Below are 72089 nucleotides of genomic sequence, written 5' to 3'. Positions count from 1 at the left end.
CCATTTATAACATTCATTTAAATGGTTTTATAACTAGAAGTAATTCAAAGTCAAATGGGTTAAAGGATTATACCTATTTCATACTGATATTTATTTATTAATGATCAGATATTCCCAAAGGTTTCTTTTTGACCATAAATTGTAGGTGAACAGGCATACACACACACACACACACACACACACACACACACACAGATATGCATATATGTCATGATTATTATGGATGGAAGGCAGGATAATTTTATATCCATGTAGCAATTATAAATAGGTAAGTGAAGAATTAAATTTTTCCATCCAATTGGTTTCCACTTTGTTTTGACCTTGAACTGCTAAAGGCAAATTATCGCAAATGATACTTAGATGGGTTTATTAGGGATAAAATAAAATGGGTAAACCCATTACAGGTAGGTTGCCACTTGCCCAGCACATCTTAATAGTAGTCTCTGCTTAATTTTGCATTAATATAGCCTTTTCATTAATTGCACAATTAAAGATATGAATTCCAAATGTATAAATTCTGAGTATTGGCGAATGTCTGCATGACTAGCAGCATTTGATATGAAGGATGATATTATTCCCTTGGTTGACCTCTCTTCCAAATGGAAATAGCTCAGGAGGAAGGAGACATAGATTTCAGCATACATGCTTTACAATGTAAAATTAATTGTATTCTATGCCAAAGAACATGCAGAGTTAAGCATACAGCAGAAGCATGAATCTGGGTAGTCTTTAAATAAAAATTGTGGGTAATTCTGGAACAAATCCATAGCAGGATCAATACAGAAGAATCAATCACAAGCAAAATTTTAATATTCATCTGAGCAGAGCTGGATAAAATAAGAACTGAAATAACAAGAATATGTAGGTAGAAAAATAGATATATTGCAGACAGAAACTAGGAATATTAATGCCAGTTCAGGATTTTTGAGGAAGCCAAAGTCTCAGAGTCTTGAATTGGTTGAGAGCATTACTTGGAACCATAACATTTAGACAGAAACAGAAAACTTAACAAATTCAAGTTCTGATTTCACTACTACATGGTGGTGCATTATGGATTTAGTATAACATATTGTTTGAATTCAGAAATTGGGGTTTGGAAAATATGGTTTAATACAATGCGTAAGCTTAGTCACTTCAATCTAAACTTATTTATAGTCAAAGAACTGTTGAGCTACATTGTAAGGAATTTTTCTTTTATAGATCAATGGCCATAACAAAGAAAGTCACTATACAAATAAGAAGGCTTTTGATTTATCTTAATCACTGATCCTGTGGCATGCTGTTTTATTTATTCATTTAAAAGGTTTTTGAAACAACGATAAAAATACAATAAAACAGCCAGCAATCCTAGCTAACAGTTGGCCTAGCAATTCTAACATTAAGATAACCAAAAACCTGTATGCACACACATGCCCACAAGTGCATATAGTCATATACTGTATGTGTGTGCCCACACACAAATAAAATATGTGTATGTATGTCCCAAAGGTGCTTTTTCAAGAGGCAAAAGGACTTTCTAGTTTTTCTTTGAAGACATTTTGCTTCCCATCCAAGAAGCTTCTTCCGCTCTGTCTGGATGGTGGGGAATGGAAGGATTAATACTCCTTAATGACTTGCTAAAAGAATGCCAATAACAAGCTGTCTGCAAGGAATATAAATATTTTTGTTTTGTATACCTCTTATAGTTTTTTTTAAAATGGGATTGTTTAAATGCCCCACAAAATATGGCCTTAGGCTTATTATAGAGGGCGGGATTATTATTTTCTGGGGCAGGTGAGAAGTGAGGCGTGCCTTTTACCTTTCCAGCTCCATCGTGTTCCTTGCCATTGTGTTCAGGGAAGCCGCTGGTTTAAAAAAAACAGACCTGGAAAGGTAAGAGGCACGCCTTGCAAGTTCAATCAAACTTCTTGAAGTCATGAAAAGGGTTTTTTTTAACCAGGGACTTCCCTGGACACAATGGCGAGGAGCGCGATGGACCTGGAAAGGTAAGAGATGTGCCTCGTGGCCCAACACTTCCCATCTTGCCCCAAACCTGCCTGGTTCCCTTCCCCGCCGTCCCTTTAGTGAGAGGTGGCAGGTGGGGGGGGAGAAGTGAGGCGCGCCTCTTACCTTTTCAGGTCCATTGCGTTTCTCGCCATTGCATCCAGGAAAGTCCCTGGTAAAAAAAATCTCATGAGTTCAACTTGCGAGGCTTCAATGGGCGAAAGGGCATCAATGCAGCAGAGCTGTCAGTCTCTGGTAGTGCTAAGACACATGTCTCGCTTCTCCCCCCCATCTGCCACCCCTTGCTAAAGGGACGGCGGAGAAGGGAACCAGGCAGGCTGCCTTTACCATTTGGGTGAGGTGGGTGGTGTTGGGCCGTGAGGCGTGCCTCTTACCTTTCCAGGTTTGTTGCGTTCCTCACCCTTTCACCCAGTGAATCCCATTGTAAAAAAAAACTTTGCGAGTTGAACTCATGAGGTTTTATATACAAGGGGTTTCACTGGATGAAAGGGCAAGGAATGCAACAGACCTGGAAAGGTAAGAGGCGTGCCTCGCTTCTCCCACCCCACCTGCCATACCTCGCTAAAGGGACGGCAGGGAAGGGAACCAGGCAGGCTGCCTTTACCATTGGGGTGAGGTGTTTTTTGCACGAGAAGGAACAGGTGGGAGGGGGTGATCACATTTGTTGGTTGTCCCCTGAGTGCAATTCAAGTTGCTGGTTATCAAAGACTTTCCTAACATAGGATCTGGCTTATCTTAGGTACCATTTACCTCTACTTGTTTCTATCCATGTAGTTGGCTCAGCAATGTGTGTGTGTTTCAAGTTTAATTAATTAAAAGATGTATCTTTCAGACCACATTAGGTATTTATTCTTAGCCTTGCCCTCCAGCCAGAGACTTGCAACCATCTGATCCTTAAGTCAATCAAGAAATGATTGAAGATCTGGTTGTTCTCCCAGACAGGTTGATTGGGGCAACCTTTTTGGTCTGGGTTTCTTTTAGTTTTCTTTTGCTTTGGTTTATGTTTGTCTCCTTGTTGTTCTTTTTTAATTAATTTAGCACTTTATTCTTTTGGTCTTTTGAATTTTTATTTTTAATATTTAATTTAATTTTAATAAGTTGGTTTTTACTTATAAACCACCCAGATTGGAATTAGTTGGCCCTTACATTAAATAAATAAATATTATCCTTCCCACCAGGATTTAGGTCACCTTAACCAGGGCTTAGTGGGACACGGTGGCTCAATGGCTAAGATGCTGAGCTTGTCGATCACAAGGTTGGCAGTTCAGTGGTTCGAATCTCTAGTGCCGCATAATGGAATGAGCTCCCGTTTCTTGTCCCAGCTTCTGCCAACCTAGCAGCTCAAAAGCATGTAAAAATGCAAATAGAAAAATAGAGACTACTTTGGAGGGAAGGTAACAATATTCTGTGTGCCTTTGGTATTTACTCATGCCAGCCACATGACCACAGAAACTTCTTTGGAGAGTGCTGGCTCTTCAGCTTAGAAATGGAGATGAACTCTGCCTCCTAGAGCCAGAAATGACTAGCACGCATGTGCAGGGGAATTTTTACCTTTATTTTTAACCAGGATTGCTGCAGCTATCAGCAGACATCATAAGAACAGAGAAATATTGTTGCTTAACCACAGTATAATGAATACTCTCTGATATGGATTTATTTGTATTTGGTTGGTTCTTCCTAGTCTGCCTCTGATAATGTCCGAGACATTTCTTTTCACACCTTACTTCCAAGAACTGGTCCTGGTACTGATCTTGATCTTTTGTCAACTATACTGACTTTAATACCACCACCATTTCTTTTCCGCTCTCTTGTCATTGTTGGCCTTGCCTATCTCTGTAAGCTGCCTTTTCTCTCTAATGTCTCTATTGATAACATCCAGGTATCCAGTGGTGTCTGAGATTGCAAAGATTTGCAAGAGTCAATAAAATAGCAACAGCAGCAGCATTTAGATTTATATACCACTTCACAGTGCTTTACAGCCCCCTCTAAGTGGTTTACAGAGTCATCTCATTTTACTGACCTCAGAAGGATGTCAACGACTCAAAGGCTGAGTCAACTTTCAGCCTGGTAGATTCGAAGTGTCAAATTGCAGTCAGCCAGCAGTCAACAGAAGTAGCCTGCACTACTGTATTCTAACCACTCCGCTACCATGGGTCTCTTAACACAGTAGTGAAAAACTATACTAGCAACCTTTGTACTCTTTAAGCCATTCCCAGGTACCCCCAAAACACTCCATCTGCCCCAACAAATCTAAGAATCTCAAACTCCATACTTCTGTGTGCCATTTTAATTCTATGTTCAATGTAGTCATGTTTAAAATCCTTAGTAATGCTTACATTATAATCCTTATAAATGCATCACTTTATCACCCTTGAATACACAACCTGAGCTCTGAGTTTCCAGCCTGTTGAATGTATACATACTAAGATACTTTTTTGGTTGCTGAATAGGAATAGTTCCAGAATTATCTTATTTCTAGAACATAGATGTGCATATGAGGATACTTCCGTACAGCCAATCGCCATTTCAATATTACTATTATTATACAATTGTATCACAGCGGCCAGTTGTTTTGCCGGATTTGGCATTGGTTACTAGTCGGGCCCCACCAAGGGGCCTAGGACATCGTAACGTATTTTCGTAATATGCGTGCAGATCCAAGCAGTGCGGCTTTTTGCATTTGACTGATGGTGATTTTGTCAATTTTTAACTGTTTTAAATGTAATTCCAGTGCTTTTGGAATAGCACCCAGTGTGCCAATTACCACTGGAATTATCACTGCTGGTTTGTGCCATAGTCGTTGAATTTTGATTTTTAAGTCCTGGTATCTTGCGATTTTTTCATGTTCCTTCTCGGCGACCCTGCTATCACCTGGTATTGCGATGTCTATGCTTGTGACCTTATTTTTCTCAACCAGTGTGATGTCTGGTGTATTATGCGCCAGTATTTTGTCGGTTTGTATACGGAAATCCCACAAGATCTTGACCATCTGATTTTCGGTGACTTTTTCAGGCTGATGTTCCCACCAGTTTGTTGCTATTTTAATATTATAATTTTTGCACAAATTCCAATGGATCATTTGTGCTACTGAATTGTGCCGCAATTTATAATCAGTCTGCGCGAATTTTTTACATCAGCTGAGTATGTGATCAACAGTTTCATCAGCTTCTTTGCAAAGTCTGCGTTTGGCATCATCAGAGGATTTTTCGATTTTGGCCTTAATGGCATTTGTGCGGATAGCTTGTTCTTGCGCAGCCAGGATTAGTGACTCTGTTTCTTTCTTTAATGTACCTGTTGATCTCCGTGTGCGCTTCAAGGTGCTTCTTACTACCTACAAAGCCCTTCATGGTAGTGGATCTGTGTACTTGGGAGACCGCCTCCTGCCAATTACCTCCTCTCGACCCATAAGATCGCACAGATTAGGCCTCCTCCGAGTGCCATCTGCCAGCCAGTGCCGGCTGGCAACTACGCGGAGGAGAGCCTTTTCAGTAGCAGCTCCGACCCTCTGGAACGATCTCCCCGTGGAGATTCGTACCCTCACCACCCTTCAGACCTTCCGCACAGCCCTCAAGATTTGGCTATCCCGTCAGGCCTGGGGGTAAGACCATAGTCCGCCCCCACCCGAATGTTGTATGAATGTTGCTTGGTTTTAATTATATATTGTGTTTTTTGTTATTGTATGTCTTCCCCTTCCATACAAGTTGTTAGCCGCCCTGAGTCCCCTCAGGGAAAAGGGCGGCCTATAAATAAACTCAACTGAAACTGAAACTGAGTTGTGTCTTGAATATCAGTTATTTACGCTTGTGATATTGTTTTTTGGGTTTTGCAATTTGCCTGAATTTCCTCATGTTCAACTTCACTAAACACTTTATTCTGTATAATAAATCGCCTTTGATCTGCTAGTCGTTGTTCACTAACATTTGAATCTGGATATTGTTGTTTTCATAATTCATACATTCGCTTTAAATAGCCTCTTTTTTCTGGCTCTGAGTTGTAGTAACAGGTCATTATGGCACGATTTTCATCTGCACTATATTTTTGTCGTTTTGTTGGCTGGTCCACTTGTAGCCCACTTGTCGATGGATGTCCAGGGACCCCAACATCCGCCGTGGCCCTTGTTAACCCGTGCGACGACCGATGCGGTATGGAATTCTTATTTGTTTTTTTCACCATATTGTATGGGTTGGCGGGGTTTTTTTACGGGACCAGATGCCAAACTGACCCCAACCCTCCTCCTTTCTCATCCGGGCTTTGGACCGGAAACGGCGGAGTTGTTATTGTTGTTGTTGTTGTTGTTGTTGTTGTTATTATTATTATTATTATTATTATTATTATTATTATTATTGCATTTGACTGATGGTGATTATTATTATTATTATTATTATTATTATTATTATTATTATTATTATTATTATTATTATTATTATTATTATTATTATTATTATACAATTGTATCACAGCGGCCAGTTGTTTCGCCGGATTTGGCATTGGTTACTAGTCGGGCCCCACCCAGGGGCCTAGGACGTCGTAACATATTTTCTTAATATACGTGCAGATCCAAGCAGTGCAGCTTTTTGCATTTGACTGATGGTGATTTTGTCAATTTTTAACTGTTTTAAATGTAATTCCAGTGCTTTTGGAATAGCACCCAGTGTGCCAATTACCACTGGAATTACCACTGCTGGTTTGTGCCATAGTCGTTGAATTTCGATTTTTAAGTCCTGGTATCTTGCGATTTTTTCATGTTCCTTCTCGGCGACCCTGCTATCACCTGGTATTGCGATGTCTATGATTGTGACCTTATTTTTCTCAACCAGTGTGATGTCTGGTGTATTATGCGCCAGTATTTTGTCGGTTTGTATACGGAAATCCCACAAGATCTTGACCATCTGATTTTCGGTGACTTTTTCAGGCTGATGTTCCCACCAGTTTGTTGCTGTTTTAATATTATAATTTTTGCACAAATTCCAATGGATCATTTGTGCTACTGAATTGTGCCGCAATTTATAATCAGTCTGCGCGATTTTTTTACAGCAGCTGAGTATGTGATCAACAGTTTCGTCAGCTTCTTTGCAAAGTCTGCATTTGGCATCATCAGAGGATTTTTCGATTTTGGCCTTAATGGCATTTGTGCGGATAGCTTGTTCTTGCGCAGCCAGGATTAGTGACTCTGTTTCTTTCTTTAATGTACCTGTTGTTAACCATAACCAAGTTTGTTCACTGTCCACTTTATCTTTTATTTTTTCCAGAAATTGGCCATGCAGTGCTTTGTTCTGCCAACTCTCCATTCTTGATTTTATCACATCTTTTCTGTATTCTTGTTTCGTCTGTTGGGCCTTCAGTAGATTTTTGTTCTTTACTTCGATTAATAGATGTTCTTGACTTTCTTTTAAATAATCAGCCAGTGCATGTTTTTCTTCTTCAACTGTTTGCTTCACTTGTAATAATCCTCTGCCACCTGATTTTCGGGGCAGATATAGTCTATCAGTATCACCACGTGGATGTAAACTGTAGTGCATTGTCATTAGTTTCCTGGTTTTTCGGTCCAAAAGGTCCAAATCAGCTTGTGTCCAGTTAACTATACCAGCTGTGTATCTTATAACTGGTATTGCCCAGGTATTTATGGCCTTGATTGTATTTCCACCATTCAATTTAGATTTTAAAATTTTCCTAACTCTGTTGGTGTACTCTTGCCTGACAATAGTTTTTACTTCTCCATGCTTGATGTTATCCAACTGCAGAATGCCTAAGTATTTGTAGGCTTCATTTTCTTTGCATTTAATTAATTGGCCATTGGGCATTTCAATTCCCTCACATGCAGTGATTTTGCCCCTTTTTATGGATACAGTGGTGCATTTTTCCATGCCAAACTGCATTGAAATATCGGTGCTGAATACTCGGACTGTGTTTGTCAATGATTGGATTTCTATTTCTGACTTTCCATAGAGTTTCAAATCATCCATATATAGTAAATGTGAAATTTTTTCAGCTTCTTTGGCTGTTTGGTAGCCTAATTTCATTTTTTTTTAAGATTACTGATAGTGGGATCATTGCGATGATGAAGAGAAGAGGTGAAAGTGAATCACCCTGGAAAATTCCTCGCTTGATATTAACCGTTCCGTAGATCTCATTCCCTACTGCCAACTCAGTTCTCCATTGTTTCATCGCCTTTTCAGTAAAGGATGTAATATTTTTGCTAATGCCAGTTGTTTCTAAGCATTTTATGATCCAACTATGTGGCAGTGAGTCAAATGCCTTTTTGTAATCAATCCAGACCATATTCAAGTTCGTTTTTCTGTTCTTACAATTTTCTAATATCATTTTATCAATTAGAAGCTGATCTTTTGTGCCCCTGCTCCTTCTTTTGTTGCCTTTTTGCTCTACTGGCAAGATGTTGTTTGTTTCCAAATAATCCATCATGTTATCTGCAATAATGCCTGTGAGTAATTTGAAGGTTGTTGGCAAGCATGTTATTGGTCTGTAGTTTTCAGGTGTTGTTCCTTTAGTTGCATCTTTCTGAATCAAGTATGTTTTTCCAGTTGTCAACCATTCATCAATTTGGCCCTTTTGTAAAATTTCATTCAGTTGCCTGGCCAATATTGCATGTAAACTGGTCAGATATTTGAGCCAGAAACCATGTAATTGGTCCTTTCCAGGTGATGTCCAATTCTTTACCTTTTTAACTCGATTTTTGACCATCTCAGTTGTTATTTCTAATACTTGCATTTGTTTGTTGCCAATGCTTTTCTCAAAGTCATGTATCCACTTTGCTTCCTTGTTGTAGTCCTTTGCATTTTCCCACAATTCTTTCCAGAATTCAACTGTGGCCTGTTTTCCTGGTTTTTCACTTTTGGTGTCACCATTCACATTAAGACTTTGATAAAAACGCCGTTGGTCTGATCGAAATTGCTGATTTTGTTTATATTGGATGATTCGTGCCTCATATCTTTCAATTTTTCTAGCTGTTGCTGTTATCTGCTGTTTTACAATCTCTACAGCTTCATTGATGTTTCTTGTATCCAATCTATATCTCCTGATTAGCCGATCTATGATTTTGTTGTTTTTAAGCCATTGCTCATGCATGTTCTTTAAGTTACTAGCATCTGCCCTTAATTTTTTGATTTTTTGTTCTAAACGGATTTTCCACTTTGGCTTTGATGCTTTTTCTGTTGTGTGACTAGGTACTTTAATTTTAATGCCTAGTTCATTAGTGACTATTACAGCTGCGCTGTACATTAACTGGTTTGTTTCCAAGATGGATCCCGGTTCAATTGTTGAAAACACTGCATTAACCATTTTCATGATAGGGGCCAAAATTTTCTTAGGCACAGTTTTTAATGATGGTAAACGTTGCCTTTCCTCATTAAGCAGAAAATGCTCCATGATCTTATCCTTCAATTCTTTTTGTTTTTGAGTTAGTTCATCAGTTGGTTCAGTGATAACTGGTTCTAGTGGTGGTGGTGTTATTTCCTCCCCGAGAGCTTCTTCTGGGAGTTCTACTATAATGTCTTTAGTTGTCTCTTGAATATCAGTTATTTCCGCTTGTGATATTGTTTTTTGGGTTTTGCAATTTGCCTGAATTTCCTCATGTTCAACTTCACTAAACACTTTATTCCGTATAATAAATCGCCTTTGATCTGCTAGTCGTTGTTCACTAACATTTGAATCTGGATATTGTTGTTTCCATAATTCATACATTCGCTTTAAATAGCCTCTTTTTTCTGGCTCTGAGTTGTAGTAACAGGCCATTATGGCACGGTTTTCATCTGCACTATATTTTTGTCGTTTTGTTGGCTGGTCCACTTGTAGCCCACTTGTCGACGGATGTCCAGGGACCCCAACATCCGCCGCGGCCCTTGTTAACCCGCACGACGACCGATGCGGTATGGAATTCTTATTTGTTTTTTTCACCATATTGTATGGGTTGGCGGGTTTTTTTTGGTTTTTTTTTTTTTTACGGGACCAGATGCCAACCTGACCCCAACCTTCCTCCTTTCTCATCCGGGCTTGGGACCGGCAACGGCGGAGTTGTTGTTGTTGTTGTTGTTGTTGTTGTTGTTATTATTATTATTATTATTATTATTATTATTATTATTTTAGGTTCATTGGTATATTCCTTCATATGATACATTTCCCTTTGTGCCTGTAATACAATTGAATATGGTGAAAGTTAAACATTAGATCTTCAGACTTTAGGATGAATTGAGATGCAGATCACAACATCAGAGCTGACCTTATGTAGACTGAATCAAATTGATCTGACCTCATTGCCTTGGGCTTTTCTCTACTGTCTAAATAATATAAATAGGTTGCCATACTGCACACTATTCTGTGATATAACCATCATCCGTCTTCCAGCCTCCTACAGCTCCTCTTTTGTCTGTGGGATTTATAACAGCTTTTCCTGCTTCTTAAAGTATCACAGTAAATTAACAAGAAAGGCCACCCTGTGAAATTTTAGAACAAAGAAAACTGCAAACAAGGAGGAGACACACAAGAATGTCAGAACTGTTCTTCATAAAAGTTAAGTACCGAAGTTTCCTTTTTGTCGCTTTTAATTGTTGTTTCTTTATTTAACCAATTTATATAGTCTCATTATGCTTGCATATTTTGATTTTCTGAAATGCTTAAATTTGTATTCCTGGACATATTTTAATGAAGTTTTATTCTCAAATAAATGGGCATAGGGTTACATTTCTAAATTGAATTTTAAAAATAAATACATTAGAAAGAGATCAAATTGCAATTTCAAAGATTTGGGAGATGGGGGTTCTTTCATATTATTGTACGAAACACATGTATGCACATGTTTGTTATATTTCACATTTTCGTAAGATCTATAAAGGCAGGCACATTTGATATGGTTAATACAGATGTAAACTGACAGCTCTTAAAATATTGAACCTAGGCTACTAATTCTAATTGGAGCCCTACGTACAAATTCTCGTTTGAAAGTGTGGTATGGGTTTAATGGAGGTCTGAATAACAGGATTCACTGTTTTCATTTTATCTACAAGTACGGAGAATTTCAATATGTTCAACTGAAGTGTCCCTAAGATGTAAATATTTTGAAATAAGACATAATCAAATTTAACACTCTAAGATTACTTTTGACTGGTTGATGATTTGTGTAAAATAATTTAATTATGCCATATTCTACTTATATATACATAGATAAATTTAAAAAACCCACAAAGAAGTAGATTTCATTTATTTAATTTTTTTGACTGGTTGCTAATGCTCCAAGAAATTAGAAAGACATTTTGTGATGGCATGAATAAACCATTGCTCAGTCTTTGAAAGTATCTGTTGCTTCAAGGCTGGAGAAATTTGTGACCTCTGAAATTGTTCAATTTATAACTGCATGACTATTCAGTGATGGAACAATAATTCCAAACCATTTATTGCTGTTGTTTTTCTTAGGAGATGATTGGAAACTGATACATTTCAACCATGTTATGTCTGGTTTGGCCTCCTACTTCTTGCGTGATATATAGAATTACAACAGAAATACAGTTCTACTGACCTTCCAGAATTTAGAATTTCCAGCAATCCCCACCAGCATGGCCAGTGCTAAATATTATATTTCAGACATCGAAGAATACTTGCAATTAACCTGTAGATAAGACAATCTGAGCAAACATGGGGTAATGTTTAAGGCTTTGGTATCTCTTTCTATCACTTGGTAATGTTTTTTTTTTCTTTTGGGATTTTCATAGATTAATTCTGGTACTTCTAGACCGGAGGTTGGAAACTATGACCCCTTTATGTGAACTTCAATTTCCAGAATTCCTGAGCCAGCCATGGTTCCCCACCCCTGCTCTTAACAAACTACAAGAACAATATGATGACCATGGAAAAACTAACTTTCAAAATTCTTCAGGGAGATTTGAAATGCTTCTATTTAGATCATAACATGGATTGACTCAGAGAGAGTATAAAGAATGATAAATAAACATTACATTTTAATGAACTGAAATCTTTAGTAACATTGACTACTTAATTTTAGCAATTTCTCCTCTTGTTCCAAAACCCCACAATGGTAAGCTGAGACCTTCAAATCTTAGATTATATCTCCTTTTATTCCATAGACAATAGCCATAATAGAATTACAGATAGAGTTCTTTAGGTATCCTTTGTAGATAGCATCCAATCATAAATCATTGCTCAATTTGTATTGACAGTGATGACCATGTGAGTGCTGCTTTCTCAGTTTTTACAGTTCCTGGTAGCAACCAATAGCCATTTGGAGGCAGGGAATTGGTATTTGCACTATAAATTTCTATTATACAGTGGTGGTAATTGTGCAACATGTATCAATTGGGTGAACTACCTTGAAACATTTTGTCCTTGACAGCTTGCTGGCTGATGTCTCTATAGGTGAATGGGTTTATGGGAACTTTTTATAAAGCATTCAGCAAAATAGGATTTTCCAACTTTGAAATATGTGGACCTAGAGAGGTTAATATCTGGAAAAGGATTTTTTTTAAACTGGCTTTATTTACAGTTGCTCACATGTGGGTGACAAGAAGCTGAAGGTTGCAGTATAGGAATATACTGCAAAATATACTATATCATCATTTAGCAAAAAGCACAAACTTTAGTCTTTGTGGTAGTGTGAGATGACCATTATGTAAAAAGCTTTGTAATGCTTGGAATCTGTAGAAATTATCTTACTTTTGAGCCAAGTAAACTTTCTCATGTTTTTACCACATTGGATTCCCATTATTTAGGGCTTTGCTGAGCTTTGAAGGGGTGCTTCAGTTAAATTAGGAAAAAAAAATCAGTGAAACACTTTCAAAACAGACTCTTGGAATAAAGCATCATTTTCTTCAAAGCACCGGGTTATAGAGGTTGAATCAAGATACTTATAAGGGAGCAGTATTCATGCACTGTGCAGGCACAGATGTCTCTCCAGAAGCCAAAATGGCCCACTGAATTAAATCAGCCTGCTTATTTCAACCCTTGTTTTTTGCTTCCACCATCTGACTGATGAAGTTGTCAATAAAGAGAAGACAAAAAAATGTTGGACTTCTGACTCCTAGCAAAATAAGATTTTCAGCATTTGTCAATACCTCTTTGAACATTTGGTCGTTAGATATAAAAAGCCCTCCTCCATATCTTCTGCTTGTCCAGGTGGGTCTGTAATAAACTCCCTTAATGATGCCATATTTGTTTCTTCTCTTTTATTCTTACCCAAACACTCTCAACAGGATGCCCATACTCTGTTTTCTGAATTTCAGTGCAGCACATGGTTTCTTTATATATACAGTGCAGCATTCCCACCCTTTCTACTAAATCTGTTCCTTCCAAGTCAGTTGTAGCCTTCCAGGTTCCTTCAGCACCCTGGGATGCATGCCATCTGGACTTGAATTCATTTAAATAAGCTAAGTTTTCTCTTTCCTTCTCCTTCAATTCCTTCTTTTCCCCAGTGGTCAGCCATGGTGAACTAGAGCTTCATTTCCCTTCCGAGGAATATAGTGTCAAAAGAAAGATTAGAACTCTACTTCTTGACCATCAGCCCTTGTTCGTTCACCATATTTTCTTCACAATAGCTTTACTGTCTTTTTGGATTTCTTTTTATTTCTAACATACCAACATGTCTGTGTTTCATCATGTTTTTCAGGGCTGTTTTTTTCAGGGAAAGGGGAAAAATAATTTTGGATAACTAATATAAGATAATTTTGGATAGCTAATATAGGTTCAAGGGAGTTGTGCAAGACCTCTTGGAGAAGCTCCCCATTTTTTATTACTGTTCTTGTGAAAATAATGTATTTACAGTGAGAATAATGCCATTAATTCGAATGGTAGAACTGGAGCATTTACATTAATTTTGAGTAGGCTGTTATTCATGTATGGTTATGAAATGATTCAGATTCAATCTGGGAGGAGTGTTTTTGGACTGTTCAAATCCTGGAACAGACATAGCTGTTTTCACCCCCCTTCCTCTTCCCTTCTTTGGCAATTTATATGGCAATGGCCATAACATAAACATGTCATTAGGTGAACACTGGGGACAAGGAAAATGGAGTGAGGATATTGCTCTTCCAGACAACAGCATTTTGGTTTTACTTCCAGTCGAAAATTAATGGCCATGAGAGATCTACAGGAATAAATTAGCCTTGGTTGTATCTTCAAACATTGTGCTAGTCTAAAATTAAAAGCTTAGTTAAGCTGAATTGCGGAATGGCATAGCTTCTTTCCTCCATACAATTTCTGTGATTTAATCTACCCTCTCTTAAACTATTTACCTCATGTTGGAATTATATGGCACAACACTTCATTTTATTCAGTACCTTTAGGCAACTTCAAACAGTAAGTTTCACAAGTGTGGTTATGGCCATGATTAAATGAAGAAAATATTGACGTGAAAACACTAGAAACAATATCAGTATTATGGATGTTTTGCAGGTATATTAAAAATTACTATCATAGGTAACAAAATAGCCCTGGGCACCAATATGCTCATGGACCACATCTTTAATATCTACTCAGTTGTCTAACTCACTATTTATATTAACTATTTTTTTTCTTAAAAACAAACCAAGAAACAAACAAAAACTACATGGGAACTGGAAAATTGGAAAGCAAAATCCCAGTCTTTCATAATATTCTTTTGCATTTATTTCTTAACTGGCTACATCTGCTGGATCAGCCATTTTAAGAAGAGACAAAGTGCATGCTTGGCAGCCATTTTTTAAAAGTACCCATGAAATGGTCTCAAGATGCCAAAAAGGCCGCAGGCATTAGTGGTTACTAGCTTTTGCTATACAGTTCAGTTCATGTAACATTTCCCCATGTGCTTTTATTCATAAGGCTCATTGAGAGAAGGGAAAAGGCCCTGCATATGTAGACTTTTACCTTCCCGATATCATGGGTGCGGATTGACAGTGTTTAGACATGGTTACCTAGTTTAATCACATATCTTTTATCTTCTTTTAAATGGAAGGAAAGGAAAGGAAGGAAAAGAAAGATTGCTGATCTAAGGATCTATGTCTGTTCTAAGTACCTGCAATTATACACCTCCAGTAAAAGAAAGAGCTGCATCACAATTCCCTTGGCAACAGCAGTCATCATTACAAAACTTGTGCTACTTCATTTTGAGCCACAAGAGTTCTATTCAGCCACATATGAAAGATAAAACAATGGGTTCTTTTCTTTAAAAGAAACTGTAAGGAAATTGTTTCTGAAATGTATAGCCCCTTAAACTTCACATCATCTGGAAAAAGCCTATCTTAGAATATGAGCTCATTTTTATTAAGAATTTGGAATGAGGTGGAAAAAATGTATTGCAGACATTTAATACAATATTTATAGTTCTGTTAAAAACCAAATGTTTCTGCAACAGACAAGAATGTTAAAATAGCAGAAACATTTAACTAGTTTACACTGAAAAAAGTCTCCTTTCCCTAGAAAACCAGTTTTTGACAAATTAGGCTTACATATTGGCTACTTACAAAAGGGACATCCAGAGAATGGAAAATGAAGAGCAAAGACAACATGAGGCAGGTAAGAGTCTTTATTAGGACTTTCCTTGTGGCAAAAAGACTGGCAAAGTAAACCTTTTTGATGTCTGAATGACTGGTGGCACTATTCTACCATGAGGAATATTCATGGTATCTATTGGACAAAGTCATGCAGGTCCATTTGGAGTTCAACTCCAGCTAGGCAGGTCTTTTACAAGTGACTGAGGAACATCTGAGCTTAGCTATCTGCAAAGACTTTGAATGGTGGATCCCAAGAAAGTACAATTTCTTTCTAAGTGCAGTTTAAGATGCCAGTAATTACCCTACAAAATCAGGGAAGTTCAGAATAGATTTTTACTCACTTTGATAAAACCTTAGCCCTGACATTCTAGACCTCTGTGGTGGAATAGACATGGCAGCTACATTTTAAACAGAGGAGAAATAAGGAGTCTGATTTAAAAAGCTTTGGGCAATTGTTTTGCATCAAGTCTTTTGATGATGTTTGTTCAATTAAGTACAGTTATAGAAAGATGTCATCAGTTCTGTTTGACCCTTACAATCAAATATCTTTCAATCACCGTGGTAACAGACTTTAGACGTGTGATGAGATAATATAAAATAGTTTTTCAAGTGAGTTGTACAACCAGAAAGCCATCCAAAAAACTTAAGATAGGTAGAAGAGGGTCTCAGTCAAATTGCACTTACAAAGATACATTTGGAGCATAAGGAAATAGTACAGTCAAAAAGAAAAGGAAAAAAAAAAAACTAATCATGAGATGTTAGTCATGGTGAATTAAAACTAAAAAAAAAAAAACAACCTTCAAGGCTGGGAAGCACTGAGATTGCTGTCACCATAAAGAAAATAGCCTTCCAGAGGTTGGAGTTTTGACACTAGTATACTAACTGTTCTTCCTTCTTCATAGAGTATCTTCTTGAAGACTTGGAATATGTCCTGTTCATTTCTACAATGAAAATGGAACCTACAGACCTGAGCCTGTCTGTACCAGGATTGCTTTAGTGAAATAATAGTTTTCTTTTCCTTAATATATTTTATAGCCACCCATCTCAACCAATGACTCTATCTAGAAAACAATATCAAAACAAAAACCAGTACAACAAATACTAAACTTAATCCTACTCTCCCAAAATTACTAAAAAGATCCAAGGGAGAGGAAGGAATGATATAGGTATGAGGGAGGGAGGGAGAGAGGGAGGGAGAGAGGGAGGGAGAGACAGAGAGAATGTATTGGTATGTTCTCTCTCTCTCCCTCTCTTTCTCTCTTTCTCTCTCTCTCTCTCTCTCTCTCTCTCTCTCTCTCTCTCTCTCTCTCTCTCTCTCTCTCTCCTTATATTCAGGAATCATGATTGTGAGCAGATATTGGTTGTGTGAATCATCATAACTGATTTATTTGAACTTTGTCCTTCAGACTTCTCTGGGAAGTCACAGGTGGAAGAAGTGGTATTATCTCTGTTCCACAATTTCAAAGTACTTAATAGTATAATTTGCCCATAAACTATCAAAAGCTGAATGGTTTTCTATTTATGTTTAGCAAAATAAATTCTATGTTAGGAAGGAAGAAGGGGAGGGAGGGAGGAAGGAAGGAAGGACCACAAAAGAGTCAGTCAATTTACAGCAACAATTATTTTAGGCAGAATAGATGAAAGGGGGGGGGGGGGGACAAAGTTATTCTGAATGAAGCTTGGAATGTCATCATGTTGGTACTAATATAGTGATGAGATGTTCTCTTCCTGCTCTTTTTCAATTCTTTAAAAATAACAGGGTAAATAAGATCTATTCCTTTTCTGAAAGGTACACTGCCCTGGGGTTTTCAAAGCTGTTACTGAAAGATGAATTCTTTGCTTTTCTATGATATGAGTACTCATACAGTTATTGAAATGCAGCAATGACAGGCATTTTGAGGATAGGTCTCAACAATTTTTGAGAGCAGTTTTATGGACCAGTAACTTCAAGGGATGGGAAACCCGGATTTCTATACTTTTATCAGCCAAATGACAAATATGGTTAATTTTAACTAAGTGTACAGTGATTAATAGTGGGACAAGGAATCCCATAACTACCCAAAGACTGATGAGGTCTGCGCTATATGCCACTAAAAGGGGAAAAGATCCTGGTATCATAACAGATAGCTCCATGAAAATATTTTTTTTCAGTGTGTGGCAACTCTTAAAAGTCAGATTTCATAATTGATTTGATTATGAACGGAGACCAAAAATAAAATATATTTGATCATAGTCATTGAAGTGATTTATAAATTCTCATTTTTTCCACATCAAAGATGTATCCATGTCTAGAATACAGTGTACTATAGATACTGGGAAATAATATAATAGGGGGGAAAGGATACAGAATCAAAGTAATGTAAGGATTCAAACATTTTCCACTGGAGAAAAAAAGAGAAACTTTTAACATTCTTTCATTTGTGTATGTGGGGGGGGGGATTGATGGGATACATGATATCTATAGAGTCATGCATGAGCAGGAAACAATTTTATATTCTGTCTCAAAATACTAGGATCAGAAACATCCAATGAAACTGAGCGGAAGGTGTTTTTAGAATAGACAAGTGGCTGTACTTTCATCTTACAGCACATAATTAACTTATGCAATTTGTTAGTGACAGATTGTGAGAAACGAAATTAAGTATACGATGGATTCTGGACCTCAGTCAATAGGGCTAAACTTATGTCCATACACCATCTGATACTGAGTAAAACTCATTGAAGTGGTGAATAATCTTGTTTCATTTGTTATTTTACTTATTCTTTTACTGATGCCTCTCTTCCTTCCTTCATTTCTTATTTTGGACGCCTTCTCTGCCTCTTTTTAAACTACTTCCTGAATCCTCTTTCTGTACAGTGAAGAACATGTAGTCACTGGGCAATATGAAAGGATTTAGATCACATGTAGTTCTCAATGTAACACTCCCTTTTTTTTCCTTCTTCTCTCCTGAACAATAACACTCTCTTTTTAATACTCTGCCGCAGGTTTTGCAGAGATGTGGAAATTTTAAATACAGAATTGTTAGCAGATAAATTTTTTTGACAAAAATAAAAAATAAAAAAAAATGCTGGGCTGAATTCAAAGCAATTTTGCAAACTAGAATTGTTAGCAGATAATATATTTCCAGTTACCAATTATGCTAGGGTAAAATAATAAAAGCCCTCTTTGCCATGTGCTAATAGGTATAAGAGGGATTAGGCTTTGTAAAGCAGAGATTATCTTGCTTCAGGATGGCACAAAAAATAAAAAAAAGAGATTTGCATACTAAAAAAGTAGGGACATTTCCTATTCTTGTTCGGTATTATGCAATGAAGATGTCACTAATAACTAATTTAGTCAAAACTAATTCTTTCAAATAAATGTATTTAATTGTCACTATTTCCCCAAATCTATGATTTGGCCTTTTAGTTTGTAATACCTGATCTGAGATACAGAATTAAGATGAGGCAAAAGTCTTTTAAGGAAATTTCACTGATCAATCGGAAACTGAAAGTAGATTTTTAGCATTTATACACAATCCTCCATTGGTTTAACAAGAATGATCTACATGATAATTTAATTTAATTTAATCAAACAAGCAACCTTCAATGTATAAATATAAATAAACTTAAACTAAACTAAACTAAATATATTTGTTCAGAACATTTCCATACATTTAACATTTATTCTAAAGAGAAAATGATTCTTTAGCTTTATTCAGTAAAGATCCTTGGATTTCAGCAAAATTTCCAACCCTGTGGAACAAGACAATCTGTCCTTTACTGCTTGAACTTAAGGTATGCATAGATCTGTTAAAAATAAGATATGAGGGTTAGAATTTTCTATGGGTAGCTCTGTGTCCACTTGTCTGTATTTTGTTATTGACACTATACATTTACTTCTCTCCTTGCTCTAGAGATCCTGTTGGTTAAGATAAGATATTTGTGCAGTGTAATGATTTGACATTTGTAACTCATATTGTATATAGAAGGGAGAAATTTCAGTGTAAAAATGCCATTTTGAATGGCGCTGTTTCCAATTTCATGTACAGTTTAGTTCTCTGCTAAAAGATTCAGATACTATTTAATTTATTCACACTTTGTATTACTTAAAATCAGAAGCTTGACCCACACATGTAAGATCAAATGTGAAAAGTTCATCCTTGCCTTCCTTCTTGCTTAGCCCTAATTATGCCCAAAATTTGGTAAATGGATACATATTCAATGTTTGACCTCTTCCTTCACTCAGTCTTATACCAAATAGGCCAAAAACTCACTCTGATGGGATCTAATCAGGTCATCCAAGATACTGACTAGTCATTTTCAATTTACCATGGAAAATATGATGGAACAGACTAATTTTAAAATGTATGGCATTCCTATAAAGAACAGTTTCAAAATAACCTATAGAAATCTATTTGGCTTTTCCTATTTCTAAATTATAACTCAGAATACCTGAGTTCCCTGTCTAGCTTCATTTAAGCAAACTTTGGTGACTCCCAGAGTTAAGCCAGCCTATGGTGAACATATTTGATTTTTAGGCTGTGGCTGATCTGATTATGGAGGGTACTCCTCCTTTTGCTTTTGAGTATTTATATCCTAAACGCTCTTCTAAACACAATAAATGTTATTTTGAAATAAAAAATAAATAAAAAGTTACTCTGTAATATGTTCCTTAAAAAACAGATGGAAAACTGATAAAAAGAGTCTGGAGAGGAAAATTACGTAACAGAATTGGCAAACATGCCACAAATTTTAAATTTACTTAATTTCTACATGGCATATATTCCAGATGGGTGAAATGGCAGCATTTCACTAACCTAGCTGGACCTGAAAGCTATGCAGAGTGAAATCTGGTTAGTATTTGGCCAAGTAGCTACAATAAGTGGTTTAATGATGCTGGAGATGGTCTTTGCTTTGATGATTTAAGTCCTAATACTGTGTAACTGGGTGATCTCCAATCACACATCTCAGCTTCTGCCCATCTAGACGTTCAAAAGCATGCTATGCGCAAGTAGATCAATAGGTACCACTTCAGTAGGAAGACAAGCCAGAAGTTGGTGTGAACAACTAGGATCTGTTGTGGCTTGTCGGCCGCTGGCCCCTCCAGCAGCCAAATCAGATGAGGAGGAGGCATGGGAGTCAGGGTCAGCATCAAGGAAACCTGAACGTTCTGAGGACAAAGAAGGAATGGAGCTGTCAGAGAAAGAGTGGGGAGGCAGAACCTGGCTATCCATCAGCTGTCTGGCCTGGAGGTGACTGTTGAGGAACAAGAGGAACAGATACGTCCAGTGCCTGACATGCAGATGTGCAGAAGACAGAGGAGAGGAGAGCAGTAGAAATCTGTGGGCTGATCCTTGGGATGGAAGAGGCACCACTGCTAGTGAATCCCCACCCTAGCTCTGGGAATAAAAGGCAGGGGGCGGAGATCAGTGGTGGGTTCCTACAAGTCTGGACTATTTGGCCAAACCGGTAGAGGTTTGGCAGCCTGGATTGCTGGAAGCAGCAGTGACCCAGGCCTGCCACGGCCCCGAACCAGCTCTCTTGGCAGCACCTTAAGCACCACCATCTTGTGTTTTGGTTCTGCGCATGCATAGAACAATTTAAATTGCACAGCACATGTGCGCACCACACACATCAAGCATGCACTATGTGCACATGAGTACACACAGCATGTACATGAGCGAACCAGCAGTAGGGCCTGCCGGAACCCACACCTGGAATAGATGTAGCAGACAACTGCTCATCTCCCTGCCGGACAGACTTGTTAGCCTGTGTTGAGAGAGAAACTTTTTGCCAGGACCGCTGGCACTCCTAATAAAGGAATTATTGATTTAAGCACAGAGGGTTTGTTTATTTGGGAAGCTGGGCCAGAACAAAATTCTTCTGGCACTGGACCTTTCCAGTTGCAATGTCAATTTTCAAGGTGGCTTTGGTGGAGGGACAAGGCTCTGGATGACACTGCAGGAAATAGACTCATCTTTTTTGAAGCTGGTGAGAAGCTAGCTTGGCCCCTTGTGATGCACCTTGGGAAGCATGTGAGCATGAACCAAATAGGGCTAGGAATCTTAGACAACCAAACTACTGTTCTGCATTAACATTGTCATCTCCTAGCTAATCTAACAGTGTCCATATGCTAAATAAAGTACTTGGATGGGATGCTACAAACAGTCTCAGTAAACCAGATTGGGGATTTAAAAAAATAACCTTAGAAGATGTATTGCCAGGTGTTGCAAATCACTCCCAAATTGTTGCCAAGAAACAACATGTGTATGTTCCTGAAGTCACCAAGGCCACAGTCAACTCTAAGGACATTTTACTTCTATTAATTCTTAAATCACTATGCTGCTGTATAGCTAGTACATTTATAAAATACTAATATTCAAAGGATTAAGTGGAATTATTAATTCAATTCTATTTTTAACACAGCATTATATTTTAAACAAAACCTCTACCTTCTGAGTTACATTCAGATAAATCCATAAGATAGATAAAGATAGGTAAAAAAGATAGAGATAAATAGATATTATGTTGTGCACTGCTAGGTAACATTTTTCCAATAAATAAATTGCACATACTCTCCTTTTAATATTTTCACATGGCTTTTCAACATTTTCCAATTAATGCAACCTTTGTGAAATGTAATGATTTTGATATTTAAATGACATTTAAAGGCAAACTGTGGTTGCCTTCAAACTGTCGTTCAAATTGGAAATGAAAGACATATAAGTAACTTTGAGAGTATTTCCGAGTCTTTAGGAAAGTAAGAAAAATGTACACAACATCGTTCTTATTTATTTGTCCATGGGTTTGTTTGTTTAATTCATGTTCTTTATAATATGCTGCTTTTACATTCCAACTCACAATCTTCAATGTACCATGAAGATCACCATTAGGGCCCCTGGATATTAACCTCCACCATCCATCATGACTTTTGTAAATTGAAGTTTTGACTTCAAACTTCTGACTAAAATTGAACCAGTATATCTTATTTTATCCTGAGTAAGATAGAGAAGGTATAAACTAGATTGCCAGTTTTGATCAGGTCACTGTCACACAGCATTGTTTACTAGCTATAATGTTCTGGCACAATTTGGCCAAATTGCTACATGTGAAACCAAAATCCAGCTTTAAGCAGTACATGCTCATGATATTCAATGTAGCCTTGGATCTCTATTGTTGTGGTCATTACCTGGCTCACTCAGAGCAACCAAATCACTTTGAAGATAAAACACATTTTATTTACATGCAATAGCAGTAGACTTAGCAGTAGACTTATATACCGCTTCATAGGCCTTTCAGGCCTCTCTAAGCAGTTTACAGAGAGTCAGCATATTGCCCCCAACAATCTGGGTCCTCATTTTACCCACCTCGGAAGGATGGAAGGCTGAGTCAACCCTGAGCCGGTGAGATTTGAACCGCTGACCTGCTGATCTAGCAGTAGCCTGCAGTGCTGCATTTAACCACTGCGCCACCTTGGCTCAATGCACGTAAGCAATAACACAGTGTACGCTGGACCTGCAGTGAAGCTGATATACTTTGCTGAGTAGCCAGGACTAGTCATCAACTTTGATCTCCTATATTGCAAAGTGTTGAAAGAAATGTCTATCTGGGTTCAGTTCCAAGTGGGGAGAAAGATACTGGAAACATGGAGAGTTCTTGGAAGGATAGTTTAATGGTGAAGCAGAACCACCAAGCACATATGATTCTGGGTAGCTGACAAAGATATATAATTATACCCTCTCTTTGGCCTTGCCCTAAAGCTTCCTGTTCCTGTGGCAAGGGCATATATCCTATTGGCTGCTGTAGGAGTCATATGCAAATCCTAAGAGCTTGTCTGAGATAAGTCTGGTTGAACTGTGGTGGGTGATGAAATATCCCCAGGTGCCATGTGGTGAGCTCTGTTGCTAGATGGGTAGAGGTCTAATCCTATTATGTCCTGAGGGTCATGTCTTAATCCCATCAGCCTGGAGCTGAGATCTTTTATTTTGTAAATAGGGTGGCCAAGGGTGGGATTCAACCGGTTGGCTCCACCCCGCTTGGCTCCTCCCAGCCACTCCTTGTCTTGCCTGAGGCCCAGCTGCTCTCTGGTTCATCACCCAGGCCCAGCCTTAGAACTGCACTGTCACCTTGTCCCCATCCCCTGGGCATACACACAGGAGGTGGTGAATGCACAGGGCCTAGTGTTCCTCAGGAATGCTTGCTTAGTGCTGCCCTTCACCCAGGATGCATTCCCAGCCCAGCCCAGTAAACATTCTTCTCTTTGTTAAGACACATGGACAGTCACACCTCTTCTTTTTTCACTGTTATGTGAGAGTTATTTTGAAGAAACAATGCCAAAAGTTATGTACCGAGAATCACTGCTTTTTAAAATAAAGTTTGTAGTTACTGGTGTTTCCTTTAATTAAATAGTAATTAAAATTCTTTATAGAACCACTGTCATTAGAAAAAAATCTTATAAAATATAAAGGCCATACCTATAAAACCTGAATGCTCCATGACAGGAATTCTGATAAACACTCTTTGTAATGTCTGTCACTTGCCAAAGAAGGAGGATACTGTGATAATGGTGCTTTGCTCTGTCCCCCTTCATTTCTCCTTCAAAAGCTGTCCTTATGCAGAGCCACAGGGATGCAGAAAACAGGTTGAATGACCTTCAGAGAGGATTGGTTCTGTCCTCAAATCAGAAAGTTGTTTGCAAAATTGTCTTCCCATCCCAGCCTTTGGGTTTGGTGATGGAATTCTGGGGTGAGAGGGAGGGAAAGAGCAATAACTACCAGTATGCTGATGTCATCAGAAGTATACCTAGTTGCTATCTAGGCTCTCTTTTTCAATAGCCATGTACCTAACAGTCTCTTTTTAAAAACCAACAACCAATTTACCTTTTCTGTTCATCAAGCCTCATTCCCAGCTTGCAATTAAGTCCCCTCTCCCATTAGATAATTGGAGGGAACTGAAAGGAGAGTTTCAGTTTGCTCATTTCATGCTCCAGAATTTGGCACAAACTGGGACGATGAACTCTAAGAAAAATGTAATTAAGGTACGACTTCTTCCAGAACTGAAGATCCATATGCAATTAATCAGGCAGTCCTTCCATAGCCTTGCCCTTTCTTATGTCTAGATTTTTTTTCTTTATGTATTGACTTGAAAGAAGTTGATCCTGCCACTGTCGGTGTTTCTATCTACCTACTGCTCTTGCAGTTTAAACACAGACCAGCCAATCGCTTTGGGTTGCCCATTGAGTATCAGACAGCAAGAACTTTTGATCATTGCTCCTCTAAAGATGTGATCTTTTCATGGAACTGTAAAAAAAAAGAAAAAGATTTATAGGTAGTCAATGAGTTAAGAAGGGCTATTTAACAACTGTTTCAGGTTATGGATGCCTTTCAAAAGTGTACAGGTAATCCCTGGGTTACAAGTGTTCATGTAGCACCTATTTGAAATTACGAGATAAGTGCCCCCTATTGTTTATGAGCAAGTTCCAAAATTATCAATGTTGCAGCACCATGGAAGTTTGCCCTTATAAACCACTGCAGAGGTCTGCAACATTCACCCTATTCCCTCACTCTCCCCATAATTCCCCCCTCCCATCCTGCCATGCCAGACTCACTTACCTTGCAAAGATCTGCCATGGTTTTTTTTGCCTATGAGGGAGAGGGAGTTGATGGAAGTTCTTTGGTGCCATAATACCACATTACTTCAGTGAATAGCTGTGTTTCTAAGCATCCCATAGGCATCCAAACTCTTTTCACCTGAACAAAGAACTGATACAGGCTGGAAGCTTTTCCACCTTGCAAAATAGATGCTAAAAATGGAGTGGATGGTTTTTCATTTTTTCAGGTGAAAAGTGTTCTGGCAGTGGCAGAAAGGCATTGGAGGGTAGGATAGAGAAAGGCACCACAAACACTTTTCACATCTGGAATGAAAGTGTCTGAGGTCTGTGACCTTGTGAGAGTTCAGGCACCTAGTGTCTGCAAAAGAGGATGGATGCCTGAATTTAAATGATATTGCAGCATCCAGGAGCTTCTGTCGACTCTCCTTTCCCTCAAAGGCACAGAAACCAGGGCACAGAGGAAACAGGTCTTATAAGGGTTAGTGAGTCTGGTGTGGCTGGAAGGGAGGAGGAAGGGAGGAATCTTAGTGGGTTGTTCCATCACTAGCCCCCCCTCTGGCCTTCCCCATCAAGGTATGAGATTCACTCTCATGAATCCTCAAGATACGAATGGAATGGGCAAGCTCCATTCCATTCATAGCTCGAGGGCTACCTGTACTTACAATATAGGTTTAAAATTGTGACCAGCAAGAGGTCTCTGAAGTCATGAGACCTGGGCTCAGCCACATTTAAAACAGTGGATTTTTTTTTATTTTTGCGACTGCCTTTTGTCACTTGTGGTTATGAGAGGCAATTTCAAGGCCCATATAGTTCACATGTTTTTTTTTCCCTTGTCACATTACCAGTTAAGATCAAATTCTTTGCAGGTGGCCTGCTTTTCCCCCCCTCTTCATTGCTGCCCAGTATAGAGGAGTGAATGTCTTATTGCTGCCTTGTTGCTTGTTTCGTTGCTGTTGCCTTAAGGACTGGAATACTGTAGTTGCCTTTGTAAGGACTTTAATTTTTATTAGTATTATTATAGTACTGTGCTTGTTTGTAAGTACTTTACAAACCTCTCTTCTCATTTCTAAGTACTTTGCACAATACTGTTCCTGTTTGTAAATACTTTTCAACGATAAAAAAATTAATTAACCACTCTGTTTGTGGTTGTTTTGGAATTTCTTGCAGAACTACTAGCCAGTGTCTATAGAAAGCAAAATTCCTTTGCTTTCTATTATAGTTTGTTTTCATGTAGTTTGAGATTGCTTGAGGAAGATCTTTTGCATTCTCTTCTGTACTGTTCGTTTTTGCTTTGAGGATTAGTATGTACTACTGTAGATTGCTTATAGAACAGCTAAGAGGCAGGTGGTAGTGGCTCCTTCCAGAGGCTCCAGTGGAACTCTACAAATTCATCCCCCCCCCCCAAATCTAGGTGGAGGCACTGTGGTTTGAGGTGGGAAGGTTACATAGCCTTGTAAGAACAGCTGATGGATGGACAACAGAGTTCTTTCCCGGGGCTCCAGCTGGGGAGCCCTGCAAATTCTCTAGCCTTTTGGATTCCTTAACAATGGCAGAGGTCACTTAACAACTGAAGCAGACAGCAAAACCAAACTTTATTCATTTAACCACCCAGTTGATTTTTATGACAAGCATGGTAAAAAAAATGTCATACAAATGAGTCTTTTACGAAGTGTTGAATTATGACCTTAATGGGCAGGCTCTGGTAGGATCATACCATGAGGATTTCTTCTGTATTTCAATAAGTGAAACTTTATCAGAAGGTGAAATTTCTCGAGACTTCCTGGGTGCGTGGCCTGTTGCCGAGGAGGGCTCAACCGAGCTCCTCTCAGGGATCTGGTCTGTATATCTAAATAAGATCATAGCTATCACCCCTTTTTGGCTAAGGAAGGGGCAGGGAGTAGCTCTGTATGCTAGGGTCTATTCGTAATCCACAGCCTTTTCTCTTTTTTTTGGCTGTGGACAGAGATTAGATCCAGCGGGAGCGGAGCTTTTATCTCCAGCCAGTTCTTCTCAGCTGCCTTTTTTGGCAGCCCCAGACAGGCTAGCCCCCCCCCCCCCCCAGGACAAAGCAAAGTTTTTTTTCAAGCTAGGTTAATACGGGCGGGTCCCACTCCTGTGAGATTTATGCTTTTATTACTATCTTAAATACCAGCACCATTCGTCTTAGAGACTTCTTTGTCTAAATGGACTTCAAAATGGCGATTTCCCCCCCTTGGTGATTGATAGTAGATGTACTTAGCCGGTTTTACCTTCCTGCAGACCGCTCCTTAACAAAATAAACTCTTTTTCTTTGGAAACAGAGGGGAGCAAAAGCGCTGCTTATCTATTTATTTATTATGGCACCCAGATCAAAGAAGCATCTTGCTACAAATGTGCCTAAAGAATCTAAAGAATTTATATTGGAACCACAGCCTTTGTCTCCTATGCCCTCTACTGGAGAATTTTTAACACAGGAATATTTCTTTAAAATGTTTAATGATTTTAAAAAAGAAATTAAGGAATTTGTATTGGAACTATATGATGATTTAAAGTCTAAAATTAACCAAATGAAGGCGAATACGTTCGCAGCCGTGTCTGCCCTGTCAGATTATTCTGCTGAAATAGAGAATAAATTGGAAAGCTTGGAGAAGGCTAATTTTAATTTGACTACTAATATTCAAATATTACAACAAAAAATTAGAGACACTGAAGAACAGCTCATGATGATAAATTTTAATAGGAAGGCATTTGCAATAAGAGTTAGAGGATTCCGTGAAAAGGAGCAAGAGAATCTGAAACAGACCTTTGCTGAAGCCTTCAGCCATGCGGTGGGAAGCCCGGGACTTAACTTTGATTGGCAGATTCGGAAAATCTATCGCCAGAACTCATTGGTAGCGGAACAGCGACAGCTCCCGAGGGACATAATTATATATTTCTCCACAAAAGAATCCAGAAATGCGATTGTGCAAAAGTTTCATAATAACAGTCTCCGAGTTGATGACCAGGACCTGATTGTCTTCAAAGATATTCCTTTCCAGATGTTGAGAGCAAGAAGGGACTACGCCTTTTTAACTAAAGAGCTTAGGAGTCAACAGATTCGATACAGATGGGAGGCCCCTGCCGGCATTACGGTCACATTTGAGAATCAAAGATTTCGTCTTAACTCTGTTTCGGAGGCCCGAGATTTCTATCGTAGGACTTTGAAGGCGGGACTTCCTGACTCACTTGGAAGAGAGGAGAGACAAGCGGAAGGAGAAGGCAAACGGCAGGCCGCGTGGCTGCAAGATGGAGGGGGTAGCCTTTCCTCCCTCGGAGAAGCAGAAAAACGGAGATCGAGAATTTAGACATTTTAAAATATTTGCCAAAGTTGTGGACCGAATGGGGGTTTGCGACCTCTCTCCGGTAGAAAAAGCGGATTAATTCTTATTAGAAGGGAAAGTTGGGTGAAATTACTTTGAGCTAGATCTTAAACTAATGTCAGCATAAATTTGATAGTGGTAAACATCAGACAAGCAAGGGATGAGGGTAAAATATATGCGGAATGATTTACGTTGTTTAAAGCTTATTAGAAGAGGAAAACCGGTTGGGATTATCTTAAGATAGATGTAAAATGAATGTGGAATGAATTATGTTGTTTAAATTTTGTTAGAAGGGACTACTTTAAAACAGAAGGTTAACTGACTTTTGTTGAAAGTATTATTTGAATATGTGGAATGATCCATGCTATTTAATTCTTATTAGAAGGGAAAGTTGGTTGAAATTACTTTGAGCTAGATCTTAAACAAAGGTCTGCATAAATTTGATAGTGGTAAATACCAGACAAGCAAGGGATGAGGGTAAAATGCATGTGGAATGATTTACGTTATTTAAATCCTATTAGAAGAGAAAGTCGGTTGGGATTATCTTAAGATAGAAACTGATTTTTGTGTAAAGTAATACTTGACCTACGCTGCTTAAACTTTACTAAGAAGGGGAAGCTTGGTTAGATTATTTTGAATTATTGTTTGAAAAGGAGGTTAAGAAAGATTATTTACGCTGTTTAAATTTTATTAGAAGGGAAAGTTTGATCATTCTTCTGTAAAGTAATATTTGAATATGTGGCATGAACCACGTTGCTTAAATTTTATCGGAAGGGATCAATTTTGGTTAGACTGTATATTGATGCCTACACAAATTTGTATAAATGTTTACCTGAATATAAGGTTTAGGAAGAGGAACAGGAGAGTCTACAGAAGGTTGGGGTAAATAACAAAGAAGTAAGAACGAGAATAAAATATAGATAGAATGATTTATACTATTTAAGTATAGATAAAGATGGGTGGCTGAGATCAACACAAAGAGTGGTTTCTTTTTTTTTCTTTTTTTTCTTTTCTCTTTTCTTTTCTTTTTTTGTTTTCTTGTTTCTCTTTCTTTTGACATATTACTTTTATTTTTAATCCATATGTATACAAGATATTTTAGACAAAAGGTAGTGCCAGGTGTGGGCCCTGGGAAGTCGGGAGGATTAGGGATGGGGATTTGTGGGGGGGGGGGCGTTAAAATAGTCTCAATAAGAACAAGAATGTATTTATATACGGTGGTTTTTTCTTTTTTCTTTTCTCTCTTTTTTCTTTCTATATATATATATATATATTTCCTTGGTTTATTTTACTTTTATCAGATTAAACAACACTCGAATAAAGGCATACACCAAGGAGGGAGATAGAGGGAAAGAAGAGGGAGGAGTAAGGAAGGAGTAAGGGGAATGTAAGGAGGGTGTGTGGGGAGTAAGTGGAGAAGGAAGGTTTGAGGGGAAAGGGAAGTAGGAGGGGAGTGTTAGAGGGAGAAAGGAAAGTTGGAGGAGGTAGATGGGGTGTATGGAGGATGGAAGTGTTAGGTGGGGTTGTGAATGATGAGTTGTGTTCCTTTTTATTTTGTTTGTTTTATTTCTTTTTTTCTTCTTTTTTTATAGTAAATACCCTGTATATAAGTGATTGCAAATGGAATGTGAAAATGAATAAAATATATTTTAAAAACAGAAGGTGAAATTTCTCAAAATTATTAGTGAACAAGCTTAAAAAGTAAAACAATAAACAACTTCACGTACAATTTGCAAAAGCCAAAATCAAGGAAAATGTTCATGTTCCTCCCATATTTAATATCCTAATTCTGTATTACATAAGGACATTTAATTTGAAATCCCATTACTGAAATCCTGTGGACATTGATCTGATCACCTTGGGTATTTAGGGACTTCTGAAAATGTTCAAGGAAGGAGTTCTGAGGCCTTTGAAATGCTTTCCACTATCGGAATATGATTCTAATGCTCAGTCTGACCTGAATTTGTTATGAACTTTTTAGAGTCTTGCTTAATAATGTGAGCATTAATTTTCTGAAGCAAAATACAAGCAGCAAGAAATAGTACAGGATAATGTTCCCAGTGGTGCTTTTGCATGCTTTGCTACTACTTAATCTAAGCATGCCAACGGTATTATTTTAATAACTAACACTGAATACAAAGGCTATTCAAGCATAAAATTCCAAACAGTTTTTGCTTCTTCTTTTTTTGAGATAGCATTTTAGATTAATTCACTTGTAGCTGTATTTCTAGACAAAATATTGAAGAATAAAGGCAACTCACTAACAACAAAGGTGCATGTTATCAAGGCCATAGTTTTCCCAGTTGTAACATATACAGTAACTGTGAAACATAGACTAGCAAAAAAGACTGGGCAGAAAATATATTGATGCTTTTAAATTGTGATGTAGAATAATTCTTTAAAGAATACTTCAGCCTGCAAGAAGACCAGATCATTTAGTGATAATGTAAAAGGAGACTTCATTTTTGTAAGCCGCCCGGAGTCCTTCGGGATTGGCGGGCTAGAAATTCAATAAATGAAATGAAATGACTTTTTACTGGAAGCACTAAAAGCTTAAATATTTGAAATGCATTATATTAAGGCAATTGTTGCCAGGGAAGATCCTAATGTTTGGAAAGGTTGAAAAAGCAACAAAAATAAAGATTAGCAGAAGAAAACGTAGCTAGAAGTATCAATGACAGTATAAGCATGAACACACGAGAACTCAAAGCGGTTCCTAACACACAGGCCTGGTGAAAAGACATCCTTTAGATCACCAAAAGTTAAACTAACTTAACAGTCAACATAAACCTCTGTGTCTTACTCCCAATTAAAAGTATGTTTAGAATAAATTGAGATTTTGTAAACCCTCTCACCATCTTCATCATCTGTGAACTTCTAACAGATGACGAAAGGATGACTAGTTAAGCAAGAACAAATAGATATTTCTGTATATCTGCAAGCTCTCTTCATCTAATGTAATCACTATTGTCTACTCATTTATATTGCATTTACTTCCACTATGTTTATGCATATGTTTATATTAAGAAAAACAAAGGAAAATTACAAGGGAAAAAAAAACATTTCACATATCAAAATATGCAGTTGACCTGTGCAAGGTGGCTTTGATTTCCCTTCACAAGGCATTTCATGCAAAATAGATAATATGATTTGACAGCATTTGCAACAGCTTTGCAATCTAGAAGAGACACAATGACCCTCACTGAAATGAAAAGGCAACACCGTTTGACTGGTTATTGCAAGGGCAAGAGAAGGCAGTTAAAGTAGATGAAGTGGATCAACATAGCTCATTTACTTCCTTTTTACAAATAAGCAGGTGGCATTGCATTTTAAAACAACTTCAAGAGTAGGTTTCTCTTGAGGCTTCATGAAAGAAAACATCACATCAAAGATCTGCACAGTCCTAATATGCAAGCTTTGGGTTTTAGTAACTATTCCTCATATCCACAATAATGTGCATTCCCATTACTAAGACAGAAGGAACATATATTGGTATGGAAAATGCTACCATCACAGCCTAACTTTGCCAGGCATTAACAATGTTAACAATTAACAATGTCGAGGTTTCTGCATTTGCACTCGGTAACATAGGGCAATTACAGAGGCAGAGATTAATGAAGTTATCCTTTCCTCTCCCATTTAGGTGCCATCTATTGTAAGAAAACAAACCATCAATTAATGCCTTTGAATCTCTGCTTTAGCCAATCTTGGTATGAAGTGATTAGGATGCAGAATTGCAGCCAAACTCTGCCCAGAACCTAGAGTTCAATCCTGACAGGGCTCAAGGTTGACTCAGTTTTCCATCCTTCCTAGGTCAGTAAAATAAGGATTCAGATTGTTGCGGGTGATGTATTGACATTATAAATCACCTAGAGAGTGCAGTAAAGAACTGTGAAGCAGTATATAAGTCTAAGTACTATTGTTATTGCTACTTCACTTTAGAAACAATTCACGTCTTCTCTGAAAAACTTATGAATGGAGTCTCATGTTTCATTCAACACAACAAACTGAGCCCTTCGATCCTGATATGGGCAATGAAAAGCATGCAATGCTTTCCCAAAAAAAAATGAATCACATAATACCAGACTTTCAATACTCCTACCTCTTTTTTTTAAAGAACATAATTTCCAGTTGCAACAGAGAGAGAAGTGCCTTAATTAACAGCAGTCTTGAATATGACAGAGGAGGGGACCTTCCATGTGAGTTTTCCTGAGCCTTTAGGTTTGTGTCCTAATAGCAACATCAATATCGTGGAAGATACATAAATGGTCTTCCTGAAGGTCAGTATTGTTGCCTAAGCAACAATATAATGCAAAGTAACTGCTGGTATCAGTGAAATGTCTGGTCTGTCAGGCAATCACAGCAAGAATGGCTATGGAGACTTAAAGTTCATGCAAGGAAATACAATTGTAATCAAGCAATCACTAACATCCAAGAAGTCAATCTCCATATGTATCCATGTGATTAGGATGTAATCCATCTCCGTTAGGATAGTTGCATGGGAGAGATGCAGATAGATTCATGCAATAATGCAATTTTTAATAGGGGTATCCAGCATTAAAACAAATCATGAGTGTGCTTGAACAAACAGATGGTTTTAAATTATTGCTAGAAAACTCCATACCTAATTTCAGTTGGGAATACCACAACAATACTATTAGATGAACATCCTTATTATTGGTAATGAAGTCATATTGCAAGAAATTTGGTTTATTCCACAGGAGACAATGTAAGTAAGAAAGTAAGTAAGAAAGTAAGAAAGCAAGCAAGCTTCTGAGCAGCTGAGTAAGTAAATAAGTATTAAGTAAGAAGAAATGTCAGAAGAAGGTGGATTCTCATATAAATGAGTCACAAGCAATTTAGGACTTATAAACCTATACTAATACTTGAACATGATTTGAGAAGTAGTTGACATGCACTGTGACAAATGTTTCATCTCAAATATGTGCAGTTAGAACCCTGACTGAACAACCTAGCTGTAACGTTTTGAATTTATCAGATCTACCCTACATTTATCACATCCAACTAAAAACTGTTTGTGTCATGCCATCAATAAACCATTTGATTTGCCTCAATATTTCTTTGAATGCAACATGCTTTTAAAAAGAGTTAGAGGAAAACAGGAATACCTTTCAAAGAACTCGAGCATTTTTTTTTCTTGATGTTGGAATTTATGTTCTGAAATAGTGGAAAACAAGAGTTATTTCCTTTTAAATACAGAAACAAACCAATAACAACAGTATTACTATTCATCATCTTCTGGTCTACTGCTTTCTAACTATGGTATTCTATTTTATATGAATGAACATTACATCATATAAATCCATGCTTTTAGTATTATTTATTTCTTCATTTATTGTATTTCTCTTCCTTCCAAAAATAAGTGAGCCAATCCAAACACAGATTTTTTTCTTCATTGTTACCCTGGAATAATGTCTCCCACATATCCCTTGTCTCTCTGTTAATCAGAGAACTGATCACAGGAAGAGAGTTCTTAAATGGGTTTTCAACATATGTTTATAGCTTCGAGTCATTAACAGAATTTGTCCCAATATTTCAGGTTTCAGTTCAATGAATATGAACTAGTCTGCAAAAGATCAATGAAAAGCTTATTTTCTACAGGCCATTTAAGCAAATAACATTTGGTGTACGTGGAAGGAAAAAAACCTCAAACATTTGTTTGTTTAAACAAAAGAAATTGTCCTGTTTTTCTTTCACAAAGATCAAGCTGATGATCCAAAACTAAAGAAACAAAAATTTAAATTACTTTTCTTCTCTACTTGTTTCATCAACAAAGACTATCACATTGAAGTAAATCTTTTGTTCATTTTCTTTCTCTGTATATATTGAACTTTTAAAAGAAACCATCTTTAAGTGTTGTTTTTATTAGGGTATCTCATGATGCCTAGATTTTTTTCTTTGTATTCTCTATTTTCATCTTGTTCAGCTGAACAATGGATATCTTTATACTGCAAGATGCAACTCTTATTAGAAAATAAGTGTGTGTGTGAGAGAGAGAGAGAGAGAGAAAGAGAGAGAGAGAGAGAGAAAGAGAGAAAGAGAAAAAGAGAGAAAGAGAAAGAGAGAGTATAGCAGTAGAAATACTGTAACTAAGGCCCTTCTTAGTAACAGCCCCATTTTGGGTTATACTGTCTCTCGGGGTACATTTGCAGTACTGCAGACTATTTCTGCTGACTGCTGGTGACCAGCACTTCAGCAGTTTGAATCTCACTGGCTCATAGTTGACTCTCATAGTCTTCCATACTTCCGAGATCAGTAAAATGAGAATTCAGATTGTTGGGGGCAATATGCTGACTATGTAAACTGCTTAGAGAGGGCTGTAATGTATAAAGTATATAAGTCTAAGTGCTATCGCTATTTGGCTCCTTCCTGTAGGAAAGTCTTCCACAATATATATAGTTGATTTTATGTGTGTGGGGAGGGACAGAGAGAGAGGGGGGAGAGACAGAGAGAAAGTAGCCAAAAATTTTCATAATGCGCTCTAATGCTTTTATGCCTTCCTTGCTCACGTTGTTGGAATCTGAAGTTGAATAAATATTAATAACTGCTCCTTTTCCATAACTTTAAATAGGGATTTTTTTAAAAAAAAAAGTCTTATGAGATGTGAGGTTTAACATTGTCATAGTGAAGAAAATATTCCAAAAAATCATTGCTTAGTCCCACAGAAGAAAACTGCTGGTGATTTGAGAGACATTCCTTTCTTGTTTCCAGGCTTCCCATGTAGGACTGCAAATATGGTTTAGCTTGTAAACCCTAGCTAATTGTAATCCTTTTTCATTCAATACTGTAGGGAAATGTCAAGAATAGTCAAGCCAAATCCAATTTGAATTTTATAGCCTACTGGATTTTATTTTCAGGTTTGTTTTAAAACCATACTTGAATCTTCATTCTTTCGTTTGCACTTGTGGACATAACCCACAAATCATGAAGCTTAATAAGCATTGTAATATTGATATAATATATTGAAATTTGGGGAAAGGAGAAAGCAAACATGTTCAAAATCTCAAATTGTTCCAAGAAACAGTTTATTGTACAAACAATTTAATATCCGTGCTTGTAAGTTGAATAAGTTAAAAACTTATCCAATATTTGAATGATAAAAATCTGATAAGAAGTAATAGCCTGTTGTTCGCAATTGGGTTTTATGGAAACCTAAATAAGGGACCCCTTCATATACATCCTGACTCTTCAAAAGAATAATGCTCTTGTTGAGAATGATTTCTTTTTCTTTAAATAAATTCATGTCAAGACAAATGCCTGTGACTCTTGGCTATCTCTTTCTTTTCATAGCAAAAATACTGCTATAAACAATGCTCAAAACATCAAGGGAATCATATGGTCATTATGAAGGTAACCATGTTCACAACTTTTAAGTAAATATTTTAGTATTACAGGGTGGTTCAGTAGCAATATTTAGTAATATATGTAGTTCAGTAGCAGAGTTCTTTATAATGAACTATTTCCTTTCAGCAAATATGTATAATAAAACATATAAAATAGAACATAGGATAATAGAGTTGAAGGGATCTCAGATGTCATCGAGTCCAACCCCCTGAGATCCTATATCATATCAGACAAATAGTTGTCCAGACTGTTTTTAAAAGGCTTCAGTGATGGCTCACCCACAACTTCTGAAGTTAAGCTATTCCACTGGTTAATTCCTCCTTAGTTTTAGGTTAGGTAATTTCTCCTTAGTTCTAGGTTGCTTCTCTCCTTGGTCAGTTTCCAACAATTACTTTTTGCTTTGTCTTTGGAAAATAGTTTGACCCCATCGTCTTTGTAGAAGCCCTTCAAATGCTACTATGTCTCCCCCTGACTCCTTCTTTTCATTAGACTAGACATACCCAATTTCTGTAATCTCCAGCCCTGTAATCATTTTTTTAGTCTCCAGCCCGCTAATCATTTTTATTGCTGTTCTCTGTCCAGATTCCCAACATCTTTTTTTTGTATTGTGATGGCCAGAACTGGATGCAGTATTCCAAGTGTGGTTTCACTAAGGCTTTGTAAAGCAATAGTAGTACTTCACATGATCTTGATTCCATTACTCTATTAATGCAGCCCAGAACTGCATTGACTTTTTAAACACTTTGAATCTAATCTTCTTGGTTGTGAATAGCTTTAAGAAGATTGCTATAAATGTATGGACTTATACCACCTTCTGCATGTTATATTTATCTGCTTCCCATCATAAATTCACCTGACAGGCATTCCCTGGGAAGATTGGCTTGGAAGACTACTTGTGAAAGAAAGAAAGAAACACCCACCTCATTTATTCCAAATTGCCACTGGTGGGAAATGGCTCTTTGTCCATTCTTGAATAGAAAGAATCCTTCATCACAGATAACCAGGTCTGAATTCCATCCATTGTTTCTGACTTTCTAAATAGATCTGATGATACCTTCTGTGATCACAGAGACTTTCAACAGAATAAGAAATAATGGGGGAGAAATTGAGTTCACTTTCATAGCAGTTTCTACTATTTTCAGAGATAAGAAAGAAAAAAGAAAGAAAGAAAGAAAAAGCATATTCCATATTAGAAACTGTTAGCTGATCACATGTCAGTGTTTCATTTTTTTCTAGAGTAAACCATTCATACAGGATCTTTTGTAGAGTCTCAATCATGTTTAATTTGACATAGATTTCCAATGAACTAGGACAACCGAAGACCAGTTATGTGTTTTTTATAAAAGTTCATTTTCCAAAGAGGGAAACTTTTCTTTTAAAAAAACATTATCAACAACTACATTTCTCAAACGATGGCCATTTCACAGTTAGTTTGGTGAATGCATTGACTGGGATTCATTTTATGTCCAAAGAAAAGATCATTATTCTTATTACTGTTACTGTTCTGTGACATTTTCCATTTGCTTTCCTTATAAAACGACTGGGTGATAGGTGTAGTACATTATTAAAAATGGTATCTTTGTTCAATCTTTTGGGCTCATAATTCCACTAGTCTGCTCTGTAAAAGAGCTACAAAAGAAACCAAATGCCACTGTTGTAGGCTCAGAGAAACGACAAGTAGGAGGAAAAAATAGCAAGGGCTATTCAGGAGGCTATTTTTGGTTGGTGACTAAGCAGCCCCCCTGCGGATCTGGTGTCTTGCACATCTCTCATGCAATTTCACACTGCAAGCCTTTTGTTTTTTTTCACAAAGACAATGTCCTCCTGGGTTATGAAATATCCCACAAACAAAAATCTTTTATCCTCCACATAATGCACAGATAGGGTACAAATAGGGCACCATCTAAACAAAATCACCACTGTTGGATTCCTTTGAACAGAACGAATAAAACTATTTTTTAAAACAATGTTAAATAAAAACCGAATTTTTATTTAAAACAACAGAAGGAATCCAGGAGAGAAGCAGTCTGGAATTAAGGAGGAACTTTTAAAGAGTGAGGGCAATTAACCCATGGAACAGGTTGCCTCCAGAAGTTGTGGGTGCTTCATCGCTGGATGTTTGTCTGAAATGGTATAGGGTTTCCTGCTTGAGCAGGGAGTTGGACTAGAAAACCACCAAGGTCCCTTCCAGCTCTATTCTGAATTAATTATTTCATTGCAATTTATGGGCTTTTAGAAATAGGATTAGAAAAAGCTCAGTGGTTTTTTTTTTAATTATCTAAGTACCATCATCTGAACACTGATAATCCTTGATTTACAATGACAATTGGGACCAGAAGATCCCAATTGATGAGCTAGATGGTTAAGAGAGCTTCATCCCTTTTTTGCCATGGTTGTTCAGTGAATCACCATAGCAGGTAGATCATTTAGTTGTTAAACTAATCCAGCTTCCTGTTCAGTTTGCTGTTCAAAATGCAGCTCATGCTACTATAGCATGCTGGAAACATAGTAAATACATTCTGTCTGCCAATTTCCCACATTCAATCATAAGATTGTGCAGACTCTATAACAGTTGTAAGAGTGAGGACTGTTTATGTCATTTTGCTACCACTGGTGTATCTTCAAATTATTGCTAAATGAATCTTTGGAAGTCAAGGACTACCTTTATTGGGAATTAAATGTTGCTTGAAATAATGAATGCATTCAGAGGTGGTATTCAGCTTTAGAGAACTGGTAGCAGATATTTTGAGTAGTTCGGAAAACTAGCAAATACCACCTCTGGCTGGCCCTACTCTCCCACCCCTACTGTTCCCTGTCTTATATTCCCTTGTTTTTTAGCTCAGCTTATTTGCACAGCAGAGCAGATTGCCACGCCTCAGCTGAGTTAAACAACAGCTCAGCTCCCCAGCGCTGACACCAAAGGCGGTCTTTGAGTGCTGTGAGCATGTGAAACACACGTTAGGCATGCTCTCATACCGGTAGAAAAGATTTGGAATCCCACTGCTGAATGCATTGACGAACACTCTGAGATGAGCCTTCTTTTAATATCAGATCTAGCTATTTCTATATACTATTCAAAAGGAAAAAAAACATGTTTAAAAGACAAATGCAAAATTCCTTTTTGTGTTCACAAATTTTCTTCCCCTCTTCTTTTCCCTTCTTTTTATATCCATTCTTTATTAACAAAAATTTATGAACCAGTTGTCACAAATAGGATGTACATAGATTTTCAACTGGAAGATTTCCTCCTCTTTCTAAAGAAAAAAAACCCCATACATCTTAAAAAGAAAAAGCAAATCTTTTTTCTCCCCAAAAGTGCTTTAAGTTTATTTTCTCTAAAGAGGCAAATCTGAAGATGTGAAGTAAAATGAATGAAATTTCCTCACACTATAGTTAACTGAAACTGTGAGCGTGCATGCATGGCACTTTTGCTTCATGAACGCATTTGCCTTCCACGCATGCGCTTTGCTCGTGCATGCACCTTCTATGCATATGTTTTGTTTGCACACACGGCTTAGAAAACATGGCTAAATAGGATGGCATAGAGCCATGGCGGGTGGTTGGACCCGCCCACAAGTCGCCACTACCGGTTTGCGTAAACTGGTCTGACTGGCTGAATACCACCACTGCTTACACATTAGGCTATAACCTTCAACTTGAAAGCTTATTGGGAATCTTAGTGATTCTCAAAGGACTCTATTTGCTATAGTACCCTTATTTAGCAAATCCAGGTGTATTTTCCCTCTTTCATATTTACAATGCTTCCCCAATTTGCAATCCAAGCACTGGTGAGTTTCAAAATTTTTAGAACCTATTCTGTAGATGTGACCTGTTTTGTGGGAGTGGCAGTCATGTGACTGGGTGGGAGTGGCTTGGCGGTTGTGTGACCGGGTGGGCATGGCCAACTTGAAAAATGTGGTAAAACTCACTTAACAATGCTCTTGCTTAGCAACCAAAATTTTGGGCTGAATTGTATCATAAGTTTCTCTCCTTCCTTCTCTTTGAGAAGAGCTTCATTTTTAAGCTGCTTGTGAAAGAGGAGGAAGGAGGCAGAGGGAGGTTTTTCAGGAGCTCAGAGCAGTGCTGAAGCCAGGGGAGGGAGCGTTCCAGTACTGGGCCTCCAGAAGAATGGGTACTAGGAGGTTGGCTAAATTTCACCAACCAGTACTCCTGTACCTATGTGTACTGGCTGAAACCCACCCCTGAATCCAAGCTTCCCCAAGTGTAAGGGTAAAAAAAGATGATTGGGAAACCTACTACACAGAAATCCAATCTGCAAATGGGAGTTCATGTAATGCTCTTAGTAGTAGCCAATACATTCTCCTTTACTAATCAAGCAAATTAACCCTGAAATGAGCATTTGAGAATAACGGCCATTTAAAAGGGCATATTGGAAGAAAGAGGCAAACAGTTTTCACAAAATCTTATTTAACAATATTTTATTCAATTTTTCAATTTTCACATTCCATTTGCAATCATTTATACACAGGGTATTTACTATAAGCAAAGAAGAAAAAAAAAGAAAAAAGGAATAAAACGAACAAATAAAAAGGAAACACAACTCATCATTCACAACCCACCTAACCCTTGCATCCTCCATACACCCCATCTACCCCCTCCAACTTTCCTTTCTCCCTCTAACACTCCGCTCCTACTTCCCTTTCCCCTCAAACCTTCCTTCTCCCCTTACTCCCCAGACACCCTCCTTACATACTCCTTACATTCCCCTTACTCCTTCCTTACTCTTCCCTCTTCCTTCCCTCTACCTCCCTCCTTGGTGTATGCCTTTATTCGAGTGTTGTTTGATCTAATAAAAGTAAAGTGAACCAAGGAAAAAATAATAATAATAATAATAATAATAATAATAATAATAATAATAATAATAATAAAAAAAGAACCACCGTATATAAGTACATTCTTGTTCTTATTAAGACTATGTTAACACCCCCCCACCCCACCCCCCACAATCCCCATCCCTAATCCTCCCGGCTTCCCAGGGCCCACACCTGGCACTACCTTCTATCTAAAATATCTTGTATACATATGGATTAAAAAATAAAAGTAATATATCAAAAGAAAAAGAAAAGCAGAGAAAGAAAAAAAAAGGAAAAAAAGAAAAGAGAAAAGAGAAAAAAGAAAAAAAGAAACCACTCTTTGTGTTGATCTCAGCCCCCCATCTTTATCTATGCTTAAATAGTATAAATCATTCTATCTATATTTTATTCTCGTCTCTTACTTCTTTGCTATTTACCCCGATCTTCTGTAGACTCTCCCGTTCCCTTCCTAAACCTCATGATCCCTTCCAATAAGATTTAAGCAGCATGGTTCATGCCATATATTCAAATATAACTTTACAGACAAGTAATCAAACTTTCCCTTCTAGTAAAATTTAAACAACGTAAATGATCTTTCTTTGCCCCTTTTTCAAACAGTAATTCAAAATAATCTAACCAGATTTCCCCTTCTTAGTAAAGTTAAGCAGCGTAGATCAGATACTACTTTACACAGGAATCAATTTCTATCTTAAGATAATTCCAACCGACTTCCCCTTCTAATAGGATTTAAATAACTTAGTTCATTCCACATGCATTTTACCCTCATCCCCCACTTGTCTGATATTTACCACTATCAAATTTATACTAACATTTGTTTAAAATATAACTCAGAGCGATTTGTAGCATGAATCATTCCACATATTCCAATAATACTTTCAGCAAGAGTCAGTTAACCTTCTATTTTAAGGTAGTCCCTTCTAACAAAGTTTAAACAACATAAATCATTCCGCATTCTTTTTACAGTTATCTTAAGATAATCCCAAGCGGCTTCCTGTTCTAGTAAGCTTTAAACAACGTAAATTTTGCCCTCTTCCCTTGCTTGTCTGATATTTACCACAAATAACGTAGTTCATTCCACATGCATTTTACCCTCATCTCTTGCTTGTCTAATATTTACCACTATCAAATTTATACTAGCGTTTATTTAAGAAGTAACTCAGAACTATTACAACCAACTTTCCCTTCAAATAAAAGTTAAATAGCATGGATCATATTCAAATAATACTTTCAGCAAGAGTCAGTTAACCTTCTATTTTAAAATAGTCCCATCTAACAAAGTTTAAACAACATAAATCATTCCGCATTCTTTTAACCACTATCAAATTTATACTAACATTACTTTAGAATCTAGCTCAAAGTAGTTTCACCCAGCTTTCCCTTCTGATAAAAATTAGTCCACTTTTTCTACCGGAGAGAGGTCTCAAACCCCCATTCAGTCCTCAACTTTAGGAAGTCTTTTGAAGTATCTAAATTCTCGATCTGCGTTCTTCTGCTTCTCCGAGGGAGGAGGGGCTGCCCCCTCCATCTTGCAGCCGCATGGCCAGCCGTTTGCTTTCTCCTTCCGCTTGTCTCTCCTCTCTTCCAAGCGCGTCAGGAGGTCCCGCCTTCAGAATCCTACAATAGAAATCTTGAGCCTCCGAAACAGAGTTAAGACGAAATCTTTGATTCTCAAATGTAACCGTGATGCCGGCAGGGGCCTCCCATCTGTATCGAATCTGTTGACTCCTAAGCTCTTTGGTTAAAAAAGTGTAGTCCCTTCTTTCTCTCAACATCTGGAAAGGTATATCTTTGAAGACAATCACGTCCTGGTCATCAACTCGGAGACTGTTATTATGAAACTTTTGCACAATCGCGTTTCTAGATTCTTTTGTAGAGAAATGTATAATTATGTCCCTCGGGAGCTGTCGCTGTTCCGCTATCAATGAGTTCTGGCGATAGATTTTCCGAATCTGCCAATCAAAGTTAAGTCCCGGGCTTCCCAGCGCATGGCTGAAGGCTTCAGCAAAAGTATGTTTCAAATTCTCTTGCTCCTTTTCACGGAATCCTCTGACTCTTATTGAAAATGCCTTCCTATCAAAATTTAGCATCATAAGCTGTTCTTCGTTATTTCTAATTTTTTCTTGTAAAATTTGAATATTGGTAGTCAAATTAAAATTAGCCTTCTCCAAACTTTCCAATTTGTTCTCTATTTCAGCAGAGTAATCTGACAGGGCAGACACGGCTGCAAACGTATTCACCTTCATTTGATTAACTTTAGATTTTAGGTCATCATAAAGTTGCAATACAAATTCCTCAATTTCTTGCTTAAATGCATTAAATATTTTAAAGAGATATTCCTGTGTTAAAACTTCTCCAGTAGAGGGCGTAGGAGACAAAGGCTGTGTTTCCAAAAAAGATTCTTTAAATTCTTTAGACACATTTGTAGCAAGACGCTTCTTTGATCTGGGTGCCATAATAAATAAACAAGTAAGCAGCGCTTCGCTCCCTTCTATTTCCAAAGAAAAAAAAAGGTTTATTTTGTTAAGGAGCGGTCTGCAGGAAGATAAGCCCGGCTAAGTACATCCAGTAATCATCCACGGAGAGAAATCGCCATTTTGAAGTCTATTTAAACAAAGAAGTCTTTAAGACGAATGGTGCTGGTATTTAAGATAGTAATAAAAGCATAAATCTCACAGGGGTGGTACCCTCCCGTATCAAATCTAGCTTGAAAAAACTTTGTTTTGTCCTGGGGGGGGCTAGCCTGTCTGGGGCTGCCAAAAAAAAAAGGCAGCTGAGAAGAACTGGCCGGAGATAAAAGCTCCGCTTCGGCTGGATCTAATCTCTTCCACAGCCAAAAAAAGAAAAAGGCTGTGGCTTACGAATAGACCCTAGTCTACGGAGCTATCCTCCCTGCCCCTTTCTTAGCCAAAAAGGGGTGCTATCTATGATCTTATTTAGATATACAGACCAGATCTCTGAGGAGCTCGGTGGAGCCCTCCTCGGCAACAGGCCACGCCCCCAGGAAGCCTTCACAAAATCTTCATATCACTGTCAAATGTAAAATAATCTATTGGTGAAAAATATATTAGCCAAATATTGTACTAACTAGATTTGTTTCACTTTCTGCATATTGCCACTTCAAAGTATTTCTCTGTAAAACTTGCAGATATTTCTACCTCAAGAGGAGGAGAGGATCTATGAAATTCCCTCCCCAGCTATTCAGAACCTGACATTTTTATATGGGAACTTTGACCAGTTTAGGTTTTCTAATTAACTCTTGACTCAGCAGGAATACGGTTGTGGGTAATTTCCTAGCAGTAAATATCATAGAAATATAAATTCTCCCAGGATTTTTCTGTCTGATCGTTGGGTCTCATTTTGACTTGCTGTGGTTTCATCCCTTTTTAATTTGCTGCTGTGCAAGTGTGCTCCCTTATCAGGGCTATTATATCATCTTTGGATTCCAACTTTCTGTTTCATATTTTCAGGTTTGTTTCTTTAATTTTTTTCATTGAAGTGCCTAAAAAGAAAAATAAAGCCCTTGAAATACATTGTTACTGTAGCTGTTTTTCTCTATTATTGTTTGGACTGAAGTGGTTCATTAAGTTTCATATTTATTACTCATTGCTGCCAACACTGATAAATATATTTTATCTGCACATTAAGTTATGAACTTGTATATGTTTTAAATGTGATGGTGATCTGTTAATGTAGTTCATCTCTCATTTACTCTGAAGATGAGCAGATGACAAGCAGTTAAAATGAGCAATCATGAAATGAAAAAATGCTATAAGATACATGGTTTTATTTTTTAAAAAAATAAGTTGACACAATCTTCTTTTATTAAAGGTAGGTTTGTTTGTTTTTTTACTGTTTTTTAACAACTGTTTACTGCTTCATTCTTCTTTTGTCTTTGTGTCTTTCTAGGAATACAGCGGTACCTCAGTATTCATTTTAAATTGGTTCTGGGAGGTGTGATGAGTACCAAAAACAATGAGTACCAATTATAGTGAGTCACAAGGCAGCTGACATTGTCAAGTTCTAGGTTGTGTATTGATATCAAACAAACAATGGGTACCTGGCAAAATTTTCATACCAGCATGCATTAAGTACCAAATTCAATGAATTTCAAAGCAGTTGAGTACGAAGATACCACTGTACTCCATATTCCTTGCTGCCTTCCTATCAAAGGACGTGGACAATTTACTTGTTGCTTGCATTCTAACAAAAAAAAACAAAATACTTCTGGCATGTCCAGCTACCAGAGAGGCTTTCTGCCCAATTATCAAAGAAAACATCCACTATTGTTGAGATACAGGTCTCATTCAGAAATAAAGAAACTCTTCTTGTGGAAGAGGCAGGAGATCATGAACGAAAGCAATGAATGATGATATTGTGAAGAGCACCGACTTGTGAACAAAGTGAATGATAAAACACGTGGTGTAAGTTGAAGCATGAAAGGCCATTCGTCCTAAAATAATTTCTCCTATCATAAGTCTGTCATCAGAATTGAGGTTGCATCCCATGTCGCTTCATTTTCCTTGATGGGAAAGATTCCTCAGTGGTTGAGAGAAGGAAGTTGGCTTTAAATTTAGAATATCTCTCTTTATATAAGCAATCAAGCTAAGCTCTTATATTATCACAAAGAACATAAACAGCAAGGGAAAACATTGCCTGCCTGCCTGCCTGCCTGCCTGCCTGCCTGCCTGCCTACCTACCTACCTACCTACCTACCTACCTACCTACCTACCTATCATCTATCTATCTATCTATCTATCTATCTATCTATCTATCTACCATCCATCCATCCATCCATCCATCTGTCATATTCTGTTCTGTTCCATTCTGTTCCATACTGTTCCGTTCCATTCCATTCATCTAATTTACTCTATATAATCTTGAACACTACCATAAATTTAATATAATACATTTCCCTTTCCAAGGTCAGTTTCTTCATTTGTTCCTACAAGCCTACATCACCAACATGACTGTGAGTTAATAATCTCTGGAGATATTAGAAAAATGAGAGATTTCAGAATCCTTAATCCTAATTTATGTCTGATAGTACACAATCATGTTCTGGGAATTACTTGCCACTGTGACATAAAGTGACTTAAAGAGTGATGATTCCAGAGATTTCAAAGGTCATAATTGCAAGAAAGATGGCCTACCATATCTGTATGAGATTCATAGGTCTGGTGCTGTGGCCTTTGGATCCTCTTCTGCTTGTTAATTTTGCTATATTTTAATTTTTCCCTGCTAGATAAAGCAGACACAGTTGTAGTCTCTGCTGTTTTTAAACATTCTACAATACATTAATACTGTAATTTTTATGTTGTGTTCCTCAATAGTTCCTCTGAGAGGGTCGCTTCTTTGCTGCTTGTACAGAATTAACAAAGAAGACTAAGGTATTTGTTGTCATCTTTGAATATGTTAGATCCTGAATGGTCTAGAAACTGCATAAATATATTATTAAAGGAATATAACATTAGTGATGTATTGAGTGTATGGGAATGAACCATATTCATAAATGGACATATTATATTTCTTAATGGAATTATTCAGACATCTGTTTACTAGTAATCATATCAAGAAACCAAGGATGTACATGCATAGTTGAACTAATCTGAAATATTTTCTAGAAATGGAATTAGGATGTGTTTGTTATAATCTATTGACTGAGCATGAAGCAATATATGTTTTACTAGCTGTTCTTAATTTCTTGACATATGGTAAATTAGACATCCAGCTATAGTTAATACACAAATTCCAGATTTATTGAAAGGATCCTGGCATAGTTACTCTAGCGGATTAAAAAGAAATGCTAAACATATTACTAAATGAAGGCCTGACTAATTCCCAATGCCATGCTTATAGCCAGGTTTTATCAGTAAGAGCCTTGGTATTCTGAGGGAAAGTGGCGGAGCTTTGACATTAATCTGCAATTTTTCAAATGATTCTAGATTGAGAGCTTCTCTTTAAAACAGATTCCAACTGCTTTTCACTTTTGTTCTGCGTTTCATTTTCTGGGCAATTCATTTTGCTGGCTCATGTACAGATTTTAAATTAAGGTTCACGACTCATTTGTTTGAATAATTCATAATTAATTGAGTTGCTAATTTTGCCATTTGCTAAAGTACCCCGGGATGCATGGCATTAAAGGTCCTATTGAAGTATGGGCTGATTAACTGATTTCTAGATTTTGTTTTTAGCAGTACATCTTGCAGATGTGAACAAAATAATGTTTCATCTTTTTGCTTTGGTCTCTTTGTTTTATACCAACATGACATAGTAACGCAGAATGAATAACCAGTTCAAAAAAAAAAAAAACCAGCTGTGAAAAACAAAGACAACCTAGGAGTTATCTCTCCTTTATCAGACTCCGTAGTGAACTTTTTTTATCATCATGAGCAATTACCACAAACATACTGTGGCTTGGAATTCATGACCTTGGAGACACTCCATATAGAAAATGTATATTAGTCCAGAGAGCTCTACTAATTAGTAGCATCCAATTTTTATTGGTGTTCTTTTCCTATTTGACATAGGAAATATCAAAGGAAGGAGAGCAAACATTTATGGTAAAAATGGCATAAAGAAACCTTGTTTAGTGGTTGTTGTTGTGTAGGTATTGAAATATAAAATTTTCAGATACTGTAAGTTTTTTTCCTCTTCTTTGTTGAGATTGGACTGATATTTTCCTCTCTACAGAGGTGGGTTGCTACCAGTGGTGGGTTCCAGATCCCATTCCAACCTGTACGGTTGGAACAGGCCTGGTGGTGTCCATGTGGATGTGTGCAGTGCACAAGCACACATGCACAGTGCACACATGCATCTTAACTCCTCCACGATGCTCCAGCTGCTCAGCAGAGTGTCACACAGGCACTGTAAGTGCCGTGCGCAGAAGCACTGATGACAGTAAGGAGCTCAGGCAGGTGGATGGGCCTTCTGGAGAGCTGTACCAGAATGGTATCCTGTGCTCCGGGCAGGCTCCTGTACACCTGTACTGGGGCGTACCAACTGCAACCCACCTCTGGTTGCTACCAGTTCACACTGCTTTGGATGAACCAGTAGTGGTATTTTGGCCTTGGTCACAGAACCAGCAGAGACCCATACTGGCCACGCCCCCAAACTGGTTCCTCGGTTGATGCTGCAAAGCGCGCATGAAATGAACCGGCAGCAATACTGGCAGCGACCCACCCCTGCCTCTTTCCTACTTTGGCAATTGGATTGAAAACGACATGCATCATTGAAGTGTCCCTGAGGAAGAAGCCTGAAAAATTCACAGTGCAGGATGTAAGGAATTATGGTGACTGAAAAAGGTTTAAGGCTTTTGATATTATTATTTTAAGTTCAACTGATTTCAAAGGTTGTACGATAGAACAGAAGTTTATGAAGGACACAGATCACTGACAGAAGCAAAAGACTAACCGAGCCCTTGATCCTAAACTTTTCCAGTACTCACAGACTTTACTAAGTCTTCTTTTATTGTTATTAAAAAAAAGGGTATCCTTGCTCTTGGGATAGAAAAATAGCAATTTACAATGAAATATTTCTACAATATATTACTTTGTCCCATCCCCCAAAGCACAGTGAACAGGGAGTCCTGGTAAAACCACAGATGGTATATAGATAAGTTCACCTCTGCTATCTCTACTTGCCACCATCCTCTGCCTTGAGATTTTCTGATGTGGAAAGTGTAGAGAGAAAATAAGTGTTTTTGTAGGCAAATTGTTCATGTCTCTGGAACTTGCAAAACCATAAACAAAGTTTGCTGGGGGTTCAGATTTTTACCTAAAGCACCATAGGGGAACCTAGCTTCACATCAGAAAAATAAAAAACCAGAGCATATTAGAAGCAGATTAATTCAGCCAGGGGCTGTAGGATTTGTCTTAATTTTATGTATGCCCTTTCTTATGCCATAAAGAAAAATAATTTTCAGTATAAAACTAAGAAAGCATAGCTACTTTTGAATGTTCTTGTGGGAAGAAATATCAATCTGGTTCAGTTCCAACCTGGGAGAAAGACACTGGAAACATGGAGACTGATTGGAAAGAAGGCTTAATGATGAACAGAACCACCCAGCACATGGTTCTGGTGCAGCTGACAAAATGGAGTTGAGAGTGGAAGGTTTTTATACCTTCTTTAAGCTCTGCACTTGAGCTTCCTGTTCCTCTGCAAGAACATGTACTCTATTGGCTGTTGTCAGATTCCCATGGGACTATGTAGGGGTAATAGCTGGCTCTATAGGCAAAGTACAAATCCTAGGTGTTTGTCTGAGCTAAGTTTGGTAGAAGTTTGGTCTGCTCTGAGGGTGATGCAATTTTTGTGGCTTAACGGTTTTGCCCTGTGTTAGATCTTACCATACTAATTCTACCATTCTGCCTTTGTTTCAAAATATCCTGTCTTGAATGGATTACCAAATCTGGATTTCTAAAATGTGGCCTCCTAAGTTTGGTTTCTGAATAGGCTGGCCCAAACTTAATGAGCACAAAAGGTTTTGGGCTTAAAGCATGGTTGGAGCTGCCATCTTTCTATAAATCTTGGTGGGAGGGGGGTGGAGTGCTGGAGTTGTTTCAGTAAGTGGATTGATTGGTTGTGTGGTTGTATCATGATTGGTAGATTGGTGCTGATTGATGCTGGCTGTGTGTCCGTTGTTGTTTCATGTTGTAACAGGCTGGGTGGTGGGTGGGGCTCATTTGTTGATTAGGGCTAGTTTCCAGATGTCTGGTAGGCAGGAAGTATCATCACATTTATTTATGTTGTGGGGGTGTTTCTCTATTTTGATAGCTTCCATAATTATTCTCTTGTTGAAGTGTCCAGTTTTGGAGATTAACCTGGTTCCTTCAAAATTAATTTCATATCCTGTAGCTTTAAAGTGCTGGAAAAGGAAGGAAGTTTTTTTCTTTTTTTCTTATTGCGTTCTTGTGTTCTGTGATGCGTGTATTTATTCTCCTATTCGTTTGTACTATGTATGTTGCAGGGCAGTTTTTGCATGGTATTTCGTAGACTCCTTGGCTTTCTAGCTGGATTTTGATTTATATATAAATGACTGTCAGTTAGGAGTGAGAAATGGACTAACAATGTTTGCTGGTGGTTCCAAATTATTGAAATCATTAATTCTCCTCATAATTCTTCTCAAATGGATTACTTTAACAAGAGGAAAATGGATTATAAATTGGTATGTGCAATTCAATATAATCAAGTACAAAATAATGCATATTAGAACAACAAATTCTCCCTCTGTCTCTCTCAATACACACTCACATACATAGATTGGGAAAGTTCACTGAAATGTCAGCTGAAAAATAAAGGTGAATTCCAATCTAAGAATATTCAGGAAGGGAGATATAAATAAAACTGCCTGTAAGTATTAATCTATGGGATACTGCACTTAGAATAATTGTAAAGTTTTGATCACTGAACCTTATAAAGGTTATTGCAGAGCTGAAATTATTAGCTAGAACAATTCATCTCAAAGCAATTAATATTGTTTTTGAGAATTTTTTTTGACTTGCAAAAGGAATAGAAAGTAATAAGATATAATCTCCCCCCTCCCATTTCTCAAAATAGCATTGATAAAAGGAAGTGGTTCTTTACAAACCCGTGATACAAATGTGTAATATATTAGAATTTCTGATGACATTATTAAAATAATGATATATTTGTTCAAACTTTAACCTCTCTCTAGATAGTATATGAGATAAATGCACACATTTTAACATTGCAATTCTACATATACATAGTGAAACCAGTGAACCTGTTGCTAAAGTTTACCTCTGGGAAAAACTGATTGAGGGCATTCTGGGAGGCCGATCCAACCTGCCAATCAGCTGCTCATGCTGAATCAGGCTAATGAAACTGAAACTGACCAGGTTGTTTGCTAAGGAAACTAACCAGAATATCGATTGATGCTGGTAGGCAGAGGCAGATTCTTTTTTCTTATTTTCCTCCCCAAAACTAAGGTGAGTCTTATACTCCAGAGTGTCTTATACTCTGAAAAATATGTTAAATTTTACTATTATCAGTCAGATTTATTGTTTAGTTAGCCCTTCATGGTAACCAAAACACGAAACCAAAACCATTACTACTAACAGTACATTTATCGTAAGGCTACAGCAACAGAAACTTGGAAGTCTGAAAGCATTTCTCCCCTCTTTTCATTTTACATTCCAGGGGAAAAATAGTGATAGTCCATTCTAAAATGCTTCTCATGCCCTGTTTCCTTCTATGGGCTGAGATATCTCTTGTCTGACCATTGTCTAGGCTGCAACTCATGGCCCATTAAAAGTCTATATAGAATTAGTCTGCAAATTACCAATAGCATAAACTGAAAAGACTTGACATTTTAAAGTAATTGCAACATACATTTTCACAATAAATTTTATACCACATGAATGAAGGTTAATATAAGTGTCGCAGGATAATATTGCAGGATCCAATCTGGGTCGGTGACCAGAACCAGAAGTTTTGTCTTCCAAGATTTCAGGCTCATGCTGGAGCCCATCCTCAGGGAACTTGTGTTCTGTGTTCTTATTCTTCATTCCTTTTTAATGCTAGGTTTTGGCAGATAGTTAATTCAAAATACTCCTACGAAAAATTACTTATGACACAGATTTGGATGCCACTGAGTTCAAAGTAGCTCGTAAGGGGAAGCCAACTCCCTTCAGGGATACATTAATCCAAAATGCGGGGGGGGGGGGGGTGAGGCATGCATTTGAAGATCTAATTTTTTTCAGGATGAGGCCTAAAATAATAAAGGAGTTGCTTCCACCTGCAGCAGGCAGTCCTAAAGGAAGCAAGGGCCCACATTAAACATGCTTGATATTTGCAGATGACACTAAACTGACAGGAATAGCCAACACCCCAGAAGTCAAGCTCAGGATCCAAAAAGATCTCGACGGACTTGAACAATGGACTCTATCCAACAAAATGAAATTTAATGTGGAGAAAAGCAAAGTTTTACACCTGGGCCGAAAGTCCAAAGGTACAAGTACAGATTAGGCAAAACCTTGCTCCAAAACAGTAGCTGTGAGAGGGTTCTTGGAGATTTAGTGGTTGATCACTTAAACATGAGTCAGCAGTGTGCAACAGCAGCCAAAAAAGCTAATATAATCCTTGGTTTTATAAACAGAGGCATAGAATCAAATTCAAGTGAAGTATTAATACCACTTTAAAAAGCCTTAGCAAGACCACACCTGGAATACTGCATCCACTTTTAGTCACTACATTACAAAAAGATGTTGAGACTTTGGAAAAAGTGCAAAGAGGAACAACTAAGATGATTAACAATTGGATGATTTGGGTTTGGGTTTGGCTAGCCTAGACAAAAGAAGGACTACGGGGGACATGATAGCAATATTCCAATATTTTAGAAGCTGCCAAAAAGAAGAGGTAGTCAATTTATTTTCCCAAGCACCAGAGGGCAGGACAAGAAACAACTGACAAAAACTAATCAAGCAGAGAAACAACTGAGGAGAAGCTTCCTAACAGTGAGGTCAATTAACCAATGGAACAACGTGCCTTCAGATGTTGTGGGTACTTCATCACTGGAGGTTTTTAAGAAGAGACTGCACAGCCACTTGTCTGAAATAGTATATGATCTCCTGCTTGAGCAGGGGGCTGGACTAGAAGGCATCCAAAGTTCCTCCCATCTTTATGTTGATTCTGATAATTCTGATACAACAAATATTTTGTTATTTGGTTGCGTTTATTTATAGGCCGCCCTTTTCCCTGAGGGGACTCAGGGCGGCTAACAACTTATGGGAGGGGAAGACATACAGTAACATAAAAATACAATATATAACTAAGATCAAACAACATTCATTCAATATTCGGGCGTTATCCAGAATCCAGAAGTCTATTGGCTACTTATCCAGTGTATCTCCTACAGATTTTTCTGATTTTATTCTGCTGAAACTATTCTACCCTGCCTATCATCCATAAATCAGTATGAAGATATTTTTGTATAAGATACAGCACCTTCCAGGCAGTGTCTCTTAAAGCAAATTGCAGTAATCTAATGTAATTACAACAATAATGTGATTCTTGCAAAGGAAGATTTTCTTTATAGTACAGACATATCCTTTTCCTTTCTATCTTCTTTAATCATCTTGGTTTTTCATGCAATTTATTATGAGATATTGACATAAAAGTTAACTTTAAAAAGAAGGAAAGAAAAACATACAGTTGGCTTTTGCTGTGATAATTGCAATGTAGCATTTGGATTATAATGGAGGTAAAGGTGAGTAACTCTGTGGGAGTTGAGGAAGGGGGGAGAGATCCTTCAAATCTACACACACCCTTTCCTAAAATATTAAACTGAATCACTGCAGGGTTAGTTATAATGATCTTATTCTTGACATTATTATGATTAAATTGGGTATATTTAACTAAGCAATGATAAATTAAAAGCACAGTAGAAATCTGGGTGGGTGTGAACAGATGAGTAATCTTAATTAGAAATATAATATGCCCATTATTCTGTGCTGCAGATGAACTTTTATATTATAAATGATAGAGATAAAGGCTTTTTGTGCATTGTATTTCCATGTTGACTAGAGATAAAAGTGAAGTGAAAAGGGTAAAGAATGCATGGGTAATTAATTTCAAGATGCAACATCAAATATCCTACGTAAGTATAATACTCATTTTATGGATATCAGAGAAAAAGTTTACTTCTTAGTTAATCAAAGAAAAAAGCAGAACTACATTGAACCAGGATCATTTTAAGAAGTCTGTCACGAAGGCTTTTTTACATTTAATTTGAGCAAAATAAATGGAAATGTTTATAAAAACAGATAAGACATTTCTATTGCATTTATCCTTAAAAATTTCTGGGAGTTTTGAAGACAGAGAAGCTTAAAGAATAATGATAAGATATAGAAAAATCATGTGAACCTTTGCATTTATGAAGATTGTCTACATCAGAAGAGAAGATTTATTGGACCATCCATATGGAAGTTGAAGTTATAAACATGAGGAGGTTCTCATAGAATTTTGTCTGAGTACAAAGTGTTGCCAGTTTGATCATTAAGATGTAACCTTCTTGCTGATGATCAAAGCATAAATAATGCAACATATTCTGACTTGAATAGTCAATCTTTTTTTTCCATACAACAGAAATTTAGTTGTGCCTTAAAGAATGTTCTATGATTTACAGTAGGCTATAAACCACCATATTTTTGTCATGAAACACAGTTATGTAGATTATTGGTTGAACAATTTGTTGTTGTTTTGCTTTAACTTTCTGTACACTGTGCAGAGTCATCACAATGAAGTGGAAGAGCATATTAATTATGTAGATAAATAAATATCAGTTATACAGAGAAAAACAAGGATTACTACAGTAGTCCTTGGGTAATCATAATACATTCTAGCTTTAAATTTCATGTCAATGGTTCCAAACAAGTGGCCTGCAGATCACTGGTTATTTAAGAACCTACTGCAAGCCATTCTTGGTCATGTGTGTATGTGTGTTGTGTTGTGTGTGTGTTTGTGTGTGTGTATCCAAAATTTTGGATGATTGTCAAAACTTTGAAAGTCTTCTTCCCCCACACCAAATTTTGCAAGTAGGATCATTAATATATCGTGAAAGGAGTTGACTTTGGGAAATTAGATTATTTTATTTATGTAATTATTTGTTTAGTTGTCTATTGATAACTCACACCTGGAACAGTTACATATGCCATGGAATCTTATGCACTACATAGCTTGCTGTCTTGCTAAATTGTACTTAAAAAGCTATAATGATGTGCTAATGACCCATATAAAGAAAAAAAAAGGCTGACAACCATTGCCAGATTACATCCATGTTTCACTTTGCACAATGATACTTTCCTTGATGACCTCTCTTCTGAATCCCCATATCTCCTCTGGAGCTTTTCCATCCCTCCAAATCAGCTGTGGAAAACATGTGTCTGGGATACAGGTAACAAAAAACTGGAAATCATGCTATTTATTTAAAAATGTTATTCCATGTTTTGAATAGGGTTTTTTTGGGGTGGGTGGGTGTTCTAAGTCTTTGATTATGTGAGATTTCTAAAATTCTAGGATTCTAGGCTAACGTAGCAATAAGGAATCACTTATTGGAATCCTGAGATTCATAAGAAATCAATGTGACCTTCAATAGTCTCTGTAACAAGTGCCTTTCATTCTCCTGTGGAATCTTGGTGATCATAGCATAGGAAATAAAAAATAGAAAAAATATAATAATATATCACTATTAGTTTATAGTAGTTTACTCCTAAACCCTTCTTTCATTTCTTTATATTGTTTCTTCATTCAGAATCACTTCAAGCTCTAGGCTCCATTTCTAGAGAAACCCCACCTTACCCTTTGGGCTATATTTGTATATCAATAAAATCCCCAAAGAAAAAAGAAATGATATCATAATTATTGACTGCTGATTTTGGAAGTAATTTCTTTAAGGAGACTGTCACAGACAGTGCCCCAGCTGGGGAGGGTGACTGTCAGTTTTTTCTCCCAGTTTCCAACAAATGCTGTGATAAATAACATTCAACCTACTTTTTCTTTTGAATTTAGCAAATTCAAGTTACTTCTTGAGCTGCAATTTCTCCTCTTGTACACCCACCATGTCATCTCCTGAATGTACACCTGCCAGCTAATTACCATGCTGTTAACCCGAGTGACACCGATGTCAGACCTTTTCACTGCAGCTTTTAACAGAGTTTGCATTTTGCTCACCAGGCACAACTATTTCTACGTAAGAAAGCTAAACATTTTTTGAATCCTTTCTTTCTGCTTTCGTTGCTGCTAAACACGGGTTCTTCTGACTAAATTAAGGTCACTCTATTATCTCTAGATTCTATGGTAACATTAATAACACGCTGCTAGAAAACCAGTTCACTCATTCACTATGAACAAATAAGCCATTATGACTCAAACATCGCAGTACAAATTTTGAGGTTACTGTTTATGATTTCAAACCAAATGTTTTTCTGTAAAAATAATTCATACACCTTGCAAGGACAAATGTCTGATCAAGCGAGCAGCAACTATGAGGCTTTTTTAGACACTTTAACAATTATCCAATGATTGCACAAATAGGTGCTTTGCCAGGTTAGCATGTTATATAAATATTCATCAATCCATCCATCCAAATTGAAGAACATAGTTTTGGGTTTAGAATATTCTGATCTCCAGGTGGATGATGTTCCAAAGAGAAGATGCCATTACTGAAAAACTGTTTTCCTGTGTTCTACCTGATGGCACTTAATAGATGTGACCCTAAGCATCTCTCTCCTGCTTGATCTGATAGGACAGGTAGCCAAGGATGGAGAGAGTTGATCCATCAGATAATCTGGCCCCATGCTATGAACTACCAGCAACTGGAACATTGTTATATCTTAAAATTTTCCTGTCTGTTGTAATGTCAGTAAGCAAGAAAACTGAAATCTTGAAAAGAAGATAAGAAATATATTCAATAAACGTATAATGATGGTGTGGAGGAAGAAGCGCCATCTACTTTCTAAATGGCAATGCAATGCCATAGATATGGACTCAGAAAAAAGTCCTTACTGAGAATGGCAATATAAGATCAACTCTACCACTCTTTAAAATACAGTGGCAGAATATATCACATTATTACATGATTTTGATGTAGTGATCTTATTTTTTTTAGAGATTTTTTTTTTTAGAGATTTTATTAATATTTGTAGGCCGCCCTTTTCCCTGAGGGGACTCAGGGCGGCTCACATAAAATTAGGGAGGGGGAATACAAACATTGACATAGAGACATATAATAAAATAGTAAGCAACATACACTTATCATTCGGGAGGGGCGGCTATCCTTGTCCCCAGGCCTGACGGGCTAGCCAGTTCTTAAGGGCTGTGCGGAAGGCCTGGACGGTGGAGAGGGTACGAATCTCCACGGGGAGCTCGTTCCAAAGGGTTGGGGCTACTACTGAGAAGGCCCTCCTCCTTGTAGTTGCCAGCCGGCACTGGCTGGCCGAAGGAATACGGAGGAGGCCTAATCTATGAGATCTTATTGGTCGCAGGGAGGTGATGCCTCTTCTTAGCCCATTTGAAAAAGAAATATGTCCCAATTCTGAAATATAAGTAGCCATCTTCAGAGCACTGGGAAGCTACTTTGCTTGGTATGGTTGTGAGAATCAAGGCTCCAAATTTGCTCTGACTTCTCTGCTATTCAAAATGTCACAGGTCCTCTATCAATAGCTCTTGGTCTGCCCTCATCATTTTTGATAACTTCTTGATGGCATATGAATCTTCCTTAGACAGTTACCTGATCACATGGAAGATTCAAATTGAGTACAGTATGGAGACAAGGTTTATTTGGTGGCTTGCTTGTTTGTTATCAAATTTCTATACCACAAATCTTCCCTGAGTGACTCTGGATAGTTTCATTTAAAGATTGCTTGGTCTCTGACTCTGTACATTCAGCAGGCAGTCTGAAAGAAAATTGTAACATTCTTCTTCTTTTTTTCCTTCTTCTTTCCTTCATCTTTTACTGCTTTGGATATCAAGAGAGGTACAACGTTCATTCAGGTTCTTGCTTTTCTGGCAGTCTTGGCTATTGTTATTTGATAATGTTGTATTCTGTCCTTGATGTTGTCTGTCTATCTTCTTCTGAGTCTGCCTCATCTTCTTTGGCCTTCTCCTCTTTTTGTATATGCCTTGTACAGTGTGTTCAGCAGAGGTGGGTTTCTGCCAGTTTGGCCTATATTGGTAGGTGGGCGGAGCGGTAGTGGTGGTGGTGAGAGTATCTGCCCACCTGCCTGGAAGCCTCTGTGCATGTATGCACCAGCACATGCACATGCACAAGCAAACTGGCAGTAAAAATAATGGAAACCCATCACTGATGTTCAGCATTTTGTGCTTTTGGGGGGATTACATGTTATAAGGATCTCAAAACATATAAGGCAATATTTAAGTTCTAATATACAGAAATATAACTCGAAAATGAAGGCATGGAACCAGAGAGATTACGGAATGAAGTCAGCATGTGTGGCCAAGGATTGTATCCAATATCAAATTTTCATAAAGCTGGCTGAATGTCTGGAGAGTAGCATAAAACTCCTTTTATTTTAGCAAGTTTTTCATCTAGTAGGGATTCTCTCAGTTAATTAAGCACCTGGCTTTGAGCTGATTTTCATCTAGTAATCAACAGTTGCCTTTTATTTTTGTTGTTTTTATGTCTGCTACTGAAGCTTTTGTTTGTTTATTCCTTTGAAAAATGTTCTTGTAAGCCATCTTAAGAAACAATTTTAGAGGTAAGAAAAATCAAAGGATAGGATACAAATCTTTGCAATATCAAAGAAAAAATGCACTTTTCACTTTAGAAAGTATCTTGTCATTCCCTGCTTCAGCAACATTTATGGTCTGCTTGTATTAATGTTTCAATTGTTAATTGTATTTATTGAGAACCACATAAAAAGATTCAATTCAGTCACTTTGAATTTATTATTTTGATTTCTTTGGAAAATACCCCAAACCCAATTGTTGTTTCAACTGAATAACTAATAATGTAATTAATATATATCATTTTGGAAATACAGAATTCAGTGCATGATTACTATATTCATTTTGACTTGTCACTAAGCTCACTTTAGTCTGTCACACAAAAAAAGTCGTGAAAATATAGAACACTATATGGCAGAGTGAGAACTCACTGTACTACCCGGCAATCCAAACAGCTGGAAAGCAGGTACTTACATAAACAATTCAAGCAGAATGGGTGCCCACAATCATTTGTTACAAGATGTCTGTGCAACATGATGGGAGAGAATGGAAGAAACAGGGTACAAGACTAACCACATGGCACACCCTACCATACATACATCGAAAACATTTCAGAAGCTGTAGAATGCCCAGAGGCTATCATACAAGGACAAATTATTCATTCTAAAGATCACTCAGTGGTGGGAGATACTTCCAATGTAATTTATCAAATCCCATGCATGGATTGCCCCTTGACTATGTAGGAAGCTAACCACCAGATTGCAAGAATACAAGTGAGTGGTCAGATGAAGAGACCTGAACGCATTGGTAGCTTCATGATGCAATGAACAAGGACATGCATTCAATTTGGGAGCTACTAAGATTGTTGGCTAAGCAGGCACAAAAACAGCCATATAAGTGATTGAAACAATAGGTCAATCAACAGGAGTGCTGATATACCACCAGCTTATCAAATAATTAGAAGGCAAGAGCTGGGCAACACAAATGACAGTCAACAACTTAAGAGCCAGCCATCAATACACCCCAGTCAACATCAAAAAGCCACTAACAAAAGGCACTGCAAAATTATTACACACAGAACAGCGCACACTCTGCTAGAGAGAAGTTCCCTGAAGATGGGCACCAGCGCGAGTCCAAAAGCTCAGAAGACAAAACCTCTGGTCCTGGTGACTGACCCAGAATTCAATCTCTACTGAATTCACAATACCTCATAGGCTTGCTTTCTCTTCTTGTATAAGTCATAACATTGGTATCAGGATGCTGTTCTTCCTTAAAAAGGTTAAAAGATACAGCCATTTTAGTAACAGTATCAGCAATTTGACATGTGTTTTTCCCCCTCACACCAAATATGTATTAATATAACTCTTATGTATTTTAAATTGCATTGCCAATTCCTATTTTTTTAGATTTATAGATTGTGACAGAATCTTTATTACGTTTCAATTGCTTTGTGTTATTGTTTTTTCCAAACTCCAAGATCTTCTGGAATCATGTCAAGTTCTTATTTCTGGGCTCCAGGGCATCATATGAGTTTTCTGTGATACATCAATACATCTATTGGTTATTCAGCTCTTATTCTTAAAAATGCACATTATATCCTGTCTTTATCCCCATCTCAAAGTTGCAATCAGTAAAATAGATATACCCATTTCAAGAAAACTGCTTTGAGATTAGTACAGTCCTTGAAAACTTTCATTTCTATTACTAATGATGAACTTCTGGAAAGAATGAAAAATTGCTCATATTTACAGAGCTGCCATTCCAATATTATTCTTTAACTAATTAAGGAAATAAGCAATACACATTTGGAAAATTAAAAGGAAACTTACTTTAACAATACAGGTCCCATTTGGGTAAATAACAAAGGCTTGCTATTTATCTTCTAAAACTCCCTTAGATATTTTCTTCATCTCACACATAAAACCTAGTGTTATTTTCTATTAAGTATTTCTCATCTATGACAAAAAAATGTTACTGGACTGGTTCTCGGGGGCTGATAATCAGTTTGAATAAAGGTAATTGATTATCCCATAACAGCACATCTGAAATGTGAATTGAAAGAAATATGAGCAAATAAAGCAGTGATCTAGCTGTTATTAATTAATAACTGTGAACTGGACTTTAGATATAGGACAGAAAGGCACAGATCAGAAGAGAAAAACATGAAAAATAGAGGAAAGCATTGTTACATTCAGATCTCTATCAGGAATTGGGCATTCATTCTAGAATTGCTCAGAGTTAGGTGGTCTATTATTTTTATTCTTATTTTTTATTCCCAAACTATTTTCTATCATAAGACGCCTACATGGATGACCTAGCTTTACAGTTATATTAAAGAATACTTATAAATTAACTGGAGTTTGCCTTAGCCATCGGCTATTATTTGTAAGCTCCAACCACAATTCTGTAAATCAAAATACAGGTGAAACTTGAAAAATTAGAATATCGTGCAAAAGTTCATTTATTTCAGTAATGCAACTTAAAAGGTGAAACTAATATATGAGATAAGACTCATTACATACAAAGCAAGATAGTTCAAGCTGTGATTTGTCATAATTGTGATGATTATGGTGTACAGCTCATGAAAACCCCAAATTCACCATCTGAAAAAATTAGAATATTACATGCAATCACTAAAACAAGGATTGTACATACAACAATATCGGATCTTTGAAAAGTATAAGCATGCATATGTACTCAGTACTTGGTTTGGGCCCCTTTTGCAGCAATTACTGCCTCAATGCGGTGTGGTATGGAAGCTATCAGCCTGTGGCACTGGTGAGGTATTATGGAAGACCAGGATTCTTCAATAGCAGCCTTCAGCTCTTCTGCATTGTTCGGTCTCATGTCTCTCATCTTCCTGTTGGCAATGCCCCATAGATTCTCTATGGGGTTCAGGTCAGACGAGTTTGCTGGCCAATCAAGCACAGTAATCTCACAGTCATTGAACCAGGTTTTGGTGCTTTTGGCAGTGTGGGCAGGTGGGAAATGGTCAGCATCCCCATAAAGTTCATCTGCGGAAGGAAACATGAAGTGCTCCAAAATCTCCTGGTAGATAGCTGTGTTGACCCTGGTCTTAATGAAGTACAGTGGTCCAAAGTCCTGTTGCTCAGTGGTCCAAAGTCTTATTTTTTGATGAGAGCAACTTTTGCCAAAAGCACCAAAAACTGGTTCAATGACCATGGGATTACTGTGCTTGATTGGCCTCTCCATTCTTCCTCCATACTCTGGGTCATTGGTTTCCAAATGAGATGCAAAAGTTCATTAAGACAAGGGCATGTCATAATCATCACAAATCACAGATTGAACTATCTTGCTTTGCATGTAATGAGTCATATCTCATATATTAGTTTCACCTTTTAAGTTGCATTACTGAAATAAATGAACTTTTGCATGATATTCTAATTTTTCGAGTTTCACCTGTATATTTTTTATGTTCATTGCCACAGATCAATGCTGATGTGATTAAATCATTTTGAGTCTTCTTCCTTTAAAAGAACCATAATGTAGATAGGGATATACTTTTTATTTGGCAAAAAAACCCCAAAAAACAGAAAACCAGATTTATTTTACAGCACCCGAATTATAAAAATAATGGAGGAATTGCATTAAATATTGTAGTATGTATTGGTTACTTTTTGTGATTCTTATCTGTCACATTTTGAGTTCAGTTCTTTTAATGCTACAGGGAGGAATGGGTGCAAAGAACCTCAAAGGTGACCTTGGAGAAGGAACGTGAAAGTTAACCAAACATGATTTAAGCTGGGAAAAGAAGGGAACATTTAGGTGCAGGGAAAAAAACTTTAAACTGTCTCTGTCTTAAACCATCTTTGGAGGAAGAGAGAAAATGCTATCAAATTTTCAAGATTTTGCTGCTATATTCTATATCAGTGTTTCTTAAACATTTTGCTATCAAGATTCCTTTCCACTTTTAAAAATTATGGAGTATTGCAAAATAGCTTTTTTTAATATCTATGGCACTAAAATTTAAATTGACACATTTTAGAACATATATATTTATTGAGTCATGTAATGATAGCAATATAAACCATAAGATATTAATATAAATTTTCCACTTTTCATGAAAAACATCTATGTATCCAGGGGTGGGTTTCTTGCCCTGTTCCAACCGGTTCGGTTGGAATGGGGCCGGCAGTGTCCTCATGCACGCGCGCGGCGCACGCATGTGTACTAGCGTATGTGCGATGCTCCAGCTGCTCCTGGAGGATCGCGCAGGCGCTGTATGCGTCCTGCGTATGCGTGGAAGCGCAGAACTAATCAAAATCAGGTAAGGAGCGTGGGCGGGCGGGTGGGCCCATCACCGTTCCCGGAAGTTACTTACTTCCAGGTTCGCCGACCAACCGGTTCGCAGGGAGCGCCGCGAACCGGTTGAAACCCACCCCTGTATGTATCTTTAAAACTATGAAAAATAATAGCACATTTTTTATCTTTTTGCAAATATTTTTTCAATATTTGGCAAATAATAAGACTTTGAGAGATCTATGGAGATTCTCAGTCATCCAGGTTATGGCTGTCCCAAAAGTGATTTTTCAAAAGGCAACTGGACTTCGTTTTTCCTTGAAGTGTTTCACTTCCATCCAAGAATTGAAGAAGTTTCTTGGATGAGAAATGAAAGGAAAAACAAAGAAAATCCAGTTGTCTCTTGAAAATGCACCTTTGGGAAGAACCTCTGAGAGGATTCAGGTGGGCCCTCCCCTAGTGGTTCTTGGATCATACTTTAAAAAACACTGACATATATTACCAAAGCAAAGATCCACTATTTCTTATGGAATCTGTTTCTTGACTTCTATAAAGGGCTTACATGGGTGCTTGCTTCAGAACAAAATTGTAACTTTTTCTAATTAGTGGAGTGATTTCAGGCCACAGAAACTTTTTACTTCTCATCTCAGTAGACCAGTGGCTAAAAAAATGTTATCCAGAAACTAGGCACTGATAATTATTAATTGCTCTATTGTCTTGACCTGACAGCCCACCTTCGACCCTATCTCTGATTTAAGCAGAACTTTTACCTACCATTTGATCACATATTTCTCAGTTCTTATTTATACTTTTGAGTTCCAAAAATTGTTGCAGAGATTTCCATGTGGCTTACTTTTATTTATACATTAAATGATAATATGTGTATGTGGGTACATGTAATCAAGGGGCAGTAAAGGATTAAATTTGTAAATTGAGTAAAAAAAGGAATTAGCAATTCATTAAAACATGAACAATTATAGTAGGTAAATCTATCTGTAGCTATCACAGCTCTTTGGCCACATGTGATCAATTAGAACCTTTTCCATTGCCTCTAGACATCTCTTCATTTAACCACAAAAGTTTAGTATTAAAACCAATTTTCAGTGGAATATTTGTCTGTCTTTTTTTGCCTCCAGAAGGTGCAGAATACTATCTTGCAGCTAGCACTTTCCATAACATCATGGATTATTTATATTATATTGCTCATTTTATTTTGCATATGGTTTACATTGTGCCTGCTTAATTTTGAAGGCTTGCATTAGTATTACTATGTCACTGAATTCAATGAATGAATGAATGAATGAATGAATGAATGAATGAATGAATGAATGAATGATGGACGGACGGATGGACGGACGGATTGATGGATGGACGGACAGACAGACAGGTCTCTTTCTTACTCCTATGGGTGGTATGTATCTTTCTCAATGTAAGGTCCTCTACCAGAAACCTGGAGTTTGATAGTTGTGTACCTTAGCTGCTCCTAGCATGTGCTTTTCTGGCAGAAAATTCTGATGTTGTTCCTGGGACCTAGTTGTAGTAGTTGTAGTTGAGTTTATTTATAGGCCGCCCTTTTCCCTGAGGGGACTCAGGGCGGCTAACAACTTGTATGGGAGAGGAAAACATACAATAACATATAAACACAATGTATAATTAAAATCGAGCAACATTCATTCAACATTCGGGTGGGGGCGGATTATACTCTTTACCCCCAGGCCTGGCGGGATAGCCAGATCTTGAGGGCTGTGCGGAAGGTCTGAAGGGTGGTGAGGGTACGAATCTCCACGGGGAGATCGTTCCAGAGGGTCGGAGCTGCTACTGAAAAGGCTCTCCTCCGTGTAGTTGCCAGCCGGCACTGGCTGGCAGATGGCACTCGGAGGAGGCCTAATCTGTGAGATCTTATGGGTCGAGAGGAGGTGATTGGCAGGAGGCGGTCTCCCAAGTACGCAGATCCACTACCATGAAGGGCTTTGTAGGTAGTAAGAAGCACCTTGAAGAGCACACGGAGATCAACAGGTAGCCAGTGCAGCTCGCGGAGGATAGGTGTTATGTGGGTGAACCGAGGTGCACCCACAATCACTCGCGCAGCCGCATTCTGGACTAGCTGAAGCCGCCAGATGCTCTTCAAGGGCAGCCCCATGTAGAGCACGTTGCAGTATTCCAGCCTAGAGGTCACGAGGGCGCGAGTGACTGTTGTGAGAGCCTCCCGATTCAGGTGGACCTAGTGGAGCAATTCTCACAGTTTAGGAATCATAACCCTAAATATTGATGCTACTATTGGGATGATTTTGGCCTTTTCTTTTCACATTCTTTCTAGCTCTTCCTTCAGGCCCTAATTCTTCTCCAACTTCTTATACATCTTCCTGATGTTACTGTTATCTGGCACAGCTACATCTACCATTGCCACTTGTTTGCCATCTTCTCTATTCACTGATCAGTACCTATCTGGCACCTGGATTTAGAAGCCCTACAGCATCATAATCTGACTATTCACCACAACCTTTTGTGGCGAGTCCCATCCAGACTTTGAAACATCTAGTCCATACAATGTATAGATGTTCCAGGTACTTGGTTGTTCTGTTCAGTGCAGTGGTGGGATTCAAATTTTTTACTACCGGTTCTGTGGGTGTGGCTTGGTGGGTGTTTTGGCTTGGGGCATGGTATGGCTTGGTGGGCGTCACAGGGGAAGGATACTGTGAAATCTCCATTCCCTCCCCACTCCAGGAGAAGGACACTGCAAAATCCCCATTTCCTCCTGATCAGCTGGGACTCAGGAGGCAGAGACATAGATGGGGGCGATGCCAGTCAGAAATTGTATTTACCGGTTCTTTGAACTACTCAAAATTTCTGCTACCGGTTCTCCAGAGCTGGCCAAAACCTTCTGAATACCATCTAAGGTTCAGTGTATGAGGTTTCTGCCTGCATCTCCTCATCTTTCTCTGTGGTTCCCCCCCCCATTCTCTCTCTTTCTCTCTCACCTATTTATGGCCACATTTTATACAATTTGTGTAAGTTGCAAGATCGCATTAACTTATGTACACATTTTCTAGAAAAATAATAGAATTAAAAATGTTTCAGGTTGTAAAACATTAAAAATACAAATAGAATGCTAAGAAAATCAATCTAAATACTTAAAAATAATTAGCTAAATTATAAACTACTTTATGAATAGCATGCTAAGTTGCTATGGAGAGCCCTGGTTAATAGAATGGATTAAATCCCCAAATAGTAGAACATCAATATTGCAAGCAGCCAACCTAGTTATAGCCTCATAGATAGCTATGATACAGAGACACAAAAGAGTATAAAAACTTAAAAGGACACATTATAAGATGAAATTCAATAAAAATATGGAACTCCATGATGAAAATAATCAGTCCAACAATTTCACATTAGTCTTTTCTGTAAATGGTTTTCACATTGGGCATAATTATACTAGGAAAAGTTTAATTATATATGCAAACAGTCCCCATGAATAGATTAAAGCCACAGCAAGACTTACTTAGCAAAACTCAGAACACCATGGCTGCTGAAAAAATAAAATGTGATTTCAAATATAAAAAAGGAAAATTAAGAAAAATGATAGAATTTGAAATGCTGATATAGAATCAAGACTCTCAATTAGGCCATACACACACACACACACACACACACACACACACACACACACACACACACACTCACGTTCCAGCATTCACATTGCATACAAACAGAGATTCAGTTTGTTTGGTGAAAAACTTCTCTATCTAAGAAACTACGTGATAACCAGCACTAAATGACAATGATACAAAGGTAATCAAATCCAAGTCAGTTAACACCATCACGCATACATACATATACATATACATATACATATACATATACATATACATATACATACACACACACACACACACACACACACACATACCATTACCCCACCCAGCTCCACCCACAACTCCACCCAGATAACACCCATCCATCATCACCAATCACCATGACCCACACCCTCAGCCACACCCCCACTCAGTGTCATCATACCCTCTTTCCTGGTTAGCCGCATCTGAGCAAAAGGGTTACATCAGAGTAGGTAGTTGCACCCGAGTAGAAGAGCCACATGCAGCTACAGGCTCAATCGACATCAGAGAGACAACATCAACGTGGCAGCGTTAGTGGCATGTAAGCATGGCCGAACGGGCATGGTGATGGACAGGTTTCCCCTGGATGGCAGCCTGAGGGCTGACATGCCGCCCCCCTACCAGTGGAGAGGATTCTGGAAGACAAAAGGCGCTATTAGCAGTATCCTCTATAGGTTTATCAGGGTATTGACAATGGAACTAGGCGATCAGGCGTGGTGCACGCACCTCAGATGACCTCACCCATGATGCATCTGTAAACGGGTATCCCTTCCAAACTACTAAATACTGTAAAAAGTGCCATGACGATGATGGGAATCTACTATCTGTTCGATTTCATAATGGCGTTCACCATCAACCTGCACCGGAGATGGTGGTGTTGGAAGATTATGCAGCCCAGTGGTGGTCACCAGTTTGAGTAAACTGCTGTGAAACACCAGGTGGGTTTTCCCCAACATGGGAGGCAGCTTTAATTCTACCATGACTGGATTAATTACTCTGACGATTGGGAATGGACCTATGAACTTGGGACCAGCTTACGGCAGGGCACTTTAAGGCATATATACTTGATAGATGAAAATACCTTATCCCCGACCCAAAACATTGGTTGTGGACTGCGTTTCTTGTCGGCGTGTCTCTTGTACATGTCTGCTGCAACCTGCAATGCTTTTCGGACATTTTACCACACTGGATACATGTAGTCTATCCATTCCTTTATAGTTCCGTGATCAGCAGTGGCTTGAGGACATTCAGGTATAGCCATGAAATCAAACCCATTCACAATATGATAGGGGGTATACCCACTACTACTATGTACTACATTGTTATGTGCAACTTCAGCAAATGGCAGTAGACACGCCCAGTCAGTTTGCTGGTAATGCACATAACAACAGAGATACCGTTCCACTGCAGCATTAGTTCTCATTGGTAGCCGGATGGAATGCAAAACTCAAACCCTGAGAGGACCCCACCGTCTTCAGGAAACTGCGCCAAAATTAAGCAGTAAACTGTACCCCACAATCTGAAATTATACGTTTAGGTACACCATGCAAACAGTAAATATGTACTAGGAATAGTTTGGCCAATTTTTTAGCTGACGGAAGCTCTGGACAGGCAATGAAATGAGCCTGTTTTGAGAACAAATCAACTACTGTCCAGATAATGGTATTCCCCCTACTCTCCGGCAGCTCCACAATGAAATCCATTGCTATGTCTTCCCAGGGCCGAGTGGGCTTTGCTACTTGTTGTAACAAGCCAGGTGGCTTTCCTGGCCAGCTTTTCATAGTTGCACAAACGTTACAATCCTGAACATATTCCTCAATATCCCGCTTCATCTTTGGCCACCAAAACTGCCGATTCATCAAATGCAGTGTTTTCAGGAATCCATAATGTCCTGCTACCCATGCATCATGACAATGCTGTAAAACTGCTATCTGTTCTTCTGTTGGAACATATATTTTGGCCCTTTCCAGGCTATACCATCTCTTTTGGTTACAGTCTGCTGATTCACCTGGAACCAAGGGTCTCGTGGAAGTGCATCTCTAATAGAATGTGTGATATCAACTGGAGGCTTTGTGCCCTGACTGCTGGCTGCTAAAGCTATATTCTCTGACTGGGGAAACATAGTCTGGAAGGTCTGTTCTCGATCGCTATTAAATTGTGGCTTCTGTGAGAAAGCGTCTGCCATAAAATTTCGCCACCAGGAATATATTTCAGTTGAAAGTTAAACCTATGGAAGTAGAGCACACATCGTACTTGCTTGGGTGACAGTTTCCGGGGAGATTGTAGAGCCTCCAGGTTCTTGTGGTCAGTCCATACCTCGAAGGGGACCATAGCCCCCTCGAGTAAATGCCTCCATGTAAGCAGCGCCCATCACACCACAAAAGCCTCCTTTTTCCATATAGCCCATCGTTGTTCTGTGTCACTTAGTTTGCAGGAGGTATAGGCACATGGATGCAGCTCTTTTTTTTCATTTAGTTGGAGTAAGACAGCTCCCACTGCTACATTGCTCGCATCTGCCTGCACTATAAATTTCCTGGCTGGATCAGGATGTCTCAATATTGGCTCATGTGCGAACAATCCCTTCAATGTTTCAAATGCTTTTTGACAAACCAGATCCCATTGTAAGGGTTGACTTGGACAAGGCTTTCTGGCAAGGTGTCTTGTTTTCAATAAGTCGGCAAGGGGTAAAGCCACCTTGGCAAATGATAGTATGAACTGATGGTAGAAGTTGGCAAACCCCAAGAAGCTCTGTAATTGTTTCCAAGTTCTTGGAGCCTGCCAGTCCATTATCACCTGTATCTTTGCCGGATCCATTTCTATTCCCACCTTGGAAACTCTATAACCTAAATAGTCCAAACAGGCCTGGTGGAATTCACATTCAGATACTTTGACATACAATTGGGCTTTTAACAATTTGGTCAGAATGTCCCTTACCAATTTTATGTGCTGATCCATGGTCTTCGTGTAAATGAAAATATCGTCCAGGTAAACGAGTACACCTTTATAGAAATGTTCATGCAGTACCTTGTTTATTAACTGCATGAACACTGCCAGTGCCCCCTGTAACCCGAATGGCATCACCCGATATTGGTAGCTCCCCAGGGGACAGTAAAAGGCTGTCTTCCACTCATCCCCTGATCCTGACATGATAATAAGCCTCCCTCAGGTCTAGCTTGGTGAAAATCATTCCCTCAGATAAATGGGCCAGCATATCCTTTATGAGTGACAGATGGTACATATGCTCTACACACACTCCGTTTATACCCCCAAAGTCTACATATAGATACAGACCACCATCCTTTTTCTCTCTGAATAACACAGGGGCTGCAATAGGGGATCTTACTGGCTATATAAAACCCCATGCCAAGTTTTGGTCAACATATTTTCTCATCTCCTCTAACTCTTTGGGTGTCATAGAGTACATCTTTGGCTTGGGGAGCTTGGCTTCTGGCACGATTTCGATAGCACAATTAGTAAAACGGTATGGAGGGAGGACATTGCACTCTTTTTCACTAAAAATCTCACCTAAATCAATGTATTCCTCTGGGACCCTACCAATTGGTCCATAGCCTTCAACATCTCTACCTCCTGCTGCTGACCATTCCCTGTGAGCCAACTTCTTGTGCTTAGCTGTTCATGTGGCAGTGGTTCAGGGCCCACACCAATGTGTATACACTGACAACCTCCAATCATATGAGGGGGCCCCACTTATCCAGCCATGCGAGACCAAGTATCACAGTTTCTGTCATCCGTGGCACTATGATAAACTGGATTAACTCCCAATGGTCCCCAAGCTCAAGTTTGATTTTCTTTGTAATCTGGGTAGCTGGTGCCCTGCCTAACACTGACCCATCTACTTGTTCAAACCGTAGGGGACAGGACAGATTTTGAACTTTTATCCCCAGCTCTCTCACCTTGCTTAGACTTATGAGGCAATGAGTACTCCCAGAATCAATTAAGGTGTCATACATCCGATGCCTCTGAGTAGTGAGGATAACAGGCACCCAAGAGGGTTTTATTGGCCTAGGCTGGGAAGGGGGCTGTGATGTATTCCTGCCATCTGACCGGCCGTCCCCTCTGTTCTCTTGATAACCAGAACTGCTATCATGGAAGCTAGCCTCCCCAAACCACTCACCATAGGGTAATTTTCACCCTCTTCATCAGTTTCACACCCTTCTGCTGGAGGACTTGCATATGCTAGATCTTGAGAGTCATCAACCCCCACTGTGGAGTTTTCAGTGGCAGCTTGCTAAATGCCCTGAGATTTCTCCAGCATTTTCCTCATGGTTTTCTGGGCCGTACTAGGTGGAACTGGACTCGCCTGGACTGGCTTAGGCTGTGTGGCTGGGGTCATCATGTTGCAGTCCACTGCTCTGTGCCTGGGTTTTCCACACCGGAAACATATAATGGGAGGTTTGTTTGTTACTGTCTTTTCCATTGACCTTGCCGTTGCCGAGAACGGCTCACTGTACGGTCGAGGAAATGGCGTGGTTTAGCATTCCCTCGTCTCTGGGTCTAAGGTCCCTCAACTCCACTTCTAGTTCTGTAGCGGCTTGATACCAGGACCACAGGTGGGGTTGTAGGCCTCAATATACTCATGCTTGCCGTATTGATCTATCTAAGCTGGTCTTAAACTGATATACTAACAGTCTCTCTGGCCAGCCTCTTAGTTTTCCCGACAACCACCAGAAATCCCATATATAATCAGCAACCGGTCGGCACTTCTGGTGTAATCCCCTTCAACACTTTGTACCCGGGTTGGATCCTCAAATCGTTCTCAGAGGGCATCCAAAAAGAGACCACAATGCCGCAACTCTGGAGTGGGTTCACTGTAGAGATCGGCAGCCCAATCTGCAGCCACTCCCTCCAAGACCTCTGCAATGGCCATCACTATGTCCATTGTGAAGTGTACAAATGGCCAACTCAGTCCATATGCTCTATCACGTGATCCAAGAAAATGGCTACTTTGTTTGGGTTACCATCGAAAGAGAACCTTCAAGGAGGGAGACTCCCAAGGCCCCCCCACTATAGTCTGGCCTTGTCCACTTCCAGCTGGCCAAGTATAGACTGGATGGCCACTAGATACTTCCTGTGGTGGTCAACGTTTACTTCTGTTGTCACTTTGCTGTTTGGGTGGAAGCCTCGAAGGCAACTGTGGGTCCAGCTCCCTGCCACTGGCCTGGGTATATTCCTGGGATGCACCCAACCTCAACTTTGGACTGGCTAGACAGAAGCAAAGGATAGGCTGGGAGGGGGGTTGTGATGTATTCCTGCCATCTGACCAGCCGTCCCCTCTGTTCTCTTGATAACCAGAACTGCTATCATGGAAGCTAGCCTCCCCAAACCACTCACTCAGACAATCCATTGTCCAGCTACCCAAGGCAGTGGAGTAGCTCCAATCACCCTCTTCATCTTCAGTCAACCTCCTTTCTCTCCATCGAATGAGATGACCCCCCTGGGGAGAAGGCACAGGTAGTTCTGAGCTGGTTGTTAACCTCATACACTCATTCACTGGAACCACTGGTTGATATTTAGGAATAGGCCCAGTGGCAGAGGCCTGGTCGACTAAGGTACTCTCCTTACGTCTTACAGCTACCTCTATTTCCTACTCCTGTGTTGGAACAATCAAAGGAGTGGCCTCAGGTAGGACCACTGCTGCTGCCTCTGCTCCTTCAGACATCATTCAGACCAAACAGGAACTGTGTGAAGTGAAGTATTGATAGGGGGAGAACTGACTTTTCTGTCACGTTCCGGCATTCATGTTGCATATAAACAGATATTCCATAACATATCAATAAAATGTCATAATTTAGCATATATGGTTATGGAAATGAGGACAATTCTTATTCAACACTGGAAAAAATAGTACTGATAAAATCTTATTGGGAATTTAAATTTAAAGAAAGTGCAGTAACAGAGAAAGTGCAGCAAACAGTATACATATATAATAAATGTTTAATTAAGTTCAAGCAAGAATGGAGTCAATAAATATTACACAAATTCTAGGAACTGATTAATTGAGCCAGAAGAATTACTTCAAAATCATGACAATGATAGAAATACAAGGATAGGAAACAGAGACCAGCATAAATCAAATAGTCAGAATTTACAGAGAAATAAATCTTTTCATCTTGAATTTGTATTTCAAAAGGGCTGTCTGAAATACATTAGGAACAGCCCATAAGGCAACATTGCTGGCATAGATTATTTTTTGTCCTTTAATTGATCCATTTGTATAGTTGCTGAAATTCTCTATCAATTTAATAATTTTAGTTTAGTATGAATTTCATTAATCAACATCCTACAAGAGAAAAGAAGACAAAATGGCCACAAAATTCAGGAATTTACATCAACCATAAAATATTTAAGAGCCACAATAATGCATTTGAATT

Source organism: Thamnophis sirtalis, unplaced genomic scaffold (assembly GCF_051295495.1).
Source record: "Thamnophis sirtalis isolate CommonGarterSnake01/CBP01778 unplaced genomic scaffold, rThaSir2_p1.2 scaffold_1, whole genome shotgun sequence".
NCBI lineage: Eukaryota > Metazoa > Chordata > Lepidosauria > Squamata > Natricidae > Thamnophis > Thamnophis sirtalis.
This window is presented reverse-complemented; position numbering follows the sequence as displayed.